The 72,089-nt window shown below is 39.3% G+C and overlaps 1 protein-coding gene and 1 pseudogene across 1 annotated transcript in view; one reads left to right on the top strand and one right to left on the bottom strand.

Moving 5' to 3' along the window:
- Positions 1-6,889: 6,889 nt before the first annotated feature.
- Positions 6,890-58,765, bottom strand: LOC119508789 (annotated as a pseudogene).
- A 2,549-nt stretch (positions 58,766-61,314) lies between these two features.
- NKAIN3 (sodium/potassium transporting ATPase interacting 3) overlaps positions 61,315-72,089 on the top strand; it is a 660,746-nt gene continuing 649,971 nt past the window's right edge. Inside the window, exon 1 of the mRNA XM_037803434.1 lies at positions 61,315-61,486. Within this exon, the coding sequence (XP_037659362.1) occupies positions 61,433-61,486 (54 nt within the window). The 5' untranslated portion in view covers positions 61,315-61,432. The remainder of the gene's footprint in view (positions 61,487-72,089) is intronic.

A 72,089-nucleotide genomic window follows, 5' to 3' on the forward strand; every position in this document is an offset into this window, starting at 1 on the left:
AGTATGGGTCATCTAACCTGGATGCTGCACATCCTCTCCACTCTCCATGGTGGGCCCCATTCCATGACAATAGATACGGGGATGCTAAAGTTGACCCCACTTGTCCCAGATAAGACCATATCTGGGCTCCAAGTCCCTATCCAGGTTGAATATAGTCTGCAGCTGAGATTCCATTATTACACAACTTGCTGTTTTGTTTTTTGTTTTCTTTAATCACTGCCCATCCCCGCTTCATCTCTCTCCTCCTGGAAGCACTCCCTAAATAAATTACTTCATACCAGACCCTACTTGTGAGGAATATAGGAAAGATATCTGTCTTGACATAGTACTCAATGCCTGCACAAAATACATGAATATCAGAAGCACCTGCAAGTGAAGGCATGTAGAATGGGTGACAGGTGCTTGGAAGACAATCCCAAGGACAATAGTTCAGCACCTTTTAACTCCTAGGAACCAAACAGCTGTGGAGACAAAATGTTGGAAATTGTTAAACAGATATGTTTGATAACCTTCTCAAAGTGGAGGTCCCAAAAGTGATTAGTTCTATATACTTGCATAGCAGGCTCAAGAGCCAAGAAACTATGTTATTAATTATATTAGGAATTAGTTTAAGAAATATTGCATCTTCAACACTGTTGATGATAAACAATGATATGTAGAATAAACATGGAAAGAAAAGACTATAAGTCACAACATTATTCATCAGAGATGTGCATTGAATGGGAAGAAGTTTAGGGCACTTTAACAAATTTATTTCAATTATTTTTTAAAGCATGCATAAATGGAATATAGAATGAAAATTTATGTCTTTTTAACTAAAAACTCTTTTCAGAAGTACCAAAATTATAAGTATTAAGAAACATTTTATCACAGTGTAACTGGCAGCTTATTTTCTTGCTTAGTGGTATGTTAATGATACAACTTTCAATCAATTGCATCATATACTTAATGAAATAAACTAGTAATTACATCACTTGACATTTCATTGAGCTATAAGTAATAGAAAACCTGTCCAACATTGGCTTAAATAACAATTTTTATTAGGGTTTAAACAAGAAGACTCTCAGCATTTGGAGACAACAATATCATCAATGATCCAAATCTTTCTCTTCATCATCCTTGGTTTGTTGGCTTTTAATTTGTTGACCCACTGTTGTGATATGGCTCCTGCAACTTCAGTTATCATATCTATATTCAATGTAGAAAATAGGGACAAGAGTCAGCTAAAGAAATCTTTTCCTGAAGGAAACAAACCATATATCCTACCTAACACCGGGAGGTTTTCTTATGTCTTCCTGGAGAGAAGTGTTAGATAGAGCCAACCACAGCAGCAGAAGAAACTAGGAAAGTGAGTATCTAGCAGGGAATCCCAGTTCTCTGCTAAAACCCCCTTTTTAAGTTTGTATATTATTTCACAATTTAAACAATCATACATGGCTGGGGCTGTAAAAAGTGGAAATGCTGGTAAATGAGTCTTTTGTCTGAATTGAGAGACACAGAACATAGTACATTTGCAAGAGAAGGACTGGAAGAAATCAAGAGTGCAGGAGAAGAGCAAATAAAGCATCGGCTCTGAAGTTTGATCTACAGCATCTGTGGCAACCATCATAAGATTGTGGACAAATTCTGTCCCTTTCAATGGCAAAAGTCTCACTATACCAACAGAGATTCTGTTGGAACTTCAGGGAACATTTTCATGGGATCTCTGACACCTCACTTGAAAACATGAAGGGGTATCCTGGAAAGGAGAGAGCCAAAGAAATTATATTAGTTTCCTATTGCTGCTGTAACAACTTACCACAAACTTAGTGGCTTAAAACAGCACAAATTTATTCTTTGGCAGTTCTAGAGGTCAGAAGTCCAAAATGTGTTTCACTGAGCAAAAGTCAAGATGTCAGTAGGCTTGGAGCCTTCTGTAGGCTTCAGGGAAGAATCTGTTCCTTGCATCTTCCAGACCCTAGAGGCTATAATATCCTATGGCTCCTGACAGAAGCACTACAATTTCTGCTTCTGTCATTACACCACCTTTTCTCCTGGAGCTGACTCCTCCTGCATCCCCCTTATGAGGTAATTAAATCTGACCCACCCAAATAGCCTAGTACAATCTCCTCATATCAAGATCCTAACTTAATTACAACCGCAAAATCCCTCTGCCACATAAAGTAAAATTTACAAGCTCCAGCAATTAGGAAGTAGACATCTAGAGGACGTTATTCAGCCTTCCACCATCCACCCTCTGGCCCCCAAAGATTGACATCCATTCCATGCAAAATATATTCACCCCATCCCAAGATCCCCCAAAGTCTCAACCCATTACAGCATCAGGTCAAAAATTTCATCTAAGGACCGTCGGATTGAAAGTCCAAAATCTCATAATCTAAGCCATCTCTCTTAGGTATGGGTGAGAATCTTGTATGATCCATCCTGGAACAAAATTTCTCTCTGTCAGTGGACTTGTGAAACTAGAAAATGGGTTATCAGATCCTAAAATACAATGATGAGAAGGGCATTGGATAACAGTATGGATATGTCCGTCCCAAGAGAGACAAAATGGAAGAAAGAAAGGAGTCACCATTTCCAAGTAATTTCAAAATCCAACCAGGCAAACTTCAATGCGTTTCAAGGCCTGGGAATAATCCCCATGTGGCTCCTGGGTCTGTCCTCTGGTCTACATGTCCACCCTCTCAGTCTCTCTTCCTTTCTCATGAAGGGAAGCCTGTGCTTATAGTGGAGGAATTTTATCAACCTCTTTCCTGCCTATAGAATTTTGGGGCTCTGTTGGGGATTGCATTGTGTACCCCATAAAACACATGTTTAAGTTTCAACCTTTGGGCCTGTGGTTGTGAACCCATTTGTAGATAGGACCTTTGAAGATGTTTTTAGGTAAGGTGTGCCCAAACTGAATGAGGGTTAGCCTTAACCCAATATGGAGGAAGTCCTTATAAGCAAAGGAAACTGGACACTGAGAGAGAAGCCATGAGAGAAGCAAGAAGCTGGAAGCCCATGGAACGTGAAAGAGAAAGGAGATGCTGTCACCATGTGCATTGCCATGTGGCAAAACAGCCAAGGAACCCCAAAGATTGTTAGGCAGAAGATTCTGACCCCACGAGGAAGCAAGCCTTCTAGCCTCTGAAACTGTGAGCCAATAAATTCTTGTTAAAGCCAACCCATTGCATGGTATATGTTTTAGCAGCTGAGAAACAGGGTCTATCAGTCTTCTTTCATTTTATCCTCTCTATCCTTTTCTTTTCAAGCTGGCAGTATTGCTGTTGGCGTAACAGTCTCAAAAGTCTTATGAGTCTCTCATGTATGTCACAGGGATTCACTCTATTAGAAAAAAGGCTCTTCCTCTAATCTTTCCTGGATAATCTCAACTCTATTCTCAGCCTTTGCTGCAATATTTAAGGTGATAAGGAATAACAAGCCTAATCTCTGCAAAGAGCCCCCTGTGTGACTGAAAACTGGTAACTTTTGTTCCTCCTGAGGCAAAATTTTGTTTAGCCACACCCTTGGGTTTCTCTCCAGAGCACACTTTCCTCAAGGTGAATCTCCTATTTTTAGCATCTTTTGCAATCTGAATAGGCTGAGAATTCCCCAAATCATCAAATGTTGTTTCCATTTTGCTTAAGAGTGTTTCCTTCCATATATTCTTTTCCTCTCATTTTACTATAAGCCACAGGAAGAAACCAGAACAAAACTTCAAAACTATGCTTGCAAATATCCTAAGGTATACATCCAAGTTCATGATTTACAAGTTCTGCTTTCCACATAAGTATAGGTCACATTCAGCTAATTTTTCTGTCACTGTGAAGCAAGAATCCCCTTTCTTCCAGTTTCCAACAACATGGTTCTTCTGTCCTTCTAAGCTCTTACCAGCAGTGCCTTTAATGTTCATATTTCTACCAACATTCTGTTTATGATGGTTTAGGAATTCACTAAGATGGTACAGCTTTTTTCTGCCATGCTTGTCACTGCCTCTGAGCCCTCACTAGATTGCTTTGAATATCCATGCAACAGCAGTCTGTTTATGATGATTTAGGTATTTGCTTCATCAGCACCCAACGTCTGGTACCACAGTCTGTATGAGTTGCTTATTGCTGTCATAAAAAATTTACCACAAATGTATTGGCATAAAAACCACACAAATTTATTCTCTTCAGGTCAGAGGTTCAAAATCCAGGATCTTTCTGGAGTTCATGGGAAGGATATGTTTCTTGACTCTTCCAACATTTAGAGGTTTAGCATTTCTTGGTTCCTGGCTGCATCACTGCAATATCTATTTCCATTGTCACATCATCTTCTCCCCTGACTCTAATTCCTCCTATGTCTCTTTTGTAAGAACTATTGTGATTACACCAGGCCCACAGCTGCAAAGTCCCTTTTACCATATAAGGTAAACTTCAGATTCTAGAGATTTGGATGTGGATATATTTCAGGGGCCAATATTTAGCCTGCCACAGAGAAGCAGACCCAAATTCTGTGTATAAACTCTCCCCAAATCCCAGGCACACACAGAAATCATGCGTGTGCAGTACAGCCAAATTTAGGAAAAAACATACTTGACATACTGCTGAAGTTGCTGAAATTTGCAGTTTGAATCAAGTTAAGTGCCTGCTAAAACAAAAATATTAGCACTCTTAAGAAGAATACAAACCAGAATATAATATTCATAATGTCTAGGGCACAATCACAAATTGCTTGTCATATAAAGAACCAGGAAATACGATCTATTTTCAAAAGAAAAGATAATCAACACAGGTCAATCACAAAATGGCCCATATAGTGAAACAAGCAAACAAATGCAGATATTAGAACTACGGTCAATGAAGTAAATGAAAATATTCTAGCAATGGACGAAAATAGGAAATCTCAGCTAAGAAATGAAAACTACAAAAAAGGGGCAAATGAAAATTCTAAAAGCAAAATAAAATATATTAAGTAAATATTAACTGAATGCACTTACTAGTAGAATGGAAATCAAAGGAAAGGTCAGTGAATCAGAACATAGAACAAAGAGAAAAAAATTGAAAAAATTGAGCAGAGTATAAAGGACCCATGAAACAGTTTCAAACTGTCTAACAAAATTAATTAGAGTCTCAGAAAAAGAGGAAAAAATGAATGGGGCAGAAAAATATTTGAAGAAGTATTTGCTAAAATTTTCCACAATCCATTGAAAAACATAAATTTACAGTTTCAAGAAGCTCAGATTACCCCATATTAGTATAAATATTAAGAAAATCATACCTAGGCATATTGTAGTAAAACTTCTAAAAAACCAAAGCTAAAGAGAAAATCTTAAAATAAGTTATAGAAAAATCACACAATACCTACTAATGAATAGTGAATCAGCTCTCCACTGATTTCTTGCCAGAATGTATGGAGGGCAGAAGACAGTAAAACATCTTTTTTTTTTTTTAATGGAATGAATCATAAATCCACTTGATGGTAAAGGATGAAAATCAGAATTCTTGAGAAAAAACAACTACATCAAATTCCACCATGCATTAAAATTAATCTGACAATTCTGTATACTTCCAATAATTGTTTTTCCAAGCTTATGAGAGAAAGGTATCATGAAACAATAACCCAATAGGGACAGATCAATCTCTTCTTTGCAGAAGTTTCGAAAGTTGTGATGGCATAATTTTTCCACTCTATTAGAAAGAGTGTTGAATACTATATCCATACATAATGGACTTTCTTGCAATAAAATGTTTTTGTTTGTTTTAATTGGTCACAAATCAGGACAAAAATCACTTTTTCCAACCCCATGTTCTGATTGGGGCTTTAGGAATCAAGGTTTGTCAAAGAGAGTACGAACCTTTGCAAGCAGTAAAGCTTCAATAATCTAGAAGCCCTTTGTATATATCCCACTACTTTGATAACCAAGTTATTTTGTTTTAGAAGATCTACATTATGCCCCACAAATGTCAACTTTTATCAGGACTCAGACCTAACTCACTGATTGCTTCTATTTGGTTAGTCACTTGCTCGATCCATGTTTTCATCTTGGTTTCAAGCCAAGTCTTATTTCACTGTTTTTTTTGTTTGTTTGCTTGCTTGTTTTTTAATATTTCCATTGGTTTGGAAGTTGTCATACAGAAGGTGATGCTCCAAGTCCTCTTTGGAAGTCTGTATTAGAGAGCAGCAAGTGACAGTAGACTTATCACTAACTCCATTCCCCAGGCTTCTCCAGTTCATACTGGAGAATACCTTAGGATGATAGGTGATGACAGGTGATAGGTGATGACAGGTAATAACAGGTGATAGGTGATGACAGGTGATGACACCTGGGAAGGTGATGATGGACCTGTCCACTGACTGCACCTCTGACAGCCATGATACCAATGCAAGAAAGGCCCAAGGAAAAAGCGGTATAAAGCAATAGGCAAAAGATTGTTCTTACCTTGATGCACACCTCCTGAGGTCATTGATGCTCACCCTCGACAGGTACAGTAGATCACTAAGGGCCTCAAGGAAGTTCCCATGAGAAGGAACCCAGTTCTTACTTGCCTGGTCACTAGCCAGTCTCTCCAAACAATTGTAAAGGTAACAGAATTCCTAAGACACAAGAAGATCCTCTTTAACACAGAAATGAGTAAGAAAACCTGTACAATATGTAAACACAAAGCAATAAATTCTACTCAATGTTGCAGAAGGATTCTGTTAAGTATATCCCCAATAAGCTCAAACTGAAAAACCTAATAGTTAGGAATGCTGACAGTCCAAAGGTTACCCATTTAAGTTCTTAGCTTACATTCTATTTAAACATTTTTAGGGCAAGTATTCACTACAATGGATAAAAACCAGACACTGTATCTGAATCTTACTCTAAATGTGAAAATGGGTCCACAGGCACACTCTTAACCTTTTTTCCAAAGAAATGTGTTTAAATGGCTTTACCATGCAGAGCTATGGCTTCCCGGAAGGGTTGCAAATTAGTCTCTGAAGATGAACTAGTTTCCTTTGAAGTAGCTGAGTTAGGGGATGCTACAGTCAGTCTTGCGGGAGCTCTAGTTTCAAAGTGGAGGAACTTTTCCACACAGGGAGCTAATCAAATCTCCCCTACCTGTAGTTCTTTTGCATTTTTTAACCCAAGCCAACACATCCTTAGTGCTTCACTAATAACCGATCTGAATTCCGCTATCAAAACTTTGCTCACGGGTAGCCACGATCTCTTTGTAGAGATTGGTGATAGTGGTGGCTGCATTTTGGAAGAGGACCCAGAGGGAAAGACCTGGTTGCTGACACACTGGATCTTTGTAGGGCTGGGCCATGGTGGTGGCCAGATTCTGGAAAAGGTGCCACATCTGCTGCTTGTGCTCGGGCTGCAGCCACTGGGCCTGCTGGGCCTGGGCCAGGCACTGCCGCTCCCAGTTGGAGAACCATGGCTCAGATCCGATCTCCTGGATCTCGGCCTTGCCCTCCTCCTGCTCCTCCAGCCTCCATGGCTTCCCTTGGCCTTGCAGCGGCCACCACCGAGGCCTCCTGCATCCCGAGGGCCTGCGAGCTCCGGCCCTTCGCCCCGCGCAGCCCGGGACAACCCCCACCCCAAGTACCCAGCCCCCTGCCCATGCCGGAACCCTCTTACCAACCCCCCTTGAGACCCCTATGGCGCCGCAGCTCCCTTAGGGCCACCGCAGCTGTCCTCTGAGGCCACCCCCAAAACAAACAACACCATTTACAGGCATAAAGTCAGTCACTTCGTCCTAGAGTTCTATATCCAGTGAAAAGTAATCTTCAAGGATGAATATTAAATAAAGGCATGTTCACATAAAAGAAACTGAAGAAAAGTCTTTGCCAGTAAACCTGAACTGGAAGAAATGCTACAGAAAGTTCTTCAAGCCACAAGCAAATGATAATAGACAGATACTCAGATTTTTAGGAAAGAATAAAGGGCAGTAGAAATAGTAAATATCTAGGTAAATATAAAATATTATTCTTTTCCTCTTTGTTTAGAATATACATGACAGTTTAAAGCAAAAAAAGAAAATTCAACATCATATTTTGGGGTTTTTAATGTATGGAAATATGTTACAGATGACAGCCATAGCATAAAGGTTGGTAAGTGGAATCAACGGCCCCTTATGTTTACAAAGTTTCTATACTTTATATGACATGGTATACTATTGATTCTGAGTACATTATGTAGATTTAAGGATATATATTATAAACCCTAGAGGAACTACTAAGAACAATGCAAATAGGCATAGCTAAAAAAAAAAAAAAAAGCCAATAGATAAACTGAAATGGAATTCTAAAAAAGACTCAATCCAAAACAACACAAGAAAGGAGGAACACAGGCTCATAAAACAGAGAAAACAAGCAAAAAATAAATAATAAAATGGTAAATGCAAATGAGCTTTCCCCGAACCACCCCTTCCTTCTTCTGGTAAAGGTTATTTAAAACTTCATGATTGCTAAATCATGACTTTTTACTCTGTTCATCTTACTTGAATTTTCTGCAGCATTTTAAATATAGCTGATGGCCCTCTTGAGTATAATCTTTGTATCCTCAGGGCCTCCCTCTTCTCAATAGTGTTCCATTAACTCTAGCCATGCTTCCAAAAATTCATTTCCATCACCCAGATATCACGAAATTTTACTACCAAGAACCACCTGTTTATTATTCACTTCGTGTTTCTCTTCAAATCAACTCAGATCTAATACGTCCACATTAGCATGGTTGTAAATAACATCTGTAAAATAATGTTTGATGTGCTAGTTATGCATTAAAATGCACAGCTCTGAGGATAAAAAAGATCAACTAGTAAAAAGTATACAGTAATCTTTGTACCATTTTTCATTTTTCTAATTTTGAAATAACAAAAGCAAAATTTAAAAAAAAGTTCATCCCTGTACAACACAAATCATTTCACTTGTCAGAATGCATATCATGTTTTTGGAAACACTAATTCTAGGATAAATGGAGCCTTCTTAGTTTGATGTCACAAATTTTCCATGAATTGCTTAATTAGCCTTATTTATCACCGTGTGCCCCCTTTTTTAAAATTCAATTTTACTGAGATATATTCACATACCATACAGTCACCCAAAGTGTACAATCAGTTGTTCACAGTACCATCATATAATTGTGCATTCATCACCAAAAGCAATATTCGGACATTTTCATTACGGCCCCCTCAAAATAAAAAAGTACAAAAATTGAAGTATAAAAGAACAACCAAAACATCCCATACCCTATCCCTCCCTATTATTCATTTACTTTTTGTCCCCATTTTTCTACTCATCTGTCTATACACTGGATAAAGGGAATGTCAGTCACAAGGTTTACACAATCACATGGTCACACTGTGTAAGCTAAAATAGTCATACAGTCATCTCCAAGAATCAAGGATACTGGCTTGCAGTTCAACAGTTTCAGGTATTTCCTTCTAGTTATTCCAAAACACTAAAAACTAAAGAGAAATATCTATATAATGCATAAGAATAACCTCCAGAATGTCCTCATGACTCCATTTGAAATCTCTCAGCCACAGGTGTCCCCTTTTGACCTAGGAATTTTTATTGCTGTTCTATTCATATCAATAGATTTGTACTTCCCTTCAAAATCTTTTCTGTTTGCTCTCTTTCCTCTATTGGTATGTTTTCTTTGGTCCTCACGTTTTGAAAATTCCTGTTAACATTTTCTTTATGAAGCTCTCTCTAACTCCCCAGTCTGACTGATAGTTCCCTCTTGACTCCTACTGAAAACCAGCTACTTTCTATCATAGAACCCATAGCACCCAAACTACTTTCTATCAGAGAACCTTTATTTTTCGTGTCTATCTGTCTGTTTCTCTCTACTAGACTCCAATGTCCTGGAATACAGAGGCGCTGATTTACTTATCTTCTTATCCATAAATGACTGGCCTGGTGCCGGGTATCAGATATGATAGAGGCATTCAGTTTTGTGAATGAAGTAACTGAAATATATGAGGTCCGATTTTCTTATAATACTCTTATTTTTGTTTTCCTCAGAATTATTGTAAATGTCTCTAAAACATGACTTCAGAAAAATAATCAGTGTTCTGTATAAAATTAGTTTAATTCATGATCAGTAGAAGTAGCTATGTGTTTGGGAGTTTCAGTGCATTCGGCAGAAGCATGAAAGGCTAAGATTAGTTCTCCAGGAGACAGAGAGTTGTAAATATGTATCTGAAGAACTCTGGTTAGCACTCAGATACAAAAAATCACTTGGGTGTACCCTTAGTAGTGGAACATAATTGTACGAACTTGGAATCTCAGCAACTGGAGGAAGACGCTAGGCAAACAGTGAAGAAAGAGATAGAAAATTCAGTCAAAAAGAGAGCTTGAGTATGACAATTTGTCTTCAACAAATATTCAAGGTGATAAAAACAATTCAGAACATCTAAAATAATTTTATCCTCATTATCAGCTCATTATCATATAAAGAAAAGGAAATTACACAAGACTTGACATCTTTTTCCTGTTTTATTACAGTTGATTCTGTATTTCTATCATTTCATGTATCATTTCTTTTAGAATTGTTTTTTTCATTTTTATTGAGATTGTTCAGATACTATACAATTATCCAAAGATCCAAAGTGTACAATCACTTGCCCCTGGGTACCCTCATACAGCTGTGCATCCATCACACTTAATTTTTGTTCAATTTTTAGAAACTTTTCATTACTCCAGACAAGAAATAAAGTGAAAGATGAAAAAAGAAAAAAAGAAAAGGAAACTCTAATCCTCCCCTATCCCTAACCAACCCCCCTCAATTGTTGACTCATAGTATTGATATAGTACATTTGTTACTGTTTATGAAAAAATGTTGAAATACTACTAACTGTAGTATATAGTTTGTAATAGGTATATAGTTCTTCCCTATATGCCCCTCTATTATTAACTTCTAATTGTATTGTCATACATTTGTTCTGGTTCATGGAAGTGATTTCTAGTATTTGTACAGTTGATCATGGACATTGCCCACCATAGGATTCAGTTTTATACATTCCCATCTTTTAACCTCCAACTTTCATTCTGGTGACATATATGACTCTGAGCTTCCCCTTTCCATCTCATTCACACACCATTCAGTGCTGTTAGTTATTCTCACATCTTGCTACCAACACCCCTGTTTATTTCCAAACATTTAAGTTCATCCTAATTGAACATTATGCTCATACTAAGCAACCACTCCCCATTCTTAAGCCTCGTTCTATATCTTGGTACCTTATATTTGATGTCTATGAGTTTACATATTATAATTAGTTCCTATCAGTGAGACCCTGCAATAATTGTCCTAATGTGTCTGGCTTATTTCACTCAGTATATTGCCCTCGAGGTTTTGTCATCAACCCATTTTTTTTAATATGGTTTTGTTCACTCACCATACATTCCATCCCAAGTAAATAATCGATGGATTTCTGCATGGTCATACATTTATGTGTTCACCACCTTCACCACTATCTATATAAGAGCATCTACATTTCTTCCACAAGGCAGGAGGGAGAGTCAAAGAAGGTAGAGAGGCAAAAGAAAGAGGAAAAAAAATGACAGCTAGGAAGCAGCAAAAGGAAAAATAACCTTAAATCAAAGTAGAATAAAGAATCAGACAATACCACCAATGTCAAGTGTCTAACATGCCTCCCCTATCCCCCCCCTTATCTGCATTCACCTTGGTATATCACCTTTGTTACATTAAAGGAAGCATAATACAATGATTCTATCAGTTACAGTCTCTAGTTTATGCTGATTGCATCCCTCCCCCAATGCCTCCCCATTTTTAACACCTTGCAAGGTTGACATTTGCTTGTTCTCCCTCATAAAAGAACATATTTGTACATTTTATCACAATTGTTGAACACTCTAGATATCACTGAGTTACACAGTCCCAGTCGTTATCTTTCCTCCTTTCTTGTAGTGTCTCACATGCTCCCCACCTTCCTCTCTCAATCGTATTCATAGTTACCTTTGTTCAGTGTACTTACATTGTTGTGCTACCATCTCCCAAAATTGTGTTCCAAACCACACACTCCTGTCTTCTATCACCCTGTAGTGCTCCCTTTAGTATTTCCTGTAGGGCAGGTGTCTTGTTCACAAAGTCTCTCATTGTCTGTTTGTCAGGAAATATTTTGAGCTCTCCCTCATATTTGAAGGACAGCTTTGCTGGATACGGGACTCTTGGTTGGCGGTTTTTCTCTTTCAGTATCTTAAATATATCACACCACTTCCTTTTTGCCTCCATGGTTTCTGCTGAGAGATCCGCACATAGTCTTATTAAGCTTCCTTTGTATGTAATGGATCACTTTTCTCTTGCTGCTTTCAGGATTCTCTCTTTGTCTTTGACATTTGATAATCTGATTATTAAGTGTCTTGGCGTAGGCCTATTCAGATCTCTTCTGTTTGGATTACGCTGCGCTTCTTGGATCTGTAATTTTATGTCTTTCATAAGAGATGGGAAATTTTCATTAATTATTCCCTCTATTATTGCTTCTGCCCCCTTTCCCTTCTCTTCTCCTTCTGGGACACCAATGATATGTACATTATTGTACTTTGTTTCATCCTGGAGTTCCCGGAGACGTTGCTCATATTTTTTTCATTCTTTTCTCCATCTGCTCCTTTGCGTGTAGGCTTTCAGGTGTTTTGTTCTCCAGTTCCTGAGTGTTTTCTTCTGCCTCTTGAGATCTGCTGTTGTATGTTGCCATTGTGGCTTTCATCTCTTGTGTTGTGCCTTTCATTTCCATAGATTCTACTAGTTGTTTTTTTGAACTTTTGATTTCTGCCGTATACATACCCAGTGCTTCCTTTACAGCCTCTATCTCTTTTGCAATATCTTCTCTAAACTTTTTGAATTGATTTAGCATTAGTTGTTTAAATTCCTGTATCTCAGTTGAAGTGTACGTTTGTTCCTTTGACTGGGCTATAACTTTGTTTTTCTTAGTGTAGGTTGTAATTTTCTGTTGTCTAGGCATGGTTTCCTTGGTTATACAAATCAGGTTTTCCCAGACCAGAACAGGCTCAGGTCCCAGAGGGAAGAAATATTCAGTATCTGGTTTCCCTGCTGGTGTGTCTTAGAAAATTGCTCCACCGTTTGATGCCTCAGGTCACTGTGCTTTTCTGCCCAGCAGGTGACGCCTGTTAGCCTATAATTCTTGACTGGTGTGAGGAGGTATGGCCGTGTTCCCCCAGGCTCTGGGGTCTGGTTCTGAATGGAAAGGGGCCCACCCCTTTCCTCCTAGAGAAGACAGACCCCTCAGGTGGAGGTCATTAGCATTTCAATGGTCTCGCTCTCTGCCTGTGCTGTCTCCACCCTTCCCGGAGTCACAGCCCTGGAAACTGAAAATGACTGGGGCTTTCTCCACTCAGCCGAAAAAGAAACAGATAGTCCCCTTCAGACCCAGTCCAAGGCGACCCTCCGGCTCTCCCAGGTCAGTCGTCACCCAAAGCCTCTGTCTGTTTTTGGGGATGCGTACCTGTAGTGAGCAGTTCACACTTGCTACTTAAAACCCCAGTTGGAGCTCAGCTGAGCTATATTTGCTTTCTGGGAGAAAGCTTCTCTCTGGCACCACGAGGCTTTGCAGCTCGGGCTATGGGGGAGGGGGTCTCATGACTTGGTTCCGCAGGTTTTACTTACAGATTTTATGTTGTGTTCTCGGGCATTCCTCCCAATTCAGGTTGGTGTATGATGAGTGGATGGTCTCGTTTGTCCCCCCGCAGTTATTCTGGATTATTTACTAGTTGTTTGTGGTTTTTTGTAGTTGTTCCAGGGGGACTACTTAGCTTCCACTCCTCTCTATGCCACCATCTTGCCCGAGCAATATATATATTTCCTCTTTTAGAATTTTCATAATAATTTTCTTAAATGATAGCATATTGAGAATTTTACTTCATGTCATGATTTTTTTTCTGTGGAATGTTGAAAGGAAAATATTGAGGTTTTCTTTGTGCCAAAACAGCTAAATCTAATTGTACATAGTATTGTAGAAATCACGAAATTTCCTGCTAAAGTTATGTCAGGCTTTGCTATACCTGAAATAAGAGCGTATGAGGTTAATTTGAGAGCAAATCATCCAGGTTGCATATGAGAAGCCTTTTAAAACACCTCAGAGTTTAATAGTTTTTTTTTTTTTTCAAAACAACACAATAGATTTTTAACTTTATCTATTTCTAATTTTTAAAACAATATCAGGAATAAAAGGAAAAGAAAGCGTATAACCCCTAGCAGAAAAGTCTGCATACCATTGAAGTTTTCATCCATCTCTATACACTTTGATATGTGTTTGACCCTCTTGGAGCAGAAGAGACTTAAGTGCATGATATCATATAATTTTATTTACTGACTTTTCACCTAAAACTCTAACCTATAAAAATAAAAGAAAATGGCTCTCCTTAGTCCTCCCAGCCTCTTCTTATCCTGTCAATATCCTCTAGGCTCTACTGGAAGAATTTCACTCATCAGTGAGTTCGGGAGTGATATTCAACATTTTGAACAGCTCACCAATCACCGCAGAGGCTGGCTGTGGAGCAAGAGTTTACTCATTTAGTTGTTGAGTCACAGGGAGGGGCCCAGAAAGTCCTGGGTGGCCTGCGCTGGGGAGCTCTGGGTGGGGGACAGGGAAGAGGAATCCTGGACATCAAGGTGGATTTGTGTACCCCACTTTAAACATGTTCTTGGTCATGTTCTGCATTCTGCTGGGTATGGAACCACAGTAAAATAAGATCAGTTAAGGTGGGACCCATCTGCATCAGCTTGGGCTTTAATCTGGATTACCACAGCCCTTTATAAGTAGAGTGAAAGTGGGATGGAGAGAGAAACAAGGGAGTTTTGTTTGTCTTCTAGCCGGAAGCTAGAAGACAATGGGACCTGGAAGAAAAAAGAGACAATGCCATGTGAATTGCCATGTGACAGAAAAGCCAAGGAATCCCAAAGATTGTTGGCCAGCCAGAAGATACTGATCAGGGAGGAAGACAGACTTCTAGCCTCTGAAACTGTGAATTAATGAATTCCTGTTGTTAAACCAACCCATTGAATGGTATTTGTTTTAAGTAGCTACAAAACTAAAATTGGCACCTTGGGTCAATGGCCAATTAATCATTGGTAAAGAAGCATTCCAATATTTTAATACAGTATGGATCTACCAGCGTGGAATGAGCTAAATATCAACACTTGTGTGAGCTCCTTAAGAGCAGAAACTGCTTTATTTATCATTAAACTGCACAGGTCCACAAGCCTTTACCTGCAGTTCCGAAATCCAAAACGCCAAAAAATTAAAAATTGTCTCTGTAACTCATTTGGCTGCAAAACCTGATCTATCTTGATGTGAAACCATTTATAAACCATATTATCCTAAGTGAATAGTCATGATTTTAACTGCTGACACATTAATGTATTTCATTATAGGATACTGTTCTGCTCCTGGTGGTTATTTTGTAACAGATGCACACATTACTTTACTTTCCTAATATTTGAAAAAATTCTGAATTCAGAAGCACATCTGGTCCCAGGGTTCTGGATAAGGGGCTGTATACAGAGACCATTCAGCATTGCGTGTGCTCCAGGACAGACTGGGCATTTGACCAGTTCTACATTATTGAAGGAATGTGGCTATGCAGCTTTCAAAATTTGGCTTTGATGAGATAAAATGGCAAAGGGGATGGAAAACCAGTTTCTTCTCAGACTCAGTTTTGTATACCTTGTTTCTCTAAAGTCAGAGCCAATACCAATAGTGCATTTATATCACCTTCATTGTTTTCTCCTCCCAGGTAGGTGTCAATCATTCACATAAGGGGCCATTTCCAAAGGTAGGCCCTGAAGAGCAGGTCTGTATGAACAATTCTGCACTTATACCACCTCTCGTGATCATGTGCAGAACCTCACTAATGGAAGATATTCCCAGTCATTTACATTCATCATAGATATTAAAAGAATGTTCAGAGTCAATTTAGGGAACAATGCACTTAACTTCATTTTGTCCAGAAATGTTTCCAGTGTTCAAAATTACTCTGAACTCTGACAATACATTGCAAATAGTCACATCGCCTTTTATGTGCTTAAAATGATTGCAATATATATAAAATGGGAGCTCCTAAAAGTACTAGAAATGGTCTCATTGAAGCAATGTGAAAGAAATATCATTAAAGTTTACAGAAAGAGAAGCAAGAAATCCCAGTATTTAAAATACAGATTCACATAAATATTTCTGCAAGAGGATTTAGCGTGAACCCACTCCAAACTGATCACCTTATCAATGAAGGGTTGCCATCAAATCACAATCCTGTAAGTTGGACAGGGTCCAGTATTATGGGAGAATGGGGGAGGCAAAGGAGGCCAGATCAAGATGGGCTTGGAGACTAGGGAGCCTGAAAACAGAAGTGGGGAGGGGTATATTCCCCAGGGATGGGAAGGGTGGGATTCGGGTTGGAGGGCCAACAACCTAAGGCTTGGAAACACTGGACAGTGTCTGAGCAGAATGCACCTGGAATACTATCTGGAACATTCTTGAGTCCAAGAATAAGAAGCAGGTATATCAGCTGGAAAACTATTGCAACAAATCAGGTTAGACATGATGAGAAGCTGAATCATATCAGTGACAGTGAAGAAGGAAAAGCATAACAAGGAAATTCAGAATATATTACATTTCTTATTTGCCCTCTGTGCTTAAATTTTAGATTCACACTAATACGTTATCAACTCCAGGTTGGTGGACTAGAGGGATAGAGCTTGCCCACTATTTCTATATTTTTATTAAAGAAGGAAAACTAAAGATTAACAATTATATGCATGGTGATGGTTAGAAACATTTTATGAATGTTTCTTGAGGAACTGAAAACATATTGCACCATTGTCACAGTCTGATATATGCTACCATTTCTCTCCATCACGTTTAAAGATATAAAAGAAAGATGTGCAGGCCTGCCCTTGGTGAGGTCTGACTAATAGTCATGAGGTCCCTTTTTTAATCAAAGCATCATTATTCTTTGTGATAAACTCAAAGAGTAATGGAAACTACATTGTGAAGGGGAGAGCAAAATTATCCGGGGTCCCCTTTTGCTATATGGAAAACAAGTAAAAGATGACATTTCGTAGAAATCACTGCATTACACTGTAATCAATCAGGCTATTAAATGTTTCTTTGAGGATAAAATTCTGGAGTTATTAATCTATATAAAACCCAGTTCTTCAGCCTTGAGGAAAGCTGAGAAAATTTCCCAAGGGGATTTCTTTTCTTCTCTAAGCCTGAAAAAAAAAAGAAACTAATTCAGATTTTTAGCAATAAATCTTTAAATAAGATAACAGACATTGTTAACGAAATGAAACACCCCTTCAATTAGGTTTCTTTATTTATTCTACCCCTGCTGGGAAGCACTGGTTAGAGTTTTTGTGACTTGAATAATGCTTTACAATATGAAGAATCGAAGAAAGTAGCTGCCTACTCATCCACGTTAATTTTTCATCCATTATCTGTTATTATATGCTGATATTGAGAGGTATTGCTCAGTTAAATTTTAAGGTAGTCTTACAGATACCTTAATACAGCTAAGCTGTTTACCATTACTGATGATTTAAAAATCAAAATCATTATTCGTTGATGTATAATCTGTTAAAAACAGGTTTGCCAATTGGATTGCTGGTAAGTTTTTGCTTATAGTTGTCTGAGAGCTGGCTTGTTCTGTGACTTTGGGCCCTTCTCTTTATCTCTGAGACTCAGTTTTCTCATCAGTAAAATTAAGAATGAATAAGAATCATGTCTCCTATCAAGCTATAAAATACGTACTTTTGCATAAATTTATTTTTGCCAATATAATTAAAATATCAATAATAGAGCTCATTAGTTGGAAAGCTTTTCATCACTATATGATATATTTGGAAGCAATTAATAAATACGTTTTGAAGAATAAAACATTCTTTCATTAATTTCTCTGGGGCTTGCCTCCAGTAAACTTTCTATGTGCTATTATTGCATTTCTCCTGGACAAGGTCAAACTTAGCAGTGAAGAAAACTTAAGGACAAAGCATTAAAAGAGTGAACTAACATATCTTTTATGACTAAAGAATACAGCCTGACAGATCTATACATTTTCTAATAAAATAAGACATGATTCTGGAAATACAGATAGATTTCTCTGATAGGTTTCTGTTATAGATTTTCTGTTAGCAATTTCCACTGAGACTTTTTTCTGATTCGTGATAAAAATGTGAACTGAAGGTCACTGTCAACATGCCAGAGAACTTATCCAAGGAAGAAATAATTCAGCAATGTACTTTGGAAGATGGTCTTTACACGTACTCTATGTTACTCTCATTTAGAGATGATAGAATTTACATCAGATATTGTAATACCTCTTTAATCATCTACTCAATGTTTTGAGATGAGGTATATTTGTGTGAACTGAACTCCTATGCTATACTTGTTTCAGTTTCAAGCTATAGAAATCTGATTTGCTGAATCTTTTCTTATATGTCTTTTCTTAACTCTAGTCTTCATCACCTCTGGGATTTCTTTAAGTATAAAATGTAACGCCCATCTATTTCTTCATTCTTAATCTTTCACTGTTTGTTGAGTCATGTGTATTGTCTTGTCTTAATAACAGCTACCCTTATCTAAAAAGCCACACTTGCTTGCCTTTCAAACTCAGGGATCCCATTTCATGTTTCCCGAAGCATTGTGGATTTTTTCAGAACTTCAACATCTTTGTGGGGTACCTGAATCTTGCAGCTTTTTCTAACTTTTTCAAGCAATGGTATTCTATTTTGGGTGTAGAACTACCTTTATTCTGGGTTATTGCCAAGTCAATTCAACATTTAATTAGTGAGGGTCCCCTATAAATTCATCATTCTGCTAGGCTCTGCAGGATACTGAAAAGGGAAAAAAAAAAGAAAAACATCTGGGCCTCCCCACAAGTCTGAGTCTGGGGGTGTATTCCCTCTGCCACTTCCTCTCATTTCTCTCATCTGAGTTCAAAGATGCCCTCCATCTGCACTTTTTCTCTTCAATTCTCAAGCCAATTTTCACTTCTGCAGGAAGACTGTCAATAACCACGTAATAAACCAAGCTCACTACCAAACTGTGCTCATCACACATGAGATTCAGCAGTCTCATCACGATGGCTGGGTTCCCAGACACTATACTAAATATACACAGCTACCAGTTAGAGCCAAGAACTAGAGCAGGACTGACAACACACACTCCCATGGTCTCTGGATCAAAACAGTTCCGATTTCCTTCCCAGGCTGACTAATTACATGATGTAGACTCATGCCTTCATTTGTCTGATAAACTTCCAGGTAAAAAGAGAATAGCTGGTATAAGGATTCCCCTTGCCTACCCTGTGTGTGGTACAACTTCTGCCAGATCAGCTCTCGTTATTAGTACTCCTCTCGGTTGGGATGGTTTTCCTATTTTCTAAATCCAGCGTAAGCCATGTTCCCCTGATTCCCACTACTAACCTGCTTGACTAATTTGAATTGAACTGGATCATAGAAATCATTATTTAATTTTCTTTCTGGGGTTAGAGCTACTCATCCCAATGATGACAGGTAATATACTCTTTGGACACTGCACTTTGAAACATCTGGTGGTTCTCAACGAGGTTTGAGAACCTTGGATTTTTCTTTAACATATTCCAGAAGAAAATTTTTTCAAGCACTCTGAAATCAAGCCCTACCAAAATGCAGATAATTCCTGAGATGGTGGTGTGAAAGTGTGAGATTCTTACCTTTTACACTTCATTTTTTCTTTACAAATCAATCTGCTCACTCTGCAGATTCACTCTTTAATAACATTATCACTCTTCCAGTCACCCAGATTTCAAACTTAAAAGTCATCTTTGGCTCATCTTATTCTTTCTTGTCCTGTAGCCACTTATTCTCCAAGTTCTACTTTTCTTTGTTTGTCATTTCCACCATGCAACTATTGTGTAACTTCCCTTGCTCTACATGTCATGTAGCATTCTTTGCATTGGTCCTCTGGACTCCGTGTTTCCAGTTCCACTCATTCTTATACATTGTGTCCAATCTTTATTAAGATAATAATATCAATTTTTCTGTTTTATAATCTCCAGTGGCTTCTTATCATCTCATATAATTAAGATTAACCTCATTTTGGATTTTGTGGCTTTGGATATTATGGCCTTCCTCTATGTACTCTGCCTTATTTCTCACTATTCTTCACATTATACCATCTTCTTACAGCCAAGCTTGTACCATGAACAAGCTGAACTCATTCCCACTCACAAGTCTTTACTCATCGTATTAGTTAGGGTCTCTGCATGAAATGCATGGCACACTAAATTGGATAACTTTGAGATTTTAATAAAGGAATGGTTACAAAAATGTGGGCAGAAGCAAGGAAACCACCAAAGATACTGTAATTTCCCTAGGGCTAGTATCAGTGGGAATTGTTATCACCCCTAGAGTAAAAAGGGTCAGAAGAAGTAGATTCTAGAAACTGTGAAAGGAGAGTCATGTTGATAGGATGGCTGGAGGGGAGCCCTGAGATTCACTGGAAGATCACAAATAGCCTGACGCATTTCCACAGGGAGGGAGTGGGAAGACTCAGTCCCCTGACAGTCCCTCCTCTCTCCTCTGCTCTTATAGTAGGGATTACCGCTGGGGGACCCCAACAAATGATAGATAAGGGAGCCTGCTTCTGTAGCCTAAAAAGATCAGCCTGCGGGCACATAGGGGCAAGTGGAATGGAAGATGTCCAGTGTATTTATTTTGTTTTCCTTGAATTTGTTTTTTCCTTTTCTCTGTACCTTTCTGCTCCCTACCCTTTTCCCCATATATTTTAGCATTTACAAACTGTAATTTTCGCTGTTCTTTAGTGTACAGTTTAAGGAGTTTTGACAAGTGCATAGAGACATAGTGTAATCACTGTCACAAACAAGATACAGGACATTCCCATCATATGGTCCCCAATTCACTTGTGCTACCCCTTTGCATTCAATCCCTCTTCCAACCCGAAACTTTGGAAACTGATTTCTTGGAGTTTTACCTTTATCAGAATGTCATATAAATGGAATTATACAGTACAGACTCTTTTGAGTCTGGCTTCTTTCATTTAACAAAGCATATTTAAGATCCATCCATATTGCTGTATCAATAATTCATTTTTTAAAAACTGATGATAAGTATTCAGCAAATTAATGTATAATGGTTTTTTTTTTTTTTTTTTTGAAATATTCAACTCTAGTTGAAGGCCAATCACTAGACAAATAAGGGAAAAATTGCAACAAGCAAGTCTTTGATAAACGAGGGGTGGGAGGTGGTGAAGTTTCCAAAGTTGCTATAATATATTATTTAAAATATCTTGTTTACAACAAAAACTTATGAAATATATAAAGAAACCGGAAGGTGGAGCCATGCACAGGAGAACAAAAATAATGACAAAAACAGGCAACAGAAACTGCCTGTGAAAGGACTCAAATGCCAGACTTAATAGATGACAACTTCAAAGCAACCATTATAAATATGTTCAAAGAACTAAAGGAACCTATGGTTAAAGAAGTAAATAAAGGCATGGTAACATGTCTTATAGAAAATGCAAATAAAGAGAAAAAATTTATTATAAAAATATAAATGGAAATTCTGGATTTGAGAAGCACAACACCAGAAATGAAAACTTCACTAGAGGGGCACAACAGATTTTAAATGGCAGAAGAAAGAATCAGCAAACTTGAAAATTGATTGACAGACATTACTGAATCTTCTTAGTAAGAAGAAAAGTGAACAGACCCTCAGAGGAATGTGTAACACCATCAAGTGCATCAATATACATCTATTGGGAGTACCAGAGGAAAGGGAAAATGGAAATATATAGGAAAAAAATATTCAAAGAAATTGTTGAACATCCCAAAATTGATATTGATGAAAAATATTAATTTTTACATCTAAGAAGCCCAATGAACTCCAAGTAAGAAAAATGCAAAGGGATTCATGCCTAACATAATAAAAATTCTGAAAGACAAGGCCAAATAGAAAGTCTTTAAAACAGCAAGTGAAAAATGGCTCATCTTATGCAAATATGTAAATATCTGTATAACACGTGATCTGAAAGTATACCTGCTAGATGCTATGACACATCTGTAGCAATGAGAACACCTAGGACACAGATCTTGCCCTCCAAATGGAAAGAGAAATATCTGATTCCAGGTGAAGGCTGAGAAATTTGCCTATCTGCCTGGGACACATTATTATTTCAGAACTTCAAGACAAATAGAGCCCTGCCATACAGACAAAGTAGTTTGCCCTGAAGAGATGTTCATGGTCACACATTTGGGAAAATTGGAGCACCAAAATGGAAAATGATTGTAACAAGTTGAATAAATAAAAATTTTAGAGCCCATAGTGAAACTCCAGTAAAATCCATGATGATGATGTGGTGGCAGTGGTGGTAGTGATACTAAATTAAATTAAGAGAGATCAACAACAGCAAAATAGAAAAATCTCATTATTCTATCAACTTCTTATCTGAAAATTGGCAATGAAAGGCAAATAATTAAGTATTACATTTCTTTTTATACAGAACTGTATTTTAACCCCAGTCTATAAATGTCTGATGATGCTTGATGGAATTCTAGCTCAAGAAAATCACCATTTTGCAATCCCCAGTGAAATAATGAATTCAGGCAAGAATCATCAGTGGATGAAAAGTCATCTTGTGGAGTTTGTTGGAAAATAGATTATCCCCTCAGTGCCAAAGAGTCCCTACACTGGTTATTCGCTAATATTATGTTTATAGTCTGGTGGTTATCATGTCATCTCTATGATCAAGCTTAACTACTAATAATGAGAAAACCTAGCATTATTTGTCCCCTGATGTTTTGTAATATGAAGTACATACCATCAACTATGAAAGGTCATCACCAAAAGTGTTTAACCTTAATTAACTCAAATCTTTAGATTAACTTGTAATTTACAGAAATATAGTGGATAGAGGAAAAATTTAAATTACACCACAAACAGCAATCAGACAAATCCAGAATATGGGGCATTTAGTAAGACCTAGTGTCTTTAAAAGGTTAAAATCAAGGGGGAAAGGGGGAGACTGTTGAAAAATAAAAGGTACAAAACTACAAAATGCAAAATATAGTATCAGGAAATACTGCTAATTTACTTAGGTGTGCTAACGGTATTGTGTTTAGTAAGAGAATATCTTCATTTTTAAGAAATGCATGCTGCTGAATTAAGGACTGAAGTGTTGTAATTTCTGCACTATACTTTCAAATGAGTCAGCACAAAAAATAGATGTAGTTATAGATAAAAACATAAAAAATTCAGCAGCTGAATTTAATTGCTAAGGTACAAATGAAAATTGTACTATTCTTTCACCTTTTCTGTATGCTTAAAAACATTTATGTTAAAAATGTAGGAAAATGCACTTTTGGGGTGGTACTTACAGTTGGATATGTCTTTTCTCTGGCTCATTTTAAAGCTCTTTAATGACAGACTATTAGAGGCCTTTTATACTTGCCCAAACATTGCTGATTCGGTATTGATTGATTAAATACACACAATATTTAGAGAAATGAAGAAAATTTCTATTTAAATGAGCTTTCCCCTTTTGCCCATTGAGATTAGGTCCCAAACCTGAGGTTTGACCATACAACTAAGATTAAGAAAACTACCAGCTGTTAGGGGCAGTCACGTCTGCACAGGACTTATTGAAAAGTGTCTTACTCCACCATCATTCCTGCCCTAACCCTAAGTCATTTTAAGAAGAGAAAGTGATGAGAGAAGGTTCTTGAGTCTTTTGGTAAGTGTAGAGTTCAGGAAGAACAGTTTTCTTCATCCTCTCTACTTCCTCAATCGTGAAGGAGTGGTGCGTGCTTACCTTCTCAGAAGAAACCACAGGTGAAGGTTATGAGAGACTCTGTCACGCATATTGGATACATGTGGGAGAGAGTAGACCATCCGAAAAGGAAAAATGGAGTTGTGGGGAGAGAGCAAGGCTGGAAGAGGGGGCGACAGTTAAGCCACCATGCCGTCTGTCCTCTCCCGCTCTGGCATGGCAGGTGCACTTGTGTTTCCTCTGGGTGAGTGGACAGTGTCAGCCTGAAGATTTTGTCAGTACCCCATTCAAGGACTATTCATTAAAACTTCAGTAGCAAGAACCCATGGGGTGGACCACCATCGAAGGGAGCTGGGGGTGGGGGTGGAAAATCCCAGCTAAGTTAGATTTCCCACATGAAATATGAACAATGGGGAGACTAGCCACCTCCCACACCAACCCACCAACACCACCACATAAAAGGCCCTACAAACAACCCACACCACAAGGCCATTGAAAAGGCCCAAATATTGGCACTTAATGCACAGCTGACAACTGATGTATAGTTGGAAAAGTACCAACAACCTAGTGAATAAATCATATAAGGAAGCATTTTCTCTTTCCCTTCTTATGCCTTGACAACAGAAGAACTGACTTTAAAAGTGGAGGTAGAGAAGGTGCAAGAGAGTAGCTCTCCTTTCTTCCTAGCTGGACTTGAAGGAAGAGGGAAGGAGGAGAGTTTGAGATCAATTTGGAAATTAAAGTTTTAAAGCAACCAAATCTAAACTTCTAGAATGTTTCAGACATTGATGCCATTACAATAACCAACAGGGGCTGAAAATTTATAGATGCTCTCAGGGAAACCAGTATCCAAGGAGAAAGGTGATTTTCACTGAAGGAAATGAGGAAGTTGTGGGATTAAATAAAAATGTTCCATTGTATACTCCAATGAAATGAAACTCCTCACTAAACTGGTGATAAATCCCCAGTGACCATACACTGACCCAGCATCCCTAATGCCGATCTACAGGGTGTGGCCATGCTCCTGTTTTGCCATCCAGGAACAGAAGAGGCTAAAAATCCCTAGATGAGAGGACAGAATCATAATCATGGTGCAGACATTGTTAGTTGCATATCCAATAACTGGTCCCCCATTTTCCTTACTAACAGACCCCTGATTTGTTTCTGGTAAGTCCCAAGCAATAGCACACCACTGGTGGAAACTAATGAAAGTGGTCCTAGACTCTAGGTCTTGATCTTGCAGCTGGAGAGGCCTGTGAAAACGTGGCCACTGAGACATGGGGGAGACTTCTGGGAAACCTCTAGTTGTACTAATGTACACGCACAGCTCTGTCTACTGCATCCCGTCTGCCCTTTTTCTCACTCTGAATGTGAGCTGGGCAATGCTATTTGCTGTTAGAAGGTACCAGTCATGAGGGTTTGCCAAGAGAAGACAGAGATGCTGGCCCTGTATCCCAGAGCTGTTGGAGCAAAACCAGCAGTCACCTACATGCACGTCTTGATATGTGACAAAAATAAATCCCAACTTGATTATGTGTCTATAAATTAAGCTTTTTGCACTTTGCTGCTGTCCAAATTTTGGGGATCAAGAATACACTGTGTGGGGGTTTGTTTCTCCCAGTTTTACAGGACTCAGTTTGTAAGACACCTGGTGGTGGTGGAGAGGGTGGAATTTTTCTTTTTTTAATTTGGCAACTTGAACTCTACCCTAAGATGTTGTAAGCTGGTGGTCCTGGGTGAGTTCCAGAAGCCTGTATTTTTAATAAGCATCCCAGAGATATCTGAGGCATTTGCACTTAAGTGTCACAGTGTTCAGCTTCAGGGATTATAACAATTTATTCTTATTAGTGTCATTGTCTTCTCCTAAACTCTTTCCTCTTCATTAGATCCATCTGTGTTGAGAAAATTGTTAGTTGTCAGGGGATACAGGCATGTCCAGAATTTGAGGAATTATGTCCACTTGAAAAGACAGTTAAAAGTAATTTGATTAAAAAGAAGTAATTTGATTAATGGGTTCACTTTAACCACGTTTCAAAGAAAGTTTTATAATATATTTAAAAAGGAACTCCATACACATATTCTGCAATGAGAACTCTAAATGAAAAGCTATTCAACTGAGTAACATAATAACAGAATGGTACCTTAATTTTTGCTTATTTGTGGACACACATAGAGGTGTCATTTTTAATGCCGGCTCCCAACTGTCAATCTGCACTTCGAGTGTGTGCCTCTGCTTTTGTATACTAGAAATAAGTAAGGATTATGAAATATCCTTTCACTATCTTCAACAATAGTGTTTGAGTTCTCTGAAATGTCTATGACCTGTTGAATGCAACAGAAACATCCTTCACTTTCAAGAGCTTGAAGCTGAAGCATCACATTCAAAGAACTCATAGACTTCAATTGCTTCTGGGGTATAGCAAGAAATAATGTATAGAAAAAAATGATAACTTCTTGGATGACACATCAGTCCAGTTTGAATTCCTCAAATGGATATAGCCAAAGGAGATGTTACTGAACTCAAGAACTACTGAGTTTCAACTTTGGATTTTTGACTGCTTTATTATTAAATAAATTACTTTTAATCTACTTTCTCCTATTGAGAAAATTGAGGGCATTATCATATGCCTCAAAGGCAGAGCTATGGAATGTAAAAAAAGTCAGCAAATAATCTGGGGCAGGAAACTAAGTGCTAAGTGTTCCTTTAATGCTAGACCTCCAAAAGCATTCATCAGCATTCCCCTGGGCTGAAGTTGGTGTCTGGGAGTTTTGTGAAGGCAGGTCATCCCGTTTAGTTCTTCACGACTCATTGATCTAAGCTTTTAGACACTCTTGAACTTCACATTTCTTAGAAGGTGGTTAGCGATAGCAGCAGACTGCTCACTGGGGACAACTTGCAATGCTCCTAAGCAATACTGATAGCTTGAACTGGCTATGTAAGGGAATCTGGGAGGTGAAAAATTATAGACCTATAAGGTATATTCTCTCCAATGCTTCCAATTTTGCTCTGGGGTGGATTTTTTTCTCTGAAAATATGTTATCTGACTGACTGTTAAAAACTCCAATAGCAATAACTCGTCTGGCTGTGACTGTGAGTTTTCAGTATCTCTGCCAAGTTTTACAGTGAAGATTCTGCAAAACAGAGGAAATCTGAAATCTGGCACATACCCCAGACTCATCCTGCTCCTGGGCTTTAAATAATAAATATTCCTTATCTGATAGTCACTGCAGCTACACTTTCATCAAGAGTGAGCACATTTGTCATCCAGCGGAGAAATGAAATTTTGGAGGCTGTATTAGTTTCCTGGCTGCTACAACAAACACAATACAAAGGGTTGACTTAAATAATGGGAATTTATTGGCTTACAGTTTTGAGGCTAGGAGAAATCTAAAATCAAGGTGTCAGCAAGGCGATGCTTTCTCCCTGAAGACTGGTGTTCTGGGGCTGGCTGCTGGTGATCCTCGGTCCTTGATTTTTCTGTCACATGGCAATGCCCATGGTGATGTCTTCTTTCTTCTCTGGGATCTGTTGACTTCTGGCTTTCTTTCCTCCATGTGGCTTTTTCTGTGTCTGAATTTCATTCTGTTCATAAAGGACTCCATTAATATAGATTAAAGCTCAAACTGATTCAGTTGGCCCCATCTTAACTAAAATAACATCTTCAAAAGTCCTATCTGCAATGGGCTCACACCCACAGGACTGGATGAAGAGTAAGTACATGTTTTTCTGGGATACATAATTCAATCCCCAGTAGAGACCTTCTGTGTGTTTTACTTTAGTTTTCTCTGAAATTAGACCCTAAGAAGAGGTCTCAAGGCAGGTAGTTTGTCCAGAAGATGATCCCAGGAAGTGTAAGCCAGGGACGGAGGCAGACAGAGAGATGAACACAGAAAGATGAATGCCCAATACAAGTGTGCATGATTGCTTTCACTTTCAAAGGCAATGGGGTCCACTTCTTCCAGAGTTTCTGAGAAACAAACAGAATACCTCCCAGGAATGTCTTCACTGAAAGTCAGGAGGCCAAAGCTTTGATCCACTGTTTTCATCTCCCATGGTTCACCACAAAGGGTATTATCCCTCACACCCTCCTACACTTTCACACTGTGTCTACAAATGGGACATGAAAGTTCTATTGGACTCTCAGAAAGCTCTGGAGCAGAAGGCATTAATTCAGGCTGTGCAAGGTGAATTGGAGGTCCCAAGCCATTGTTCATCACAGCTGAGGTTTAAAATGAGCAAAGAGGCATCTGCTATAGTCTGGCCCCGTGCACTGCTCAGGTTATGTCACGTCCTTCATTGAGTGCACTCTGTCACTGCATTATCAAGGTGGGGACTGGCTGCAATCTCCCCCCCCATCCCCCATTCACACACATAAAGAAGCTTTATACAGGCAAGTTTAATGGGACAAGCTACAGGTATCAAGACTTTGATTGACATCAACCTCTCTCTCCTTAACTATTCTTCCTAGATGTCCTTCTCCCTCAACCAGCACTTCTATTGAACTAGGCTGCTTTCCTGGCATTATGACCCAGACCTTCATCCCTGAGGGATCTGAGCTCTCAGTTGCCTTGCACTTTATGTGCCATGGTTACTTCAACTATTCGTACACAGTCATCATCAAGCAGAGAAGCACAAGGGACACCCCATAGATCTCCAATTGCAGACATACTCCTCCCTTATGTTGCAGCAACCTGAGCTCCTGATAGTAATCAGGGTCAATGACACTGAAAAAAAATACATTACTCGCTTTATCATGTTGGAATAAGGAGTCCAAAGTGATCAGTCCGAGATTCAGTTTTGCAGGAAAACTTACCGTGTCCCTTGGTGGAAAGGGTTTTCACCTGGATGTTTAATCCAGTGGGACCTAGGATTCTGGGGAAAGTTGGCACACATTTTTCAGGTGTGCTACTGAAAGTGAAAGGGAGAGAGGCGATTCTACTTGTATCCTTGGAGCCTGGACCTGTGTATCCTAGACATGGAGGATGTAGCACCATACTGATGCCACGGTTTTAGTGTTAGTACATGTGGTGCATCCTGAATAGTAGCACTCCAAGTCCATCTAGGTGTCACTCCACAGCTGGAAAACCTTCACTGTGCTTTTGACAAGCCATGGCATCATTCCTTCTGGCTGGCCACTTCTGAGTGATGTGATATGTGATGAGAACAATGGATCCCATGGTCATGTGCTTAGTGTCTCAATTCTTTCACCCTAACATAGATCCCTTTTTCTGAGATGTTATATAGAATCCCCTCAGTAAATTATGCCTTTTGTAACTCCTTGGATATTGATTCTGGCAGAAACACTGAAGGCAGGCAAAGCAAATCCATATCCAGAAAAGGTGTCACCTCCTGGAAGGATGAATCACTTCTCGTTCACAAGAGACAAGTGTCTGATATGATCACCTTGCCACCAAGATGCTGGATGGTCTCTTTGAGGGAAGTTTTCATAACAAGAGGTCAACATTGCTTTCTCCTGCTCACAGGACCAAGAATATCTAGATCAGCCTTAGAGGGAGCTCATACTGTGGGGTGCATAGCTTATATCCCTGCCACCGTGGCACAGTGGACCCCTGGAGGGGTAGCATAGGAGGGAGGTTGGCCAACATTCACCAGATGATTCATCTTGTCTATCTCATTGTTGAATACATCATCTACAATGGATACTATCTAGCAAGCATTAGGAGAGACACAAGTCCACTGTGTACCTACTCCCATATTTCATCCACATGCCTTTTCCCTAAATCTCTTTGTTTCCTACCCTCATATATTGCTTATTCCTGGACATTGACCCAACCTGGAAAGCCATGCAAAGTGGAAAGCCAAGTGTACTTCTAGCAGAAGATGAATTCATTCAGAGCAAGCGTCTAAGCCTACACAGCTAGATGCCACGTAAACTCCCAAGTGTTCTGGAGAAGGTGTAATCTGCAAAGCAGTTTTGAGTCAGACAGAGGAGATGGTTGTTCTGACATCCGACACTCATCATCTTTTCCATGGATGACATTTGCCTCAGCCCATTCAGGCCCACCCTGCCCCAGATGTGTGCAGAAACCCACCCAAATGTATAGGATTTTGATTGGTTAGTTAAGTTTTGGGGTGCTGAATGCTAATCTTTTCCAAGCAATTGATTGTATATTTTTTGCTGCATCATTGGGTATTGGGCTATAACTCACAACTTCAGGCATTTCAGACAATGCTTTTGACTGATGTGGAGCTTTCTGTCTCATTCAGTAAATCGCTCTTTCACTTTTCTACCCCCTACACGTTTCTTGTTAAGAGATGTTTGTGCTCACTGCAGTTGGCAGGTTGGGTGGAGGGCCTCAGACTGCACTTTAAACAGAGCTTTGTCTCTCCTGCAGTTCATCAGAGAGTTTCACTGGTGCTGTAACAGGTTTGCTAAGCTTGTCTTTTGTTTCTATTGATGAATGTTTTGCTACATTTTTTTTTTTTCCAGGAGGGAGTCTTTCTCTGTCTCCAGATCAATTTGGATTTGACGTTTAAAGCTAAGACTTCCTTCCATTTCTGAGTAGTTTTATTGATATCAGTTCCTATACCCTGTCAGTTCCAATGCTACTTAGTATCTTTTCTAATTTAGAGGTAAGAGCATTGCAGAAAATATAAACAACCTGACACTTTTTAGAAATCTGACACTCCAGTATTAGTTCTTTGCAATTTGCACCCCACTTTTTTTTTTTTTTTTTTTAACAACAAAGTAGCCACAAAGGTTTTATTTTCCAATGTCCCACACCATGACAAATTGAATGCTATGAGTTTTCTCTTTCAGGTGGAGTGGCAGTTAACCAAGTCAATTTTTGGTGTGGGGACGAACAAATGACACTTGATTTTATCTCCCCAATGAGAGCTGAGAATGACAGCTTTGATGTGATAGGGAGATCAAGTACTCCATTTCTGAGACTTACTGTAAATAACTCTTTCCTGCTTTCCATGAGATATGATTCAGGAATTAGAATTTCATCCCTGCATAGTCTGTCAAAATCTCACAGATGATGTCACTGGATAAAACCTTTTCAGCTCTGGAAAGAACACTTCCTTTTTGACCATCACTGGTCTTCCTATTTCAATCTTTACTTAGGGGTGCAAGAGCTTCACCAACAGCCATTCATTATTTCTCAAATCACCTTTGTGAAGTAGATAAGGAGATGGAAACACAAAGCTTAGTCTCTATGAGGTCTGAGGTGGTGATTTAAAGCAATCATGTGTGCCTTTCTGTTTCCACATTTTGATCATTCTATTTAACATTTGTCTTTATTTTTATACATTCTTATTTTTAATTAGCACCAATTCTCTGGCTCAGAGAATCAAAGAGAAGTGTGTCACTGACAAAACTGCATGGATAATAAGTCAGGACCTTACAGGGTACCTGCCATTATATGTGCACTATCCTTCAGCTGGCTATTTTATTCTACTTTTTTATGGCAAGAGAAAAGAGACCTGCCCCCCCCTCCCCTTTGGATGTATTTAAAGCCTGCTTTTTTATATCTTTGTTTCTTGCCTTCCATTAGCGTAGCCAGTTAGCACAGTGCCATGTTTCAGTGGCGAGCGAACACAAAGACACTCTTCCTCCTTTCCTTGACCTTGAAGTCTGATATTTAAGGGGGCTTCTTGTGCTGTCTCCCCATATAACAAAGAGAATACTACGAATGCCTCAGAACCACTTACGGTTCAATTCCATTAAGTGAAAATTTATGGAAAGTGGTTCCATAGAGTTATAGGGATGCACTTTTTATGATTATTATTATTGATTGCAATAAGTTTCAGTCCCATTCTAAACCTGGTATCCAATAGAATCCATGGTGGGGATGGAGAAGGTGACTGTGACCTTGAACTTAGCTATTTGCTTTCCAATGACATGAGCCACAGGAAAACTTTTCTATTTTATGTAGACTGAAGTAGATTTTAATTTTCATGCTTGTTTAATTTCTTAAAAGTTTTCATTTTTTAAGGATTTAGTTTCTTTAGGTTATATTTTCAATGTGATAGCTTAAAGTGGCAACAGGTTTTAATTACATACACCTAAATTCTGACATCACAGGTGTTGGCTCAGACAGGGGCACGTAGAAATAATTCTAATTCTGGAGGCTTTTGTAAAAGATTCCAAAATAAGAAAGGAAATAATAGGAATTGATTCATAAGCATGTATTCTTTACTGTCTGTTACAATACAATAAAGGATAAATTTTTTTAGGTCAAAAACAAAAATTGCAATACTGCTTTGGAGAAGGCAAAACTTCTACAATGCAATCACTTGCTATAGAATAAAACATTCAATTGTAACAATCAGGAAATTATAGTTGATGACTTACAATATCCAAAAGGAGGAAAGTTAGTATTACTGGGTCCTTGTAGCTGACACATTAGATTTATGAGAATACCTGTGTGACAGCTGTGGTTGCAGCATCTGGAAGCTAGAATGGTGTAAGGAGCAGCACAATAGAAAATGAGTAGAAAATGCATGAGGGGCCAGGCCACAGAACTGAATCTTCAGGGTTCAGTTTGTTTGGTGCAGGTGACAGAGCTGGTGGATGCATCAAGGAGTTAGTCCCTGCACCTGGTGATCTGCCTCCATGTCAAAAGTCCTGGAGACAGAAGTGAGCATCATGGCTGAAGCTGGTGGGGCTCAAGAAGAAGCCAAAATGGAGAAATTACCTCTTGTGTCTGCATTATCTGGGCTGCTGGTGGCCTGAGACACTAGGCTGTACTGTGATTCTAGGACAAAGTCAGCTCAGTTCACAGGATTCTATATGTTACCTGTTTTGCAGTTGGGACTGGGAAAAAGGAGCTGCAAAGTCAAAAAGAGAAAGGGGGAGGTGAGGTGGCTTTACACCTCAAATCTTCCTGCTCTCTACCCACTCCCAAGCAGCTGGCCTGTGGTGAAATGCATCTCAGCATAGCTGATAAGTCACCACCCCAACTTCAATGACTGTGCACAACCTTGTCCCTGCTTTTCTCAGTTGTCTATGCCCCACCTTATTTGGAGATGAAGAATAAGTGAGAGGACACTCTGAGGTTTCATCCTGGGGAGGAAAGGAGAGATCGACGGTGGTATGGGGAAGTGGTGGTAACTCCCAGAGTCACAGCAAATTGCTGTTTTCTCTGCTTTGTGACCTTCCAAAAGCCTTTCCAAGAGGATGCAACATGTTTTAAATGTGCTCTGGATATTCTGAAAAATCCAGAAATTCAAAGACAAGGGATTAAGAAAAAGTGGATTTTCTTTTAATATGAGTATCCTTTGACTATTCTTTTCAATTTATTCAACTCAGTTGCCAAGCCCTGCCTTTGGCCCTTGGCACACTCCGTCCCTCAGGAAGCACACGGTCAACTGGAAAAGATGTGTTGATGCAAATAAACGACATTTAGGTAATTGATGCCACGTGAAAGGGGGACAACCAGGTGCAGTGGAGGCCCAAGAAGGGAGCGTCAGGGAACGCTGGTTTAGTCACCCAAGACTTCACTTTTTAACCAGAGGAGCTGATGTTATATTGACATACATAAACAAGATGGAAGGCTTTGTGTGTTAGGGAAGATAAATTTCCAGGAAAAAGCCAACCGTTCTGAAAAAATTTCCTGAAGAAACAATTTGATAAGCTAATGGACTTCAGAACTGATGGTGATTGGGTAGTAAAGCTGAGTGCCGTCTAAAATGCTTAAAATCCTATATTGTGACTGAACATGAAGCCTGAAAAATTTCAGATGTTCAACTACAGATTATTTCCTTAGATTCTACTCTACTACTGTAGAAAATGTTCGAGTTAAAGAAGAAAAAGTTATTCTCTCTACCTCTACACAATTTCAATGATTTCCATCATTCACTTTATATTACAAATGATGGTTAACATTTATATGGAAAAACTAAAAAGGAAGAACCAGAAATAAATTGCCCAGCATGCTGCAATTAAACATTTTAGCAAATATACAATCAGTCACTGCGTCCCTGGTATGGTCAAAGGCATGTACTATTGGCCTTATAATTTTTAGAACATGTAATATTTTACAGAATATGACAATGTTTTTCATTCTGTGGCTCATGAAAATTAACCTCATTAATTTATGATTCCCTCTCATACATATGGAGAGAGGCTGTAAGTCTTTCCTAGTTCCACCCCCTGGGAGAGTGCTTTGTGAAATGCAGGGCCTGTTATTTGATAATTGAGGTGCGTTGTTGCTTAGCCACATTCATGCTACAAAACGTGCAGAACGAGAGTGCCATCTGCACTGGAGACAATGCACAACCCTGGCTGAACAACTCCTACATTTAATTCTCCTTCTTCATCTGTCTGTAACACAATAAAGGAAATTAAAATCAGTGATCGATTGTGTTTGAGTGCATTTTCATCAAGACTGAACACAGAAGCAATGCACCAAATGAAACCTATTTAATCACTTTCCTTCCTCTGTATCTCTAACTGGGTATACCATGGGCCCAATAACTGACAGTTATTTTATTCAGAAGAGGAAAAGGAATTCATTTATTCCATTTGAATGTTTCTCATGTGTTAATAGAATGTTTTATTTTACCTGAAGGATTTGTAGTTAGGAAAATATACAAAAATCTTATTAAATAGAAATCAGTGTTTTCCCTTAAGTGTTTGCTATCAATTTATTTTAATTCATAGAAATCTTGAATATGAATTGACTTTTCAAATATTCCAGGAAGTTAACTTTCTTCATTATGAACAGGAGATGGAAGCTACTCCTTAGATTGAAGCAGATTATCTTAGTGCATCAGATTTTATGTGGGAATGTTTGATACTCTTCAAATAGAAAAAAAAAAAAAAAAAAAAGTGACCCAAACCCTTCTATAACGATCACATTTCTTTCCAAAGACAAGCTTACACCCTGGGAGAATGTACTCATATATTGCATTTTATTTGGTTAATTACTCATGTGACATAAAGACATTTACTACTTCTAAATGGGTATGGCACTGACAGTGAATAAAATGAGCTGGTGTTTTACAGTGGTTGGACACAAAATGAAACATAAATCTGGAGAAAAAGTTTGTGTTGTTTCTAAAAATTTTCTTCTCTTCCATTTTTAAACTGTTTGTGATTTGATAATTGGAGTTAATCTTTATGTAGTTAACAAGCATGCATAGAGTGGTCAATTTTAGGGAAAGAGGAATCCCAAGTTGTCAGTGTTACAGTCTCTATAAGGTGGGTCATGGCCATCTATGAAGGACAGTGATGTGTGGGTGCAGCAGACTTTCCAGAATCCAGACAATTGTCATTTTTCTAATCATCTACCTAAGAGCCTGTTTGTAAAGAGGGTCCCGTGGTAGGGCTAGAAGTGTGGTTTTCGTCAGTACTCGTGTATTTACACTCTCAACTTACAGAATCGTGGAAAACTAGGATTTAAAATCTTCCTCTGCCTAAACCCACTCTATGTTACCCCAGACAAGTCCCTTAACCTGTCTAAGCCTCCGTTTTCTAATCTATGAAATAAAGATAAGCATATCTTCAATCCTATGCAACTTCAGCAAACATTGTTCCAATGTTGGTGGAGTGCCTGCTGCTTGGGACTGATGATCCCATGTTGATTGTTTAGGTTTATAGGTGAGGGCAAAAATTTGGATCAAAATGCCAGATGAGGCTTCCTTACTTGTCCAAAGCTCCCTTCAGGTTAGGCAAGGCCATGTGGGAGCACTCAGCATTCCGGGTATATCTCTGTGATTTGTGTATCTGTAGACATGTTGGCATCAAGATATTTTATGGAGTAGAATGTCCACATCTTGCAAAGGTCTCGTTGGAGAAGGACATCTAGTTTCCCAGAAATTGTGTGGCTGACAACTCAGTCAAGAAGCTGGAGTGTTTTCATCAGATGTCTCTGCAGAAATGCACCTCCTTCAGAGCAAAACTGATGCTGAGCAGGAGGCCTGAGCAGCCTTGGAAAGCTTGTGTCTTCCTTCCTTAGCTTCTTCTGGGGTAATGACACAGTGGCAATAAAAGATGGGCAGGGCCATCAGAAGAAAATCCAGAAAGTATCTAATAAACGCATTACTTTCCTTTGATCGACCACTGTTTGTTTGGTATATATACATGTTTCTACAGGGCTAAGGCTGGGCCTGTGTGTGAAAAAATATTGAAGTCATTAAGACCAATACAAATAAGAGAGTTTTTTTTGAGGAGAAAAAGCTGATGCAGTTAATTTCTACATATTGTAAATTAGACAGAAATAAAATGTACCGAGTTAGGACAAGGAAATTGAACACTAAAGAAAATATAAAAATAATAAAGCTCCCGGCATTAAACTTGTTGAAGTCATTCCTTCATGTTTCTGATTTTTCTTTATGAAAACATTTTGAGATATTTCAAACATATAAATTTTACACAGCAAATATTTACCATATTTGCTTCAGATCCTTTATTCTTTATCAAAAGTAAGCTTACAAATATAACTGAAGCTCCAACTCCCATCGCATATCCCAAAGTTTGTGTGTGTACACATATGTGTGTAGTCATAAACAGTCTGGTACAACTTTATATGCTTTTACAATTAACATAATTATATCATAATTTACATATAATTTTTCCCATTTGCTGTTTTCACTGAACATTTTTTTCAGATTTATTCATGTTGATTCACATACATTCAGACCATTAATTTTAATTGATTTAGTTTTCATTGTAGGCATACACCACAATTTACGTATCCACTAGGGAGTGATAGGCTTTTAGATTATTTCCAGTTTTTAGCTACTAGTAATATGAGCCAACAAACATCCTTGGTCATGTCTCCTTTTGAACATGTGTGTAGATTTCTCTGGGAGAACATTTACCCAGTGGAGTTTTTGGTTCTTTATATATGCATATCTTCAACTTCACTAGATCTCACCAAATTACTCTCCAAAGTGGCAGAAGCAATTAAAACTCCCTTTAGCATGTATCTGTCCCTGGTCCACAAAGCCCTTGCCTTAGTTTTGTATTATCTTACTGGCAAAAATCATAACACCTCATGGTTGTTAAATCGTACCCTGCTGTTTTAAATTATATTTCCAAAATCAGTTACCATGCATTTTATCTTATTTTACGAATATGTCATATTCCTTTAGAACTGTTTTTTTTTCCCTTACAGAATTATTTATTTCTTTAGAGTTATTTATTTATCTCATTGATTGTAGGGATCCTCATTTTATATAATGGATGTTATATTTTCAGTTATATATTTTTGTAAGTATCTTTACCAGTTTTCTGACTTGTACTTAACTCTTATTTATGGTACCTAGAATTTTAAATTTAAATATAGCCTAATTTATCTATTTTTTCTTTTGTTTTTCTTCTTTTCTGATACTTGTTTAACAGACCCTTACCCCAAAGTCATAGATTTCCTATATTTAATTTTAAACGTTTTAAAGATTCGCTTTTCATGTTTAAGTCTTTAATTCAAATTGTTTTTTTTTTTGTTGTTTTTGTTGTGAGGTACGGGTTTTATTTTATTTTATTTCTATAATATAGTCAAATTATCCCATTATTATTTATTAAATATTATGGATTTCTCCACTGATTTGTCATACCATATGTTTCAGTTTGTTAATGCTGCCATTACACAAAACACCAGAATTGGATTGGCTCTTATAAAGGGGATTTATTAGGTTACAAATTTACAGTTCTAAGGCCATAAAAGTCTCCAAACTAAGGCATCAACAAGAGGATACCGTCACTGAAGAACAGCTGATGGTTTCTGGAACACCACTGTCAGCTGGGAAGAAGGCACTTAGCTGGTGTCTGCTGGTTCTTTGCTCCTGGGTTGTGTTTCAAAATGGCTTTCTCTAAAATGTCTCTGGGCTTCTGTCTTCGCTTCTATCTCTCAGCTCCTGTGCGTCCCTTGCTTCTTTCTCCCAGGGCATTTTCTCTCTAAGCACCTGGGAGTCTTCTCTTACTTTCTGGGCAAACTGTGGGCTTCATCTCTCTTTTTTTTACGATACTGATGAAGAAGAGGATTGTTATCAGTGTTTCTTATTTTTAATCATTTTTTTTTATTGTGGAATATGACACATATACATAGAAGTGGTAACTTTCCAAGTGGAATTTAACAAGTAGTTAGAGACCAAATTTCAAAGAATGTTATAGGTTACGGTTCCACAGTTTCAGTTATTTCCTTATTGTGAAATATATTTGCAAAAGGTAACAACTTTCAAAGTACAATTTAACAAATAGTTATATAGGAAATTTTCAAAATGTGAAGTTACAGTACCACAGTTTCAGTTATTTTCTTATTGTGAAACATAACACACACACACACACAAAGGTGATAACCTTCAAATTACAATTCAGCAAATAGCTATGGAGCAAATTTCAAAGAATGCATGGGTTATAGTTCCACCACCTCAATTCTTTCCTTCTAGCTACTCAGCTACCAAGAAAAAGAAAATTATATAGAGATTCAGTATTCATAATCCTTTGTTAAAGTCTATCTTCCTCTAGTTTAATCACTTTTCCAATCTTCAGGGATGTCTAGGCAGTGACCACCCTAACTTGCTCATGTTGAAAAGGGGTATTCTAGTTTGCTAATGCTGCAGAATGCAAAACACCAGAGATGGATAGGCTTTTATAAAACGGGGGTTTATTTCACTACACAGTTACAGTCTTAAGGCCACAAAGCGTCCAAGGTAACACATCAGCAATCGGGTACCTTCACTGGAGGATGGCCAATGGCATCCGGAAAACCTCTGCTAGATAGGAAGGCAGTTGGCATCTGCTCCAAAGCTCTGGTCTCAAAATGGCTTTCTCTCAGGATGTTCCTCTCTAGCAAGCTTGCTCCTCTTCAAAACATCACTCACACCTGCTCTCCGTTCCCTCTCTTTTAGTCAGCTCATTTATATGGCTCCACTGATCAAGGCCCATCCTGAATGGGCGGGGCCACGCCTCCATGGGAACATCTCATCAAAATCATCACTCACAGCTGGGTGGGGCACATTCCAAGCAAATCTAACCAGCACCAAAACATCTGCCCCACAAGACTACAAAGATAATGGCATTTGGGGGACACAATACATTCAAACCGGCACAAGGGGTGTCAAAATTATGGGAAAAGGGGACACATCTGGTTGATATTCTTGAAGAGGCTATTGCCTCTGGGTTTTGGGACTTAGCTGGATTATGAGTTCTCTGGAGGATTTAAGCTTCTGAAGAATAAAGTTAGTGAGTGAAATTTTTATAGAGTCTCAGATAGGGATCCGGGTATTCTTTAGGGGATTCATCTCTTAGCCTAGTATCTCCAAATGTCCTTCTGTCTGCATCTCCAAGCATCTCCAAGCATCAGTGTATGTGTCAGCTGTTAGCTTCTCTTAAGTACTCCAGTGACCCAATCAAGAACCACCCGGAATGGTCAGGGTCACATTTCCATGGAAATAATGTAATCAAAGGTCTCACCCACAATTGGGTGAGTCATATCTCCATGGAAATACTCAATAAAAAGATTCCACCACCAAGGTTGGGTTAAATGATCATGGCTCTTCTAGGGACCATAACAGTTTCAAACCAGGACACCATGCCTCCCATATTACAAGTTGAACACATTCAGCATATTCCTGGGTCTATATCTTGATGACCCATTTTTTTTCCCATTGGTTTATTGATGATGTATCCTTGAGCCACAGAAAAGAATTTATAATTATTAGAATTATAAGCAAAGACATCTGATAGGGTGTTAGTCTTCAAAACAATCTCAGCTCTTCTTTTCTACTGATTTTTCAATATGACTTTCAAGATCAAGTTCTAAGAAAAATACTGGAATAATTATTAGAATAACTGAACATTTTCAAATTGACATCTTTATAATATTAAGCCTTTCTAGCCATGAATAAGGTATACTCACATCTTATTTAGGAATTATTTTATGTTATTCAATAAAAGTCAATGAAGGGTTTTTTGGATTAAGTACATTCATGCTTTTATGCTCTTATGAAAGTGATTTTTAAAAATAATATTTTCTAATTGGTTGCTGCTGTTTTACAAGTGTTTCATTGAGTTTTTTTTTTGTTTTTTTTTTTGTTTTGTTTTGTTTTTTTTTTTTTTTTGGCTTGGCCTTATATCTAGAAACCTTCCTGATTTGAATAGTGTATCTACAGATTTTCTTGGCTTTTCTATGGATGTGGTAGTCTGAAGCTGTACACACCCCAGAAATAATATGTTCTTTAATCCATTCCTGTGGGTGTGAACCCAGTGTAAGCAGGATTGTTTGATGAGGTTACTTCAGTTAAGGGGTGGCCCAACTCAATCAGGATGGATCTTAGTCCTATTACTATAATAATAGTAATATATAATTCATTACCTTTATAAGTGTAATGAAATTCAGACTCACAGAGAGAAAGCCACAAAATCAAGAGGCTGAACATCAGTGGAATCCAGAGGAGAAAGGAGAGACCAGGAGACACTGCCATGTGACAAGCTAAGGAGCAAGGATCGTCGGCAGTCAGCCCCAGAATGCCAGTCTTTGGGGAGAAAGCATCACCTTGATGATGCCTTGATTTGGACTTTCTCTTAGCCTCAAAACCGTGAGCAAATAAATTCCTGTAGTTTAACTCGACCCATTTCATAGGATTTGCTTGAGCAGCCTACGAAATTAAAATGAAGGTAATTTTGTAATCTCTGAATGATGACAGGTTTTTCTTTTTTCTTTCTAGTTGTATAACGTATTTCTTTGTCCTGTCTTATTTCACTGGCCAGGAACTCCAGAATAATCAGTTGCTTATTCTGTCCTATTCTTGGCTCTCACAGAAAATTCATTTCAACATGAATATGGTACTGATGGTTTTGTCACAGATAAACTTACCAGGTTAAGAAAACTGTCTTCTCTTCCAAGTTTGCTAAAAGCTTTTAATCATAACAGAATATTGGATTTTTTGTATGCTTTTTTTTTTGCATTTTCTGAGATAATTGTATGGTTTCCCTCCTTAAATCTGTTACTGTGGTGAATGACATTAAAAGACTTTAATGTTAAAATATTCCTGCATTACTGCATAAACCCAGTGTCACTATTCTGTATTACTGACAGTCTTTTTTTATATACCAAATACTTTTCTAATATCTTGATAATGATTTTGCATCCATTCTCTTAAGGAAATTGTCTTATTTCTATGTCATCTGCCCATGGAAGGAACTGACTGAAAATCATAACAGTTTCCTGCTTCCAGATTCTGAAGCCATATCCAGGGATATCTGAAGTACTAATAATGCCGCAGTGGGGAAGTTCTAGGAGCTTGACTACAATTATTGCTGACAGGGCGACGCAGGAATGAGACACGGACACAAAGCTAAGAATTAAGGGAGCAGGGGGCCCACTTGCATCTCGTGCTAAGTGGACGACAATGCAGCCTTGCTCCAGCTATTTATTTCAGAAGATTAGGTGTATGTGCTAAAGGTGCTCAGGTGGGGGAGAGCCCATCAGGTGTATCCAATGTAGGTTTAAGATAATTGTAGTCACAAGACACACCTCTTTACAGGGCAGGCCTGCATGGCATTCTATGCAGGCCTGCGGCTCAGCATTCCAAGTCACCACCCTAGATATGCCTCAGGCAACATGGAAGACTCAGTTTCCCACATACAATGACATTGATTTCAGCTGTAGCAGCAGCAGCTTTAAGGGGTCTCCATGATGGGGAGCACAGAGGCAGTAATGGGAACAATTCTGGAAGTAATGACAACTGGTAGCAGCTGCAGCAGCCGAGGGCAAAATGTACACTGTTGCTGTTGCAGAAACAGCCTAAAGGCCCTGTCCTGCTCAAGAAGCTCAACTTGGGCAGCTGAAGCCAAGGGACACAGTGCCACTGATCTCTGGGCAGAGGTTTTACTCCACCAACCCAGAAAAGGTAGAGAGTTCCTGCAGTTACTGATTTGTGAACAATCTGACCTTTCCATTATTAGCGCCAGACACTCTTGTAACTGATTTCTGTATTAAATTTCTTCTGTTTGAAATGGTTTCTGCTTCTTGATCAGCCACTCACTCATATGGTATAGGTATTAGGAATGGTTTCATGAAAACAGATCTTTAAAGATGGGATGGGATTCTGGGAGTGGTTCTCTGACCTGTTTGGCTTCAATGCAACCATGACCTTACTGCCAGTGGGAGATGGAAACTGGTGATCCATGGGCCACTGTCTCCCACTTGTTGTTGCATGTGGGTTGTTGGGATGTGTTTTGTGAAGGTATAGAAGACTAAAAGGTTGGTGCAACTGACTGTTCTAGTGATAATGTCAGCAATAAGATCTGTGGGTGGGACGGAGACCACCCAGATGGAAACGATAAACTCAGCACTTCAACGTGTTAGCTCAAGGCCTGTTTAGAGAAGCGGCAATGAAAGGTTTAACTTAACCTCTTATTGACTGTAAGGTAGATTTTGCTGAAAATCAGATCCAAAATTTACACATGGTTTACAGAATTTTAAGTGGAGAGGAGAAATATCTCTCTTCCTGCTTCTCATTTTTGGAAACATCTCCAGATACAACATTTGCACCAACAAAGCTTCACATTCACATCCAGAGAACTCAAATCTCCCGGAACATGTCTTGCCAGCAGAAGCAGCCCCTTCTCCACTGTTGGAGTAGACTGGTTTTACTTTGCATGAAGGCTCTCACGAGGCCTTGCCATGAAAAGCAATCCTCCTTTCCCTCAAAAGTCACCCCAGACCCATAAGTAGATGTACAATCCCAACATCTCCAGTAAGATGAATATGGAAGGACATAGCTTACCCACCAAAAGAACCACAGCAGTTTTCTAATTTCTATCAGTTAAAATCTGGCATTTAACTAAGGAAGATGGAATATAATAATGAATTGGGCTAAGTTCATCAATGTGAATGCATAAAGATTCTAAATTTAATATATTAGCCCAAATAGTAGAAGGAGCTCTCAGGTTTATTTGCATGACTAACACAAACCTTGACTTAGCATTGCTCAAATTCTTATAGATTGTGATGCCAGAATATTCCCAGCATAATAAAGATGGATAAATACAAAAGCTTAGGAATAATCAAATGCTGGAGTGAAATATCAAGTATGGCCCATATACCCAGGCCACCACCCCCACTGCCCCACAGGAACACCCAGAAAATATTCCCTTCACTAAGAAATTAAGAATTGAAATATTGGGAGAATGCTGGCATGCTTGAAAAGCTCTGTGATGGCTGAACTTTGTAGTTTGGCGATGAAGGTGGCAGAAATGGATGCTCTGATTTCAGATGGAATGATTCAATTCCAGAGGTGCCAAACATCTGATGCATAGTGATCTCTGATGATGGCTAATTGACTCCCAGGGAATGAAATAGACAGGAGATATATATAAAATGGGTCATTTGAGGGGAGTTTTGTAAAAGGATTTCTTACCTATAGCACAGTAGGCAAAGTATAGAGAAAACAGAAAGAATACTGTTCTATCCTAGACCTGGTAACAACAGGACATCCATCCTCTTCCCTGACCCACAGGCCTGAGGTGGTAAGGGGCAGGAACAGTCACTGGAGCTTGTAGACACTGACAATTTTCGAAGCTGTGGCTACAGCAAAGCGACTGAGACTACCTGTGCTGACCCTGCAGGGAGGAAGCTGAAAGATAAATACACTTCTCCCTTTCTCCTATCTACTGTCAATTCACCCCATTGCATGAGAAGAGGAAAAGGGACACTCTTGAAGTACTCAATTCAGGCCAGCCTTCCGGGCTACCACTCAGGGGGTAAAAGGTAAAGAGTAGGTCTAGAGCAGAAACAGAAATATCCAGCACAGAGTGTAATGATACATCAGGAAAAATCAAACATCCATTTTTGGGATTACTAGACACTGAATGTGAGGTGTCACTAAAATTTGGAGCCCTAATGCCCTCTGGATTTTTCCAGTCAAAATGTGGGCTCGTGCATTAATGCTATGTGGTGGATAAACGGGGGATCCAATTTATAGTTCTCTATACTTTTGTAGGCATTTGAAATTTTCTATAACAAAAAGTCAAGACAGTTGAGGCTTACGGTGGTCAAATGATAATGCAATTTTGGCCTTCGTATCTCCCAATTGAATCAGTGGCTCTGAAGACACAAGTTGTGCATGTTATAATTGGAACAGACATACTTGGAAACTGACACATTTCCTACATTAGCTCTTTGACCTAGAAGTGGACTTTGATTCATGGGTAGCAGCTACGTGTATGGCCAGATGATGAAGGAATTGCAAAAAAGCAAGATTGAAAGATGGGTAACAAGAAGACGACTCTCTGAAAACAGGAATGGTGAGAGGATATTTGCATCCCATGTGAATTTTCACCCCAGGGAATCCACTGCAGTGGGTTCGCTCAAGAACCAGGTGAACAAAATAACTTGCCTTGTAGATATTAGTCATCTAGTGTTTGCACAATGGGCTCATGTAGAAAGAGGGCATGGCATTAGGAATGGAGACTCTTTGTGGCTTCACATTGCTAAAGTTTATCTGGACCAACATAGATCAACTGTAAGCCCTGATATGGGACCCTTCTCCCAGGTAGCTAGCCAGCCAATTGATAGCAAATTGATGAAATTAGGGCCCACTATCAGAGATCTTGTACTCCCTGAAATGGATACTTAACTGTGGATATGAATTCACCTTTCTCATTTGCAATTCTTCTACCATCATTACCATCCATGAACTAAAGAAACTTATTATTCACCATCGTGATATTCCTTCCATACAGCATTGTTTTTCACTAAGGAATTGATTTCATTGCAAAAATCAGTGTGGCAATGGGCTCATGTCTATGCAATTCATTGTTCTTAGAGCATAGTCCAGTCACCAGGAAAACCTGAAATGACAGAACAGCAGAATGGACTCATAAACACTCAATAATACTGCCTAGTGGTAAACCAAACCCAGAAAGCTTTGGAGGATATCCTACGGTGTAAGATATATAATTTGAATTAGAGACCAGTATATAGTATTATTTCTTCTGTAGCCCAAACATGTGAGTTTGAAAATCAAGGCGTGGGAGTGGCTTCTCTCACTATTATACCTAACACCCAACTTCTAAATGTTTTCTTCCCTTCTGTGCAATGTTGGGCTCTCCTGCTTTAGAGATTTTGATTCTCGAGAGAGGAATGCTTCCCTAGGTGGCAGGTTTCATTAAAGCGGAAGTTGAAATGCCTCTTGGGTACCTTGGGATCTTCTTGAAACCAAAAGTAAAGGAAGGAGTAGGAATACTGGCTGGAGTAATTGGTCTAGACATAACCAAGGAGAATTGGTTTCTCTACACAACTGAGAGTAGGGAGAGCTATGTGTGGAACACAGGGTCATCTCAGTACTTCCATATGTAATAGGACTGGCAATAGGCAATATGTGGCAGTGCTATCACCACGCAAAAATATCACTTCTTCCTAACACGATGGACTTCTTTGTGCAAATATGGGTATCTGTGTTGTCCCTCCTTTGGCCCCACCTCCTCTGTTCTTGTAATTAAAATCAAACCAGGGCAGACCCCTTACCAGCTGATTCTCTTTAGTCCCGCTGTATATAATACATACACTTCACACTATAATAGCAGCTTTTTGTTTTGAGATCTTCAACCGTGAACATCTTTTCTGCTTCCTCTCTTACGCTTGCTTAGTCACCACAACATATGGGCCCTCTTTCACTTATTTTTCGGTTTGAGGTTATAGCTGTCTCCCAGTTTCATCCAACCTAGAATGTGTGGTTTTGTTTCTCATTTTGTTTGTTGCTCCTATCTTCAAATTAGAAATCTCAGGGTTTATTAAATTAAAAACGTGCTACTCATATTAATCTTATCCCTTGATAGCCTGTTTTAGTTTTCAATTTTTTTCTAGAATCAAAACGAGTGACCTATTGCTTGATTTACCTATGGAATAAAAAATAAATGTTTTACTCACAGGAAACATGTTACAGTGAAACAGCAAGTGCTTTGTTATTAACAGATCTTGGTTTGAATTATTCTTATCCTATTTATTAGGGGTTTATTTCAAGCAAGTTATTTATTCTTCATAAGACTCCCTTTCCTTAACTGTAATCCTTGGAGGGTTTCATTAGGATTAGATGGCATAAGTGAAGTGCCTGGCATAAATAAGTCACCTAATAAACATTAAATCCCTTCCTTCTTTAAATGATTGAGGAGTAAATCTTATTAAAAGAAGAAGAATAAAAAGATAGAAGAGAAAAAGAAGGAGAAGGAGAAGATTAAGAAGACAATGATTAAGAAGAAAAGAAGAGGGCAAGAGAGTAGGAAGAAAAATATCTTTTTAGAGACCAGGGTGGCAAATCTAGATATTAAAATTACTAAGTGATATCTATGGAAACATAATGTGCCAGAATATCATAGGTGTTGGCCAGAAAACCTTGTGGAAGAACAAAATTAACCACAAACAACAAAAAGCCAAAAGCCATTCTCTAGAAAGCTAAACTCCAAAACAAACTATTAAACCGACGTGACTAAGTAACTGTCCCTGAGATCAGTCTGGCTCATTTATTTTGTTCAGCCCACAGTGTTTTAATATTTTAAATTAATTGCCAATTGCAGAAAAAATTGGATGAGGTCTGGTAAAAATTACATTTACCAGCCTTGTCTTGGCAATCTCTTGGGCTGGCAATGGTGACAGAGCAGTCTGCAAAGCAGCAATTGGCTGAAGCTGGAAAGTGGCTGCCTCCTTTAAACAGGCTGCCCACTCACCCCTACCCAGTTCACCATAGTTTCTCTCCTGCCCTCTTCCATAATCACACCTCCTGCCTGACTCTGCATGCATTTAAATTTGCCACACTTCCTCTAAATGATCAGCAGCATCCTTGGAATTTCAGGAATAATATTTATTTTCTTCACTCACCAAAGCAAGGTGTATTTTACAAGTCGTATAAAGACAATGAACTTAAACCTTAGTGGTAATATTCAGGGCCACCTGTAGCTCCTAAATGACAAATAAATAGGTTAATCAAATAAATCTAGTATGAAAGTTAATCGTGCGGAAACTTCCGCAGTAGCAGGGCCTTTTTTCATTGTCAGCTTTAAATAAAAGATGACATTATTTGTGCCAGATTCTCATCTCTTTGTAGCTTGTGATGTTTCTTTCTTCTATGTATATGAATTCTTTGATGTCGGCCATAGCTCTGACTGCAGAGGACTCTTTGTGCAATCCAATCAGGCTAATTTCAATTTTAAGTGCAGAAGACAGGCATGCTTTTCAGAGCCTCCTTTGTGAAGCCATGATTGATTGGTTAGTGTTGTGTTAGTAAGATTTCCTGGAAAAGACAGCACAAATGCTGTCCTAAGCAGCCTGGTAACTAACAAATAGACCTCAAGTTTTAAAATTTTCCACTTGCTAGCTTATTTTAAGAGTGGAGTAAAGCTCCACTGAAGCATGGAATATATTTTATTTTGCAGTTTCCTCTGAAAAGTTACCAGTATTTACATTCCTACATGATTCTAATAAGAAGTGCAATAAGGAATCCCTGTCTATAACAGTATATAGATTTATGAAAGCAAAAACTGGTAAGAAAAAAAAGACACGTTCATGCTAATTTAAATATAGGCTCGATATCATCCCATTTTGCCTTTCCATTTTAACATTCTGTATAGAACTCTCCTTTTCAAGGATCATGGATAAAATACAATGAAAAAAGTTCTTAAATATTTACAAATTAAAATTATTTTAAAAATAATTATTGTGTATATGTGCTCTTAAGTGTTAAAAAATCTAATCATAATTTCAGAAGTATGAGCTACATTAAGTTTAAGGAACATTGAAAAGTTTTCTAATAATTTTCTTTAATTTACTTTATATTACTTCTTGAATGGCCCCAAAAGCAAGAGAATGGCAGAAGTATAAAATAATGAAGAAAGGCAAAGGCAGAACAAATAAGATTATGTCACGAAATTCAACATCAATGTCCGGTTAGTGAACCTAGAACACTCTATCTTCCTTAAGGTCTCAAACAATTACTGTTCCATCTTCCAATAAAAATGTCTCAAAGCCCATGGCATTAAGATATATATATATATATATATATATATATATATATATATATAAAATGTCAACTTTTTGCCCAATTTGATATTGTCTTCAGTCTCTGGCTCACTTTTCTACATTTATAAATATTCTATACCCAATTCATGGATTTTTTTCCCCCATCTGAATTCCTACCATTTTCTGGGAGGCAGAGTTCTTGGACCACTTGATTTCCAACTGTTTTCACTTCCATCAACTTTAGTCAACTTGGGTCACTCCCTCTGTTGATTGTGACACGGCTCCTCACCTATGAAATCTCTAACTCCTACAGATCTTGTTAAGAATACTCTAATCCTCCTCAGACTTGAATATAGGACTTCCTGTCACATGTTATGCTACCATCAATTCCCTCCTTTCTGCAAGTCTCCTTTTGTGGTCTCCGTAATTCCATTTGTGGAAAATGGTTGAGTCTAGTTTCTCATATAGTCTCCAGCAGACAGACATGGTGTTTCATGAAAAACCACCAAGAAAAATGACACACTAGAGGATGAATGTCCAATAAATCTTATAACAGGAAAATGGCTTATGACAGTGACATTGTTAAGTCTGTGACAGAAGTAAAAACTGGAGAAATCCCAGAGTTCTGCTTTGGTTATTAAACTGTACTACAACTTTTATTTAAAGGCATGTTTAGTTTGGCTTAACAGCAAGTTGAACATGAAGAAATAATTGCATTGTGTACATCACCTCATGACAATCCACCCTTGTGTGCTCTGGGGGTTTTATGTTGGGAAAGACCAGTAGTTAAGTTACATAAGTGGCCTAGAATCAGCCTGTGACAGACTTTGGATCCCAAGAGGAGGTCCAGAGAACAATGGAGTTTCTGATATCCTGTAAGAAAGGCAAAATTCAACCAGGCCAACTCCAGTCAGTCTTTGGGTCATGCAAGGAAATGTCCCAAGCTCCCAGGCTGAGAATAATCTGACAACTTCGGACAGGGGAGAAAAAGCCAGGCCTTCTTTAGCCATACGTTTTAAAAATAGATTATTTTCTGGGTAGATCTGTTGGGCATTAGTAGCCAGGCTTTGTGTTTCAGGCATTAAAAGATTAGGCACATGAAGATGGAGGCCAAACTTGTTGTTAGATCTTGTTCAGAGAGCTTTCCTTTCTCATTCAAGACCAAAGTTGGATTTATCATGTACTTTCTGATATTAGGACTAGGTCACCTGCATTTCTTTTCTGCATTTCTTTTTTTAATTGTATAATGATATTTATGCTTAAAATGATGGTGATGTGCTATAAAATATTTGTTGTATTTATCATTAGTGTCATCCTGTGTCTTAGACCAAATAGTTATGAGAAAATTTTGGCTGAAATTGTGTCTTAGATGAAGCAGTAGTAAAGAAAAAATTTGCCTGTCTTCTTTAGGTTAAGCCCAGAGGATCCACTCCTGTTTTCTGCAAAATAAGTTAACTTTGTCCTGAATAACTGGTTCATTTATAAGTTATAATAGAATCTTTGCTTTCTATCCTTTTGTGAAGCCTTTTAATAAAATTCTTATTAGTTTGCTTACAAGTACTTAATAACTTTGTCGTTTTACAAAAACTGGTTTAATTTAAATAAAGAGTGTTATTTCTTAGCATGAAATATAAGCATATGAATTTAAAATTAGGTCATTTCTATGTCCGTCTTTTAAAGGAGATACTGAAAATAGGATTGACTGAAGTCACTGATGATACTATGAAATATTCACTAGCTTCGGTACAAAACACAAAGACTCTGCTGAAGCCCTTTCAACAGGGAGTCAGGAAGTGACAGGCTGATCTGAAAGACTGAACTGCGTGGGCAGCCTGAGAAGCCCCAGGCAATGGGTGTGAGCACGAGACCCTCCTTGGACAGGGACCAAGGGCAAAATTTCTGGCAGCAAATGGTTGCTCAGCCAGTTGCATGGTTCTTTGGGTTAGCATCCTCAAAGATCCCCATTTTTGCTCAGCAGAAATTTCCCCTCTGTGCCACTGTCCTTTTGTCTGTCCATTCATTAGACAGCATTTCCTAAGCCCCCATAGATGAGTCAGCAACTGCTCAGGGGCAGGGGCAGGCACAAGGAATGAGCCAAGATTGTTGCCCTGGACAAGCTCTACAGGAGTCAGAGAGGATTCTGTCCTTTGAGATTCTAACTCTGTATTTGAAAGGTCAACTATTAAAAAATAATAATAATTCCCAGCCCCCCTACCCAATATGATTCATGGGCATGATAAAAATTTCTCAGCATTCTTATGACTATCTTTTCTTCCTTTTTAAATCATGATAAAATAAAATAAAACATGGGATTTATATAGTTAAACATATTTCTGCTCCCCATACCTTCTCTACTCTGCCAAGGAAATAACAAAAATCAAACTTCCTTACCACTTATTATGCCATAGTACATAGAAACAGCTATCATGGAGCAACGTACTTTTCGGTCTATTGTAAATCTTTAATTGTTATTCATGAACAGAGAATATGTGTCACTAGACAAATAAGACATAGTGATATTAGTAGGTTTAAAAAAGAGGGATTAAAAAATCACTTGATCATCTTAAGAAATGGCCAACCAATATCATCCTACATGCCAGACGTATAGAAAAAAATTCCTGTAGACATGAAAGAGTTATGCTGTTTATAGTTAACCACATCTCATTGCTAGTGACTGTACAGAACATTTTTTAACCTTTAAATTATGTTTCTTAATGATTAGAGAGAATAAACTAATCACAAAAGATTTGATAATCTGGCCCATTTTAATACTGTGATGAATTCAAGTTGAAAGAAAAAATCAGGAAAAATAAACCAACTTATGTCCTGAATAGGCTCATGCAGCTATATTGCCCACACTGAAGTTGGAAGGGTATGGCGACACTCACATCCAGGTTGGGGGCTGCTGCCACATCCCTAGTCCATCCTAGTCATCTTCCAACTGCTGCTTGAGAGCAGCCTGCATTCTACCTGATGCCACGTGGCAGGGAAATGACCAACAATAAAAACTTTGTAGAAGACCTGTCCTGTGTGTTTGTATAGCAGGTGCTCTCCTGTTGAAATTTCTAGGCCCCACCCTGTCCAATCATAAATGAATCAGGGCAGGAGGGTGTTTTTAGTTAGTTAAGGTGGACTTTCAGTTTGGGTCCTATTGAAAGTCAGGTGCGACACAATGGGAAACCGAGGACCTAAGGCATGAGGAAAGAGTTTGTAATTCACGGGTCCCAGAGAGAAAGGGGTGCTAAGGCAATGACAGGAAACACAGTTGGCTCTGGGGGGAACACACAAGCAAGAAATAGTTACCCCCGGGCCTGTACTTTTATTGTGGTCCAGGAGTAGGAGCTTAGTAGATTTCCCACGGGAGTCAAGGATTGTTTAGTTTAAAGCAAACACAGTGAAAACGGAAAAGGGCTGGGGATCCAAAGGTGGTGGGAATGATTAGCTTATCATTTGGGGCCAGCTCTTGGTTTTAGGGGAGGCATGTGGGTGGAATGGGTTTGGGTTCTGGGGGAGTTTATGCCTCAGGGCTGGAAAATTGTTCATTAACTAGGCCAAAGGGCAGTGTTGAGTCAAGTGGCTTAGCAAAAGTGAAATGGATGCTGAGGTAGCATGCAAAAGTTTTGATAGTTATGGCAGAGGGTGTATTAGCTAGCTTTTGCCTCAGTAATACTGTGTAACAAACACTACCCAAAGTCTCAGTGGCTTATTTCTTGCTCACAGGTTTGCAAGTTGGTTGTGGCTCAGCTGGGCTGGGCAGGGCTGGGGTTGGGTTTAGGTCTGCTCCATGTGTCTCTCATTCTAGAACACAGACTAAAGGAACAGCAGCATCTGGAACCTGCTCTTCTCATGGCAGATGATAGGAGCATAAGAAGGTGAGCAAAAACACATGACGACCCTTAAAGCCCCAGTTTGGAACTGATCCACTCTCACTTCTGCCCACATTCTGCTGATCAAAACAAGCCACATGGCCAAGTCTAAAGTGAATGACATTAGGAAATATATTCTGCCTCACAAGGAAAGGGAGGAGAAATGATCAATTGTGGGTTGTTTCTAAAGAACTAGGTATAACAAACTGATGGGCTCCTGTCTTTCAGTACCTCAAAAAATAAGCATTAAGTTACTAACATGCAATTTACAAAATTAGATAGAAATTTTTAATGCAACTCATATAATTCACCAATACAGGATAGTTTAGAGTGGAAAGGAAACAAAAGAAGGGGCACCTATCGTAAACTAAGGATTGGGATGAATGAAGCAGGGAAGGCTTCCTGGAGGAGGCAATATCTGGGCTCAGTTACCAAGGATGGGTGGACATATTTTTAGGGAATAGAGTGCATAGAGGGACAGGGATACTCTAGGAAGAGAGAACTGCAGGACAGGGAGTTTAGAGGCAGCATTATACATTTGGCAGAAAATGCCATGCACTCTCTAAATCCTGCTACCTCTTCCTCTTGGGCCCAGAGCTGGATCACACTTTGCAGCCTCCCTGGCATGTGTTGTAGCCACAAGGCTGAGTACTGGCCAAAGAATGAGGCCAGAAATGATGTATGCCCATTCCAAGTCTGATCCATTAAAACTTCCCCCATGCAAACTTCCATTCTCCCACCCTTTCTCCTCTGATTGGATGAATGGGAGGCGGGAGGCGCCACAAGATGAAATGAGCCTGGTGACTGGCTGAGCACGTGGAAAGTCTTCTCTATCAACTAGGGACATTTGTGTAAATGAGAGACTTCTACTGTGTAAGCCACTAAGATCTGGGTTTACTTGTTTCAGCAGCTAATGCTACTTGCCTTAACTAATGTAGTCTACATGTGTTTTGCTGATGGTAAGTGATAGCTAAGGGGCAGAAAAAGAGATAGCAGTCACTGACTAGCTGTGTAGCTACTTGTTCTAGATAACCTTGAGGTTGTTTTGAGAATCAAGTAAATTAAAAGATATAATAGCACCTTAGAATTATAAAACTATGCAAAGAATTATTTTGAGCATATAATCACACCCAGTTTAAGAGACAGTTCATGCTATAGAAGCTGTCTGCCAAGTACAATGATCTCTATTGTGGATTTATGTCAGCAAAGCATAATCTAGTTTTTCTAACACATTTTTAAAAAATTATAATATTTTGATGTGTGCCCCAAAGATTCACATTTAACTGCAGTGATGTGAGCTTCTCCCCCCTTCTTTTGACCTGGGAAGTGTCTGTTATTCAACAAGACTTAAAGAAGAAGACCCAGGTCATAAATTGGCATGTCATCATGTGACTCTGGAATTAAATGGTGAAATCTCTGAGTTGAAGCCATAGCAAGCATCGCAAAGTGCACGTTTCTGCTCAAGGACTTCCATTTCAAAATTAGACACCACCTGGAAGTTATTTTTCCTGCCAAAAGGAGTAGCGAGATAAAGGTTTCCCTTCCTTCCAAAAGTGAGGTCTCGGACACTGCAGAGTTGAGCTCCGCCAAACAGAGAATCAGGCATTCCTGGAGTTGTAAGGAAACTGTGAAAGGTAGGCAGGAAAAGCCCCTGTCAGAAGCAACTTCCTCTAAATATACAAAGGATGATGGCATTGTATTGAAAATGGACTTTGAGTCACATACAAGCAGAGACTGAGAATATTTGGCTTGACACAAAGGCAAGATCGCTTTGGAATTGGAAACCATCATGGAAAATAATGATAGAGGGTACTGAGAAACCAGAGGAGAAATACAGGGTGGACCAAAACAGAGTTAGTTATTCTAATCATCATTTGCTAAGACTTTTTCCTAGCCCTTAATGGGTAGGGAATTGGAAATTCATATCAGCACCCCTACTGTGTAAAATCTCTGGCTAGGAAGTGGGCTGAGATGTTCAGGGTGGTGATCATAAGCTGTGTGCAGTTCTTATCCTATATTGTGGGTTCAGACCTTATCAGCTAATCTCTTTGTCATCTTTATAAAATATGGATTTAAAGAAAGCTTCAGGTTGTTTTCATATATAAAAACATCAGGTTGAATCCTACTGATCATCGTATTCAAGCTCCTGGTGCCAAGAATGGACAGACCGAGTAAGCCTAACCTAGTCTGAGCTTGGGTTTTATGGAAGCAGATCCTGAGACTAGGATTCAAGTGTAAGTGGTTTATTTGGGACATGATCCCTGAAAACCACAAGAGTATTTCCACAGTGGGCCACCAAAGTGCAGCCCATCTAGAAACTCTGGAAATGGTATAGAACATGCACCTCAAAATTATCTTCTCTGAGGGGCAAGGGAGCTGAGGCATTTCTTTCTCAAATCCTCAGTCCTTGCTTGTGAGTTGCTCCTGGGAGGTGTTATTTCTCCAGAACTTCAGCCGGCCCTGCACGTGAAATCCATGTGCCGCCAGCTGGAAGCTGTACTTGTGTGCACTGAAATGGTAAGACTGGGGGAATATGGGAGAAGAGGGGGGCAGTGACAGCATCCACTACAAACCCTTAATGGACACTATTTTAACCAGGCTTTTTCTAGACGGATGTGCTGTTTGTTCAAATTACTTTTGTGTATCTCCCACCCTGTCTGTGCATCAGTGATTCTACACACCTGAGTAAAAGTGTTTTTTATAATTAAAAGATTGGATTTCTGTATCTTTCACTTTTTATTTTAATTAATTTATCTTTCATATATGGCTTAGCTTGCATATTGAGCTATACTTGCCACTGTTTTCAAAATCCATCAATTCCTAACCACTTGTTTTAGTTTGGTGAAGCTGATGGAATGCAATATACCAGAAATGGGTTGGCTTTTATGGCAGGGATTTATTAACTTGCAACTTAAAATTCTGAGGCCATGAAAATGTCTCAACTCAAGGCATCAACAGGACGATACCTGGACTCTGAAGCCAGGCTGTCAGCATCCAGGGACACGTCTGTTACATGGGAAGGCACATGGTGGTGTCTGCTGGTCCTTCTCTCCCAGGTTTTGTTGCTTTCAGTTTTTGGCTTCAGTGGCTCCCTCTCAGCTTCTCTGGTGTGCTCTTAGCATCTCTGGGGTTTTTTTTTCCATGAGCTTCTCTTAGTTTCATCTCTTAGCTTTTGTATATATTTTGTCCTCTTATAAAGGACTGTGGAACAAGGATTAAGACCCACCTTGAATGAGGTGGGTCATATCTCAATTGAAATAACCTAATCAAAGCATCCTGCCCACAATAGGTCTACACCCACAGGAATGGATTAAAAGAATATGGCCTTTTCTGGAGTACATAACAGCTTCCAAACTACCATACCACTGCTCAGTATAGGCATACAGTGAAAAACACACAAGGTAGCCCTAAGATGAAAGCACTCTTTCTAATGACATGCATTCTCTTTTGGTGGGGTGCACCTCTTTCAGGTGAGAGTACAGCCTTAGTGAAGGCACTTTTGGGATTTAGTAAAAGAAAAGGGCCTTTATGACATCTGGCCTAGAAGGCCACTTCTAATTTTCAAAACTGCTTCATAAAATCGCAGTACTTTTTACAAATGATTATGCACTCTCTCTTGCTCCTGATGTTATTTTCATATTTTCCTATTTAAGAAGATAGAGGAAAATTATGGGACTGTACTACCCTAAATGGTTGTTTAAAAATTCTCTAGATTTCCTGAACAAAAATGCATGGGAAAAAGCATTGAGTTCATTTGGGTTGTAAACTTGTCTGATTTAAAAAATAAAGCAAACTGCATATTTGTGCATATTGGGATAGCTACTTGGAATTTTATGTGCATATTAAAAATGCTATGGACAAATAAAGAGATCCATCATTCATATATTACTGAAAAGTAGGCTCACTTGTGTGGAAGTGTACAGCTGTTTGGACCCTAGAAAACATGTTCAAAAAAAACTTAATCCATTCCTGTGAGGTGAACTTTTTGTAAGTAGGACCTTTTGATGAGCTTACTTAGTTAAGGTGTGGTCCACCTCAAGCAGGATGAGTCTTAATCCTATTACTGGAGTCCCTTATAAATGGAATGAAATACAGACTTGGGGAGAGAAAGCAGAGGCAACAGCCAGAAGCTGAACATCAACGGAACCTGGAAGAGAAGGGAGAGACCCAGGCCCTGTGCCTTGTCATGTGCAAGCTAAGGACCAGGGATGCCCAGGACCCAGCCCCAGAACGCCATGGTCTTTGGGGAGAAAGCATCGCCTTGCTGATGCCTTGATTTGGAGGTTCTCTTACTCTCAAGACCGTGAGCAAATAAATTCCCATTATTTAAGCTGACACATTGTACGGTATCTGTTTGAGCAGCTAAGGAAACTAAAGCAACTCAATATTGGCCAGAGTGGATGTACTCTGCATGAGCTTCTACATTTCTGGTAGAAACGTTTTTTATTCAAGAAATGTTATTAATGACTCATTTTTAAATTTTGAAAGAGATAGCCAAGCACCATCTTTTTAAATTCCTCTTTGGGAGAAAAATAAGCCTCAATAAATATTAACTCTGTCATCCTCTTCAGCGGTCCAGGTTCTGGTGGGCAACCTGGTTCAGTATTGCGTATGGCTGCTGCATGCCTGATGCATGCTATAGGATTGTTTCTTTTCTTTAACTATTTGTTTTGAAATTATCTTTGACTTACAAAAGGATTGCACAAGACAAAGAGATCCCATCTACCCTTCATTCAGCTTCCTTAACATTAACATTTTATATAATGTAATACAACACAATATACAATACAATAATAGAGGATTGATTCTTGAACCAGACAGATGTGAGGAAATATGCTCCAAAAGTTCATCATCTGCTGAAGGCAGCAGAAAAACCTTCTAATGTAGTAAAGAAGTGTTTGTGTCACCTGTATGACAACTCTGACCGTAGTAGGCACACGGTAATGTTATTGCACATAAACCTTGGCAGTTGCCAACACCCGGCAATCCATTCTGGGGTGAGAAGTGTTTGAATGTGTCTGTCAGTCAGAGCTGCTGAGAGCATGTCATTAGAAAAACCCTAAATGCATTATCACTGGAATACTAATTATAGTAATTATGATTAAAGCAGCAATGATAAAACCGTTATTGGACCACTGAAGAGGATGACAGAGTTAATATTTATTGAGGCTTATTTTTATCCCAAAGAGGAATTTTAAAAGATGGTGCTTGGCTATCTCTTTAAAAATTTAAAAATGAGTTATTAATAACATTTCTTGAATAAAAAGATAGTAAAGCAATTTTCTTTCTCTTTTTTCCTTTTGTACATCTCCCACCTGTTGCCTTCCCCCAGGCTTTCCAGTGTCATTAACCTCATCTCCCCCCACATCTATGCCCTACTTCTTTCTCACCCTACCCTCTGATAAATCAGTCCTCTGGGGCTCTTACTTAAATCCTAAAATGTAAAGTGTTTATAACAGCAAGAAGTGTTCATCTTCTTAGGGAGTAAGAAAATAAAGAAATTATACACTGTCACCCTACCTCTGCCCCCAACTTTCGTGGACATCTATTGTGAATGGTGACAGATGGATTGATTCTAACTAAAAGCGTGAGTGGTCTCAGCCACGTGGGCAGTCCACATGGTTTGCCTCAACTGCTCCACCGTAAACCTAGTCTTTGCTATGGAAATGTCTGTTTGACAGTCATGAAGTTAAGCCAGTAGTAGGAGGAAGGGGACAAGCTTATAATTTGCTTTGTTCCAAGAGGTCCCCAAGGAGAGGCCCAATATCAAGTGGGCACCAGAGAAAAAGCACATATTTAGTGGCACACTTAAGAAATTTCCCAATGGGTACAGAAGAGTGCTTGTTCAGGCTATAAACTAATCTACTCAAACAAAAATGCAGTACTGAAAGGCTTCTAAAAATGAATCAATGATTAAGGAGGAACTTCAGTTCTTTCAATTTGGTTCCTTAGAGTGTTGCATGCCCTAGTATTTCAAAGTACTGTGAAGCCAAAAAAGGCTAGAAACTGTGTAGAAACTATCCGCACCTTCAGTTCTGGCCTCTGCTCAGTTCCACCCAGTTCTCTCGTTCTTGGTAAGCTGAAGTTGCTCCTCCCTCAACTTTAAGTGGGGCAGGGCAGCAGTTTCTCAAAAGGAATTTTACCAAGAGACTAAGAAAGAGAAAAGAGAGAAAAAAAAATCCAGAAAAAAAAAATCAACACATAGACACAAAAGGCCTCAAAGTATATGTGTACATATATTTAATACTTACTGCATAGTTTATCTCCATATCTATAAAAATATATATCTGTGTATGCATACATACATATTCAACACTGTGAAACATTGTGATAAACAGTTACACATATCATCTTACTTCACTCAACAAGTACTGAGTTCTGCTATCCTTATAAGCACTGGTGAAACAGCATTGTATTGGAGTGGGGGAAGCAAGCCATAAAGTCAACAAATAAGTGTTTCAAAGAAAAATAAAATTGACTGGGGTGGTATTTCAGATGGGGTGTTTAGGAAAGGTTTCTAGGGATGTGACACAACGACTGCAGGAGGCGAGGTTGTGATCGCTACAGGGATGGGAATAAAGAGCAAATGTAAACGCCCAATGGCCTAGGCTTACTCGGATGAGACAGGTAGTATCACTATGCCCAGTATACAACTGGAAAAAGGGGGCTTACAGGGAAGCAGAGTGACTTGTCCGTGATTCTACAGCTGTTCTATGTAAGTTATTATTTCCTCTACTCATCGAATTTTCCAAACTCTTCTCCAGGCCCTACCCTTTCCATTCTCCTACCATTCATTACTCTCTTCTAATCTACTCTTCCCAAGAGGCAGGTAATTCCTCTCTGCGACCTCTCCTAACCTTCACTGGAAGAAAACCCAATCAAGGCACTGGAACCATTTATGCATCTGTTCCCCCAGCCCCCCATCTCCAAACCCTTGAGAGGAGCATGTAGCATCATTTACCTCTGCAAACCTAGCAACTAGCACTGCCCTTTACATGATAAGCAATTAAAATAATAGAGGAAGGGAAGGGGGGAGGAAGGAAACAAAGAAGTAAGAGGAGAGGATTTTTGGTTTAGGACACAGTTCCATTTTGAAAAGGAGAAGTAAGACACTGCAGAGGGAAATAAAGGTAGCTTCGCACATTTACATAGACTCATTACTAGTTTGCGCTGTCTTTGCTTCTTCCCCCTCTCACCTTTGAAAGTCATGCGAATTTTCAACTGTCTTAAATTATGCAAGGAATGTACTCCAGTCTAGGTCAATCAATAGAGGGGGCCATGGGAAAGGGAGAGGTACAGAATGGCCCTCGGGTGCCCTGAAATCATGCCATGTGGTGGGCACCCACTCTTGATGCTGGCTCAGTGCAAACTGTTATTCCTGCTTCCCACACTGGGGAGCAGTTAACTCCACTGTACATAAGTGGCTCTTGATTTCTAAATTTCAGAGGCAGCGTGGTGTGTATTAAGTCAAAAGAACTCTAGAGTCAGAATACCTGGCTGTGCATTCTGCTAAGTAGCCATGAGACTGTTTGGACTCTGTGTCTCTCCAATTCCACATCTTTTCAGTGGGGATGCTCACAGCCCTGAGCTCCAAGTGTCAATGTGAGAATTAAATGAGTGAATACACAATAGACCATGTAGACTAGTGCCTGGCACATGGCAATAGCCTAGTGTGTGTTAGCTGCTAAATTGTACATTCTAAATTAAACAAAGAAAAAAATGTATTAGTATAAACATAGATTCAGAGAGAAGAATGTGCCTTCATCTCTATTATCACCATTATTCATCACAATCTCTGGAAATGACGAGCCTATGATAATTCCTGGAAATTATAGATAAAAGACTTCCCAATAACCTCTCACTCTTCAGTTCTTTTCTCCAATGCTTTCTGAAAGAGGAATGGCTGGAGACTTTCTGCAGTGTCCTGGTCTGTCTGCTTCATTATTTATTTATTCCTCTGCATCCATTTTTTCCTACTGTTTACTCCTTTGTGGTGATGAGTATGATTATTATGCAAAAGAGATGCACAACTTTATAGTCTTTGATCACTGATGTCTTAGAAGTCGGGTTAAAAAAAGGGGAGGGGGGTGCTTCTGATTCCTTTTTCACTTTTCCTTCAACATGATGGACAGAACTGAAATCTAAACCACCCAGTTCTTGACACTTTATTGACCCACATCCTGTGGTGATTCAAGTGTCCAAACTAAGATTCCAAACAAATCCCCCAGGGATGTTCCTGGACACTATAACCATGTTATAAACGTAGGTCTTGAGGGAACATTTCAGAAAGAGCCAGTTAACTGCAAAACAAATAAAACCAGAACTCTCTGCAACGCCTGAACGTCTTGCGCAGAGTTTTCATGTATGGAGACAATGTTTTAAAAAACGCAGAGATCTTTCGACTTTCCTTACCAACATACCACTAAGGACCCAGGAGGGCAGCAGTGGGTTAGAACCACAGCACTTCAGTGACAAGTAGTGAAGAAAGCTTCTTCAGGGATAATTGGACCGGAGGCTTGTTGATGCCTCCCGTTTGCTCTTGAACCACTTGCGCTGTTCCACTAGGTATCACCAATGTGCCCATGAAATCTGACATTGAACCCTGATGAAATTTAATCCTTTGCAACATTCCTGTGCTCTGTGAGGTCCACAGAGCGAGCGAATCTCCCTGGGAGTCGCGGAGAGTTAGTCCGGGCTCTTCAGCGTCCGTGACCATGATCCATTTCCAAGCCCTTCGCAAACAACTTCTTCCTCTCTGGGAAGGATCATATTCATCCTCATCCTGGAAACATTCTTCATTCCTAGAAATGGCCAGGCATGCTCTTCTCCCTCACCCTGTCTCCTCTCACACCTGGTGACGATTCCAAGGGGCGTTTAGGTTGGGAAACCTACGCCAAGTCTCCTCGCGGCGTCCGGGCTGGTTCCCGCGCGCCACTCGCCATACCAACTCCGTCCAACTTTCCCTCCCGGACTCCTGCAGGGGCAAGGACCGCGGTGGGCGCGGGCGACCCCAGCCTAGAGTCCCCCGAGGAGAGCTGCGTGCCCAGCTCCCGGAGCCGCAGCCTCGCCCGCGCGCCCCAGTCCCGGAGCCCGAGGTGCCCGCGGTTCTCCAGTCAGCGGCGCGCGAGCTTGGCTGCTAGCCCCTGGGTCCTGCCTCCCCGGACGCCAAGCCATCCCAAACTCCTACCCTCTCCACCGCCCGGAGCAGCCCAGCTAAATAAACCCGGTCACGCCTTGGACCATCCTACCTCACCTCCAGCACAACACCCGGCGAGAAAGCCCAGCAGGGGATTCCCCAGTTACCCGGTCACCCAGGGTCGCCGTCACCACCAGCAGCCCTAAATCACGCTCATTCATATTCATTCTCATTCTTTCGTCGCTCTCCCCCAAGACTCCCAGGCAGGCCGGTCCACCCCTGGGGCACTCCCTTTCATTCATCCCCTCCCACCACACTCACGCGCACACACAACGCACACCCCAACCCAGACAGCCCACTCCACTTTCCAGATGCCCACCTCCTACAATACTCCCCTCCCCTAAACAGACATTCACCCACTCACCATCTGCAGCCTCCCTTCCGCCCCCCGCCCCGCCCGCCCGGCTCCCCCTCCCCAAGAAGCCGACCCGCACAGTGGGAGGCAGGGACCCCGCAGAACGATCGCTCTGGTCGCGCGCGCCGCACTGACCTCGGCCGGGCCCGCCGGGAAACTAACAAAGGAGGTGCCCGAGCCGCGACCCCAGAGCCGCGAGCGGTGGCCGCAGGGGCAGCGAGCCGGGTCCGGGCGGGGCTGCTCCGGAGTCCCGAGGCGGCGGCGGCGGCGGCGCCGGAGGACGCTCATCTCTCACCGCCCGCGCCGCTTGGACGCCGCCGGCACCATGGGCTGCTGCACCGGGCGCTGCTCGCTCATCTGCCTCTGCGCGCTGCAGCTGGTGAGTGCCCCCGCGCGCCCTCGCTCCCGGGACCGGCCTCCCGGCCAAGCGCCGCGGAACCGCAGCTCCCGGCGGGCGAGACCCGTGCGCCCGCCGGGCCCCCATCCTCCCCGCTGCCCCGCTCGCACGGCCCCCGTCGCCGCGGGCACTCCCCGGTGCCCCTGCCCCGGCGGGAGGGCGCGGTCTGCCTCCCGGCCCAGCGCGCACGGCTTCTCCGCGGTCCCTCCGGGCGTCCCCACGCGGTCCGGGGGCTGCTGTCCGGCCGCCGCGAGGCTGAGCGATTTCCCCGCCCCTCGGTGGGACCGCGGGCTTTAGCACCTTCCACATCCCTGCTGAAGTTTCACAGGGACTTGTGGGCTCTTGTTTCTTGGGAATTTATCCCAGTAACGTTGCTTCGGATTGGAAGGTGCCTGGGAATGCTCAGATTCTGAGAAGGCAGAAGCAGGCTCAACTCTTAGTTCAAGAGTGAGGCGGTGCTTACCCTCCGCAGATTGAAAGGTGGCGGTTGAGGAGTCCTCCAGGAAGGAGGTTTGTCTGTGCGTTTTTAAATCGAGTGATTCTGTCTTTCCAATCCCGCCTTAGATTTTGTTGAAATCCTGCATGTTCAGGCGGCGACGGTGGCTTGGGCGAGAGGCTAGAGTGAACGGGCTGCGCTGGCGCGGCGGTTCTGCATGCGATGGGAAGTTCCAGGGAACACACTGGAGAAGAAAAAGGCCTTGCGCAGGGAAGCTCCGCTTGAACACAAGTCCCACTGGGACCTGGTGGGACCCTGTGGTCTCTTCCCTGGTCACTTGAGGTCAAGGCCACAGACCTTTGGTGTAGGACTTCAGTGTGTCAGAGAGTAATAGACACCCCGGGGTTGTTACACTTAAAACAGATGCTGTAGCAGCTCTGCCAAGCTTTCTTCAAAGCCTTAAATTGTTGTTGTTGTTTTGTTGTTTTTTTTTTAAGTCACAAACATCTAAGTAGCTTATTTTGACAGGCAAGAGGAAAGAGGTTTTCTCTGAACTTCACTGACTGATATCAACCCTTGCAAGACATATTAACTGAGGGATAAAGTATTATTTTTTTCTTTCAATTGTTGATCCTTGTTCCCATGAATATTTTAAAAGGTTTTCCCTTTTCTCTTGCCTCCGTGTTTCATTCTCCCATAAAATCTCACTTAAGATGTGCTCTGCATGCATTACATAATGTGCACATATTTTTATGTATTCCTAGGTTTGAAATCAGTGGCTACTTTTCTTTAAATCCATTGGAAAGTCCCTTCTGTCCTGCAAGCAACCTTAAATCAGACCTATTTTACAGAGTTTTATTGAAAATATAATAAAACATCCACTTGAACCTGAGTGCTTTCTTTCACTGAGGAAAGAAAGCTGGGGCATAATTTATACTTTGTTACATGGCTTTTAAGTTGGAAAAAACTATAAACATTGAGTGAACCCTTGATTATGCAAGGTTGGGGATGGGCACACCAGTTTGTATAATCTACAACACAGTTATTTCTATTTTACCTGGATATAACATGTAAGGGTTTTTTTTTTTATGCTGCAGGTTTATCAATATAATTTTGATTTTCTTTGGTGATATTATGATATTTGTGATGGTAATGCTCTTGGGGTTTCATCCAAGAGTTCAGAATGCCCCTACTCTCCATGAACACCTTCTGAATTGATACAAATGCAACTTATTCTTCAAAGCCTATCTCAAAATTCCCCCTTCTCTATGAAGTCTTCCCTGGTCTTCCAGCTAAAATCAATCCCTTCTTTTTCTTTAAATCTCATGGCACTTTGCCTTCTCTCTGTTGGAACACATTTCATTCTCTCTTAAGTTATTTTAGTTCCTTTATGCCTATCTCTCACCACTAGACTGTAAGCATCCTGCTGGTAGGGACTCAAGTCCTTAGCATTCATATTTGGACCTGAAAAGTGTTTGCTGGGTTTATGAAAATAACTAACATTTGCAGTCCGTACAGAGATTTTTCATAAACATTATTTTATTTCACTCCTAAAATTATCCTGTAAGGAAAGTATCTGTTACACTCAGTTTTCAGATGAGGAAGAATCTCATAGCGTTCAACAACTTTTCCAAAGCCAAAAAGCTTTGGGATGGGGGAGACAGTGGGTTCTGCTAAATGTTTACCATTTGGATCTCAGAAAATGTATTATATCATGCATTAAAGTTTTACTTATATAAAGGATGTGTAGCACTCAGTTAACAAGTAATAATAAAAAAAATGTGCAGTACTTATTGTAAATTCCAAAGAGCCAATTAATTCTCACAGAATACCTTATTGCATTTGATGAACTCTTGGTTCTGTAGTTCTGATGTGAATACTGGTTAATATTTCCATTTAATTTAAGAAGTATGAGGAAATTGAAACAAGGAAGACAATGTTGGAACTTCACTCCTTCATCAATGATGTGAGCAGATTTTTTGCAGAATTGGATAATAGCTTTCAAATACTGAAAAAAATATTTCTTCAACTTTGTTGTGTGATTCACGGTATAATGGGTATAGATGTGACACACTCGTAGGATTAGTATACATTACTAAAATTTTCTCCATCATTTTCTTGAGTCTAGACTGTCAACAAAACAATAAATCATGCCCTGATTTGTAATATTTGCAGATTTCTTGATATAGCATTATGCAGAATTTTTACCAGAGAGGCCCAGTAGATATAACTAACTTCAAAAGTATAATTCATAGTAAAATGCTGTAAAATACTTAGGAAGGGCTGAGTTTTGAATAATTAGCACTTTTGTTTTTATTGTAATTTATTTTAATTTAAGCTTATATAATTTAAAGTTTAATAATGGCTGCATTTAACAACTGGCTCACAAAATTCCTGCAAAATTAACAACCTTACTCTCTGAGCCTCTCTGGATAGAATCCCCTGTTTCCCAGATCTGCTTGCTGCTCTTTTCACTGAAACCAGCTGATTTCTTTTTTATTTTTTTCAGTTGAGATTGTTCAGATACCATACAACTATCCAGAGATCCAAAGTGTACAATCAGTTGCCCATGGCACCACCATACAGCTGTGCATCCGTCAACACACTTATTTTTTTTTCAATTTTTAGAACATTTTCAATTTTCACTACTCCAGAAAACAAAGACAAAAAAAAAGGAAACTCACATCCTCCCATACCCCTAACCACGCCCCCCTCCATTATTGATTCATAGTTTTAGTATAGTACATTTGTTACTGTTGATGAAACAATGTTAAAATACTACTAACTGTAGTATATACTTTGCAATAGGTATATATTTTTTCCCTATATGCCTCTCTATTATTAACCTCTAGTTACAGTGACATACATTTGTTCTAGTTTGTGAGAGAGATTTCTAATATTTGTATAGTTAATCACAGACATTGTCCAGCACAAGATTCACTGTTTTATACATTCCCATCTTTTAACCTCCAACTTTGCTTCTGGTGACATGCATGACTCTGAGCTTACCCTTTCCACCATCTTCACACACCTTTTAGCGCTGTTAGTTATTCTCGTTACATGCTGGCATCACCCCTGTCCATTTCCAAATATTTAAGTTCACCCTAGTTGAACATTCTGCTCATAATAAGCAACCACTCCCCATTCTTTAGCCTCATTCTACATCCTGGTAACTTATATTTCATGTCTGTGAGTTTACATATTATAATTAGTTCATATCAGTGAGACCCTGCAATATTTGCCTTTATGTGTCTGTCTTATTTCACTCAATATAGTGTCCTCAAGGTGAAACCAGCTGATTTTTTGCTACCAACTGTTGGAAGGTGGAGGTTATAAAGCAATAAATAAATGTGGGTGTTGCGAGGGGAGTACTGTTCTGAAAATACAAATTTGTTGATGAAAAGCACCATGCTCTTGTCCGAGAGTTGACTGTGCGGGTCCTTAAAAGGGTGTTGCATTAGCTCCCGATAAAAAGTTAAAGAAATAAAGGAGTGATTTTTATTATTTCACTCACAACTCATCCAGTCCACCTGCCAGAGTGAAAGGTCAGATTGGGTTAAGTATAATTGGGGAGAATGGATCATTTTAGGCTAGTGTACATGGATGAGCTTTGGTTTGCAAAACCTCAGCCCATTTCCTCTCTACTATCTTCTTGCTGGAATCTGGGCAGCTTCATCTTTTCCTTGCTTCTACCCACCCTCCAGCGAATTTGTGTGTTTCTCCCAGATTTTAATTCATGCTCCTAATTCTGTGAGATGAATTTAAAGAGAAGGTAGAAAGCATGCAAATGTGCCCCTAGAAAACTGCAGTAAGTAAACATTTTTACACTCTTTATAACTGTGTAATAGGTCATGAAGTTATTCACAAAACTTTAAATACATTTTAAGGATACTTTGGTTTTCCTTCTTTTATAATCAAGTGTATTCTATTGTCAGATATTTGTAATCGAGAAACTAAAAAAAAAACAACACCACCTGATCATCATGTGCTTTTAGTAAATTATTTTTGTTTACTGCATCCAAATGCAGTTTACTTGCATGTTTTTAAAGTCTAAAATTTACTCTTTATGTCTTTGCAGAGCCATCTTCTGCATCTTGCACATTAGAGGAGTGTTGAATTTATGTTGGCAGGAGTTGCTCCCACAGGTCAGATGATAACACAGGATCAACAGAACTTTATCCCTGAATGTTGTTATTTTCAGGGGAGATTTCCTACACCTTGTATCACTTTATGAAAAGGTGAAATACATATGACCATCAGGCCTAATATGTGAAATCAGTGCTACAGGACTCAGAGCTCTCACTTTCCATACTTGTCATAACAGAGACCTTTAAAAGAGCCACAGAAAACAAACAACTTTTAACACATGGATGAGTTTATGTTTTTTAATCATATTTTTTTATTGTAGAATAACATATATACATAGAAGTGACAACTTTCCAAGTGCAATTTAACAAGTAGTTAGAGGGCAAATTTCAAAGAATATTATAAGTTAAAATTCCACAGTTTCAGTTATTTCCTTATTATGAAATATAACATATGTACAAAAAGGTACTATCTTTCACAGCATGATATAACTAGTAGATATATAGGAAATGTCCAATGTTATTATGAGTTATAGTACCATGATTTCAGTCATTTCCTTATTGTGAAATCTAACATATATGCAAAAAGGTATAGCTTCCAAATTACAATTTAATAAGTAGCTATATAACAAATTTCAAAGGATGTTATGGGTTATATTTCCACCATTTCAGATCTTTCCTTCTATCTATTCTAATACCCTAGCAACTAAGGAAAAGAAAATTATATAAAAATTCAGTATTCATAATCCTTTGTTAAATTCCATTTTGTCTGTTGCTACCCCTTCCTCTAGTTTACTCACTTTTCCAATCTTCAAGGATGTCTAGGCAGTGACCACCCTAACCTGTTCATGTTGAAAAGGGGTGTCAGCTTGACTTGTATGTTTTTTTATTTTAAAGAACATCATCTCCCAAGTTAAAGAAAACTAGCGTGTTTTTTTCCTCACAGTGAAAACCAAGTTCCATTACCTTTCTCCCCCTACCTCATTCAAAACCATCTTGTGAACAAATTCATCTGTGATAATATAATGCTAAGATAAAATGTGTTGGGAGGCATCTGAATGGTGATTATATAGCTGTGATAACATTTTAAGTGAATATCTATGAAGTGTACCTCTCACCTGTCCTAGATACTTGGGAGCAAATACAAAATTAGTTTCTCTTACTATGCAGATATATTAGTACTTTTGCTTTAATGTGTTTTTTTTTTAATCTTCATTTTATTGAGATATATTCACATACGTCGCAGTCATACAAAACAAATCGTACATTCGATTGTTCACAGTACCATTACATAGTTGTACATTCATCACCTAAATCAATCCCTGACACCTTCACTAGCACACACACAAAAATAACAAGAATAATAATTAAAGTGAAAAAGAGCAATTGAAGTAAAAAAGAACACTGGGTACCTTTGTCTGTCTGTTTGTTTGTTTCCTTCCCCTATTTTTCTGCTCATCCATCCATAAACTAGACAAAGTGGAGTGTGGTCCTTATGGCTTTCCCAATCCCATTGTCACCCCTCATAAGCTACATTTTTATACAACTGTCTTCGAGATTCATGGGTTCTGGGTTGTAGTTTGATAGTTTCAGGTATCCACCACCAGCTACCCCAATTCTTTAGAACCTAAAAAGGGTTGTCTAAAGTGTGCATAAGAGTGCCCACCAGAGTGACCTCTCGGCTCCTTTTGGAATCTCTCTGCCACTGAAGCTTATTTCGCTTTAATGTGTTTTTAATTTAAATAGGTCTTTCTCTCTCCTGAGCAATATAAATCTTACTCATTTATTTTCAATTCTCTTTTTATATTTAAATACTCTGGTTCATCTTATGAAACTTAGAAAAGGTTAGGGAAATTCAGATTATGGTTACTAATGAGACTTTAGTGTTGAAATCCTTACAGTATTCTGCATTAACTAATTTCTGGCAAATCCAGATTAGCTAAGCAGCCCTCTTGACATTTAAGTTTACTTTCAGAGTACTGATTTTACTTAGGGAATATATATTCCTGGGATCTTTTATTTTTAAAATTCAGATGACACAAATCACAATACTCCATTGTGTTTATCACTTTCTGTACATGCTATTTCTTATACTGGATTTCAAATCCACAAATAGCAAAGACTTCAGTTTACTCCCAGAATCTTCCTTTGCACCCTGTGAAGGATAAGCCCTCGGCAAATATTTTTGGCAAATAAATTAATGTATAAATGAGTAGCTAAACTTTATTGAGTGCTTTTTTATGTGTCAGGCATTGCTCAAGGCACTTTATTTCTATGAAATCACGATATCCTCACAACCACTCATTTTAGAAATTCGGAAACCAAGGCAAGGAAAGTTTAAAAAAAACATGCTTAAGGCAATAAAGCAGGCAAATAACGGAGCTAGGATTCAGATCGGAGTCTCCACTCTCTTTACTATTTTCTGCCATTTCTTGAATTTGAAATAATCAACAACATTCAACAAATAGAGTCCCTAAGCACGAGTGTGCAGATGGGAAGTATTCAGAAGCAAACCTGCTCTTAGGGAGCTTGTATCTCAGGGGAGAGAGGTTGTCAATAAATATATAAACAAAAATTAACTAATTATAAGCACTGTAAGTTCCATTTAAGGAATTGCAACAGATGGTATACAGGGAGAAGAAGAGCGGGGTCTCTTCAATGGGGTCGTCTTGAAGCCTTCCCAGAAGTGGGAAACTGTGGCCAAAGGAATGACCAGGAGTAAGTCACACAAAGAGAAGGGGAAACATCCTGAGCTGAGGGAACCCCCTGTGCAAAGCCTGCAGTTTGAAGAGCCCAGTGTGTTCCAGGATGTGACATGTGGCTAGGGTGGCGTATGTGAGAGATGTCGTGATGCGGTAGCACTGGAGATGTGCAGAGGCACTGTTTGATTTCATTCAAACAGCTGTGTGAAGCCACTGGAGCATTCTAAACAGGGTCCTGGTATGTTCTGTCTTGTGTTTTAAAATGCTGTCGTTGCTGAGTGTAGGTTTGATGGCAGGGGGCAAGAGAGGGAATGGCGAGACAAGTTGCTCTTCTGTTATTCTGGGCAAGAGATTATGCAACTCAGACAAATGTAGTAACAGCAAAGATGGGGGTGATGAAGGACTCGGTTTAGGAGCCAGAAGCAGGGACTTGCCAAGATGTTGACCTAAACTATCTTGAGTAACTGAATGATTGTGATGCTTTTTACTGAAACTGGGGAGATTGGGTGTTGGGTGTGTGCAGAGGGGTGAAGCAGGAGTGTTTGGAGATAGAAGGGTTCTGTTTTAGTCTGAAGGCAAATTGGGGATGGAGGGGTATTAGTCTTCTAGAATGACTCGGATCTCTAGCTGAGCTGTCATAGCTGAGATGTCACTTTGCACCACCTTAGTTCTCTAAGAGTTTAAGATGCCTTGCTCTACGGTAAGCTTAGCTTTTGTGAAACCAAGGAGTCGTTCTAACAGGTTCCACAAGGCTGTGTTTGATGTCAGAGAAGATGGTCTTGTTTTCCACGCTGAATAGGGCTGGCTGCAGAGATGGCCTATCCTCTGCATATCTGGCATCTGATACATTCGTGGTCAACTTCAAGCTCTTTTACGATGAACAACCTTCTCTTTCCTGGGTCACAGTCTTGACTGGAGATGGAATCCAGCTAGTGACCACATGAGGAATTGTGTCTGAAGCTTCCTTGGAGCCCCTTTCAACACTAAATCTATTTTCTTAGCCAAGGAAAATAAAGAAGACCTCTGCTTCTACAAAAGGTGCTTGGGGACTAGTAGTACATGGTTTCAAGGTTTATTTGTAGTAAATGGTTTCAAGGTACCTTTCAAAGAACACAGTAGAATGGTTTCAGATCCATTTTGGGAAGCTGAGCTATATTCTTATCAAACTAGTAGAATTCCCTTTGTTTGTATCTCTGGTTGGCATTAATTTGAATATGTCATTCTGATCAGTACGTATAATAAAGTTCTGTTGTTCTCATAGCTTAAGCATCTTTGTCATAAACTATCAAATCTTTACCTTCAGGCCTTTTCTCTCTTAAGCTCAAGTTACTTATTTCCTTTTTCATTTAAACTTGACTATTACTTCACATTCTCCAAGTTTACACTTGTATTAGGGTTCTCTAGGGAAACAGAGTCAACCAGAGATAGCTATAAATATAAGATTTTATAAAAGTGTCTCACACAACCGTGGGGATGCACGAGTCCGAATTCCATAGGGCAGGCAGCAAACTGGCAACTCCAATGAATGTGTTCGATGAACTCCTCAGGAATCGAACTGGCAACTTCGATGAACTCGTCAGGAAGCTCTTTGTTGGTTACATGAAGAAGAAGTGAAGGTCCTCTGTCTGTCTTGCTTTAAAGTCTCAACTGATTGGATTAAATTCAGCTGAATTGAACTGTCTCATTGCAGAGGACATGCCCTTCGTTGATGTAATCAGTGACAGCTGCAGCCGATTGACTGATGATTTAATAAACCAGGCTTCTGGCTCGTTAACCAGCCACAAATGTCCTTGCTATAACGGTTAGGCCAGTGCTTGCTTGATCAGACACCTGGGCACCATCACATGGCCAAGGTGACAAATGAACCTAACCATCACAACACCTAACTGGTGATTTCTCCCTTCCCAAATGCTCTATTGACTTTTTCTTTTAAAATTTTCCCCATTTCAAACAAACTGTTTTCATTCTGGTCACTACCATGTGGATTTTTGTTTTGCCTAGTTTTTTTTTTTTTTCCTAAGGGTATAATCCTTATCATAAGATGTAGAGAAGTCATTTGTTTTCTTTCCCCTGAACATCAATACTATTTGCTACGTCCATTTTTTATTTGTTTGTTTCTCTCACAAATTTTGCCTGTGATTTAGCAATGTATCTTTTAGGTCTCCAGAGGGGATTTGAACAATTATCAAGATTATATAAAGGAAGAATTTAAAATAATTTAAACATAAGAAATTTTGAGACACTATATCTTAAGGCTGTGGCATGAGAATCAAGTGCACCTTAATATAAAATTTGCCTGGTTTCTTTTGCAGAAGTTTGGGTGAGCAAGCAGGAATACGAACCGACCTATACATGTACATTATGACTTTTAATTTTGTTTAGCATTTTGTTTCCATCAAATATCTTGCATAAAGAAGCAGGATGCCCAGTGCTCTATAACCACTCATTAAAGTGAAAATAAAAATCAGAATGAAAGGTACACAAATAGGAGGCTTTGGGGACAAGATGAAACAGTAGCAGCATCTAGCTCCCTTTTTACCCAAGTTCCCAATGTCCAAATGGAACAATAACGGAGGTGGAAAAATCTGGAGCAAATAGGAGACCAGCAAGTTTGACAAATCTACGAAGACACGAAGCAGAATGGATTGGACCCAGATCTCCACATATGGCTGTGCACTTTTCTACTGCACAAAGGTGTTCATGTGTCAGGCTGAAACCAACGCATGTTCTGTTTGCCACAAAGAGCTCCCTGTCAAGGACCTGGAGAATTGGGGTGCCTTTTGGTTTTACATTTTGAGACTTAGCTGCCTTGTATCATTGTGGAGATGATATGGAATATCAGAATGATTATATTAATAGTTTCATTAGTAAGTTAGGATCTGTAATAGTTTGGATAGCAATGAGAGGATCAAAAAGAAAACCACACATGGTTATTTTAATTGCTTATAATACTTCCTATGTTACATTTTAAGTTAAAGTAAAAATAAAAAATTGTGAAAAAGAGAGATTTTTCTAGCAGATTTTGAAGATGATTTTGATGTCAATTTTAGGGAGACTATTTGGCAAATACTTTATAAGGTTAAAATAGAGCTTCTTACTTAGTTGCATCAAAAAGTCATAGTTTTAATCTCCATTAACACTAAAATTGGTGTTAATATGTGTGAATCTTCATCATCTACAACAGAATATAACTTTGGACTAAAAGATAACACTTCAGCAATGATTGGTATTCAAAATGCCAATTAAATGGTATTCCAAGCAAATGGCACATAGCACAGACTACCTGATTTACATTTTTAATTTGATGCATTTTGCAAAGATACTAAAATAAAATCAGAACTAGGCCCTGAATGCCCTTTAAG

This window comes from Choloepus didactylus, chromosome 14, assembly GCF_015220235.1.
Source record: "Choloepus didactylus isolate mChoDid1 chromosome 14, mChoDid1.pri, whole genome shotgun sequence".
In the NCBI taxonomy this organism is placed as follows: domain Eukaryota; kingdom Metazoa; phylum Chordata; class Mammalia; order Pilosa; family Megalonychidae; genus Choloepus; species Choloepus didactylus.